The 72089-nt window shown below is 34.8% G+C and overlaps 2 protein-coding genes, 1 long non-coding RNA gene and 1 pseudogene across 8 annotated transcripts; all 4 read right to left on the minus strand.

Annotated features, from left to right (window-relative positions):
* Positions 1–1076: 1076 nt before the first annotated feature.
* LOC18439775 (GTP 3',8-cyclase-like) lies at positions 1077–2278 on the minus strand (annotated as a pseudogene). The gene is made up of 2 exons (XR_016052706.1): positions 1644–2278; positions 1077–1363 (listed from the first exon to the last, which is right to left on the minus strand). The product of XR_016052706.1 is annotated as a GTP 3',8-cyclase-like (transcript).
* Positions 2279–7055: 4777 nt separating this feature from the next.
* LOC18439774 (putative plastid-lipid-associated protein 13, chloroplastic) lies at positions 7056–33475 on the minus strand. The gene is made up of 7 exons (XM_011627131.3): positions 33242–33475; positions 31537–31658; positions 31097–31180; positions 15580–15676; positions 8602–8818; positions 7485–7537; positions 7056–7339 (listed from the first exon to the last, which is right to left on the minus strand). The coding sequence occupies exons 1-7, from the start codon at positions 33464–33466 to the stop codon at positions 7241–7243; spliced, it is 897 nt and encodes a 298-aa protein (XP_011625433.1). The 5' UTR covers positions 33467–33475; the 3' UTR covers positions 7056–7240.
* LOC148782681 (uncharacterized) lies at positions 22217–25270 on the minus strand. Its single transcript, XR_016052707.1, has 2 exons — positions 25000–25270; positions 22217–22333 (listed from the first exon to the last, which is right to left on the minus strand). It is a non-coding gene; the product is annotated as an uncharacterized LOC148782681 (long non-coding RNA).
* A 9374-nt stretch (positions 33476–42849) lies between the features above and the next one.
* Positions 42850–52569, minus strand: CNX2 (cofactor of nitrate reductase and xanthine dehydrogenase 2). Of its 5 annotated transcripts, none has more exons than XR_016052708.1 (7): positions 52173–52540; positions 51213–51314; positions 45850–46494; positions 45397–45569; positions 45085–45276; positions 44077–44145; positions 42850–43347 (listed from the first exon to the last, which is right to left on the minus strand). XR_016052708.1 is itself a non-coding variant. In XM_011627130.3 (7 exons), exons 2-7 carry the CDS (start codon positions 51306–51308, stop codon positions 43264–43266), a joined length of 1254 nt encoding a protein of 417 aa, XP_011625432.1. In that variant the 5' UTR covers positions 51309–51314; positions 52173–52569; the 3' UTR covers positions 42850–43263. The 5 variants fall into 5 exon arrangements, 3 of the variants coding, with proteins under 3 accessions (XP_011625432.1, XP_088718975.1, XP_088718976.1); XM_011627130.3 differs by having other exon boundaries at positions 45402–45569; positions 52173–52569; XR_016052709.1 differs by lacking the exon at positions 44077–44145.
* Between the last annotated feature and the right edge of the window lie 19520 nt (positions 52570–72089).

The following is a 72089-nucleotide window of genomic DNA, read 5'->3' on the forward strand; positions in this document are numbered from 1 at the left end:
TACGGCCCTTTTAGAATATTGTTTTATAAATCAGATTTGATGCTATAGTAGTAAATAATAAAATAGTATGTCATACAAACTTTATTAGCCATATCAGATTTTCTTTTTCTCCCAATTCTTTCATTTCAAAGAAAAGCCAATATTTAATGCGTAAAAAGTTAGCACTAACTTTTACTAATCTAAAACTTCATGCAATATATCCATAGCAATAAAGCTGAATGGCAAGTTCTATAGGACAGCAATGAGACCAATTTTGCTCTATGGGACAGAATGTTGGCCTGACAAAAAACAATATATTTATAGAATGAGTGTAGCAGAGATGAGGATGTTGAGATGGATGAGTGACAAGATAAGAAGGGATAAAATTCAAAATGACTCAATGTGTGGCACCAATAGGCGATAAGATGAGAGAGAGTAGACTTAGGTGTGGCACCAATAGGCGACAAGATGATATAGAGTAGACTTAGGTGTGGCACCAATAGGCGATAAGATGAGATGGAGTAGACTTAGGTAGGTTGGCCATGTGTGGCTCCAACTAAATACAACACCTGTTAGATGGTGCAAGTTAGTTTAAGTGGAGGGATTGAAAAGGGTAAGGGGTAGGCCCAAAAGGACGTGGTTGGAAGTAGTCTGAAAAGAATGGTGACTTATGGCCTCCCTGAGGGTATGGCCCTTAATAGAGCTGAATGGTAGACCAGGATTTATATAGCCGACCCCAATTAATTGGGAAAAGGCTATGATAATTATGATGATATTCAGAGCAATCAAGTTCCCATTAGTACGTGTAAGTGCATGTTAAAAAAAAAAAAAATGACACAATTAAATACCTCAGAGGGGCCAAAGAGGCAGACTCTGAAGTTGCCATCAGCTAAAAGACGCAATCTATTGCAACTAGCACAAAAATGCTGAGTCATTGAGGTGATGAATGATACAGTGCCACAAAATCCATCTATACTAAGTTCTTGGAAGTGTCAGTTAGGTGATCCTGAAGCCTCCTCAAATCTTTGTGTGGATTCAGCTGCTTGGATTTGATTAAAACAGGAACAGGCACACAATATACCTTATTAGAAAACAAATGCAAAAAATATGGATGTTTTCTTTTGTGTAGTGTACAAAATTAACAAAGGTAATGCCTAGAGTTGTACCTAACCACCTTTCCAACATTTCTGCATAAGGTACAAGCTTCTTCATATTTCATGCATTTCCATCAAAAGGCATAAATTCAATAAAACGAACATTTATAGGCTTGTCACTTGCTCCGACCCCTACTTTTGACCATGGTCAGGCGCGAAGCGCAGATTGTTAACTCCACGAAATCATGGATCTCATCATCATTTATACCAATGATCACAACACAATTCACCTGATTTCACAAAGAAAATCAGTATATGAGGGTGCGCCCGCATGTTGGTTTGGAGGAAGAAAAACCATAAAATCGAATATTAAAGATAAAGCTTACCCAAAAATAATCTCCGAGAAAACAGGAGATTGTGCACTAAAATTTCAATCAAAGCAAAATTTCTTCAAAAAATTTCCAACTTAAATGCATGAAATAAGTTATGCTTATGTTAGAAAAACTGCACAAAGGTATGCTCTACTCATACAATGTGAGAAAGATAACAGGCTTTTATAAGAAAGCTCACTTTCACAGGATTGTAGACAATGTAAACAGCAGTATTAATCAACTCCAGAACCCTTTCAAGTCCCTTCCACCTGGTCATAAACTTGAGCTTTGTTGGAACTAAAGTATCTAAGCTGATATTTACCGAGTTCAACCCACATTCTTTAAGTTTTGGAAGCTTTCTTGCAAGAACAAGACCATTTGTAGTCAAGGCCAAGGTTCTTAACCCATTCACGTTTGACAACTGTAGACATATATCTTCAATATCAGGCCTAATTGTCAGCTCCCCACCAGTCAATCGGGTCTTATCAACACCAGAAGTGACAAAGAGATTCGCCAACAGAACAATTTCACTCTATGAACGAAGTTGAGAATTGGGGGTAAGCTCAACTCCCTCAGCTGGCAAACAATACTAGCACCTAAGGTTGCATCTCTCAGTTAATGAGATCCTCAAGTAGGTATGCATCCTAGCAAAAGAATCAACAAGCATATCTGAGAGGGGAGTACTTGCTTGAGGAGCTTCAGATAACATATTTGCACAAGAAGTAGCATATGTCTTTGAAAAGAGTTCATCCTGAGAATGATTAACCCTGTGTCACAAATTCCTCCTGATAACAGTGGTGAATTGATATTGGGTGTTGATGAGGGTGCGCGAAATGGACCTGCCATCAGGCATTCCAGAAGTCACTGCCAAGAACTTACCCAAAAAAACAGAACCAAGTTGCCAACAAACCATGTAGTATGCAGCACTGGATATTACCTTTACAGTTTAGAATTGCTCAAAGAAACTATTTGATGCCACGTAGCAATCATTCAGAAATTTAGCAAGAAAGGCAGCTATACATGTATAATCATCATTACCATGAAAGCTGAATTTACAATCCGTATGTAACAACTACATAAAGAATAAGTGCATGTGGCTGAACCTTAAAGAACAGAAGAACTTATCACAGTGACATTAAAAAACACATTTTATTTTTTTTTTTATTTTTGGGGGTGAAATACAACATATTGCTGATAGGTACGAATATAGCAGCACTCATCTCAAGTTTACCGAACTAAAGAGCAATTCCAAGACGTTTAGCCATATATTGGCACCTCAATTAACCAAAAAAGCTGTCTCCTCACTGGGATAACCAAGGGCATGATGTATTACCTCTTCCAGCTATCTCCCTTCAATGACTAAAGCTCCCAAAGATTAAGAATAACCTGAAATCATAGAGAAAATCAAGGACAACATATTCTCCAGAATCCTTCTCTGATTGCCCTTTAATAAGGTATGCATACCACACCTCACATCTCTCACTATTCCCAATTCCCCGTAGCAATACTTTGCTCAAGTACACACCAGATGAGCTTTTCCATCTCCTTCTGCTCTATTTTCTGCCATGCACTGTATAGCACCTCCTTATAGTTTGTCAATGTGAAAGGAAAGTATATATTGTATATCCGGTTAATATAGAAGGTGTATATTGTAATCAGTAAATATGGGAAGGGTAGGATATTGTGTCCTATATTTTATGGTAAGTCTGGGTATAGTTTAGGTGTCTATGATTTAGTTTCTACTAGTGTCATATGTAATTTGTCTATAAAAGACATGTCTGTATATTCATATCAATTAATGGACACTGAGTCTCTTCAGAGAAACCTGAGACTCTTCACATGGTATCAGAGCCAAACTCATCTTAGTTGTGTCCATTCCTTGTCCCTGAAGCATTGACGCCGATTTTCAAGACGAGTTTGTTGCTCACCTAGTCAGTGCAACTTCTATCGAGTCGTGTTTTGACTCCCTGATCTGTCTTCTCTGCCGAGTCGTGTTTCGACTCTCTGATATGTCTCTCTGTCGAGTTGTATTTCGACTCTGTGATCTATCTCTCTGTCGAGTCGTGTTTTGGCTCTCGGATATGTCTCTCTGCTGAGTCATTTTTGACTCTTTGATCTGTTTTTCTCTTTGGGATTGTTTACAATTTCTGTTCCTGAGTCCATCTGCTCCTGAGGCTTGTTGATCCGCTACTGCTTTCTGTGCTTGTTGATCAAGCAATCTGAGTATGACAACCACTGCATGCATTGGTCATGCCATACACCTAAAGTTCCAACGGCTCGTTTCCACAAATAATCTTCAAACTCCAGCTGCTCTCTCTCATAGCATCTTGAGTTTGAGGGGGAGTGTGAAAGGAAAGTATATATTGTATATCCAGTTAATATAGAAGGTATATATTGTAATCAGTAAATATGGGAAGGTTAGGATATTGTATCATGTATTTTATGGTAAGTCTGGGTATAGTTTAGGTGTCTATGATTTAGTTTCTATTAGTGTAATATGTAATTTGTCTATAAAAGACATGCCTATATATTCATATCAATTAATAGACACTAAGTCTCTTCAGAGAAACCTGAGACTCTTCATAGTCAAAAGATTGTCAACACTAAACCCTTTAAATCCTTAGTAGTAACTATCCATGAAAAGATACCTACCTAATTTGGTCCACAAATGCGAACCACCTTATCACTCACTGCTGTATATCGTATTATTCCATTCTTCCATAACAGATCAAGTTAGCAGCTGTCCAAAGTCTCACCCGAACAACAACAAGAAAGCTCAAATTATGTCCCCAAAAATCAAGGTACAAGGACTTGTCAACTAGTTCTTCATCAAACACAACCTATATAGAAATCTCCAGTGTCATGAATTGTTTCCTATGATAATCTTATCGCTTCGAACCAGCTACCAAAACAAAGAGTATCTAAGAGGAGACTGACCCACCACACATAATTGCTACCCTAGAACCACAAGAAATGTAGTAGAGGCACCAAACTGAGAGAACAGCCCAATCTCAAATACATTGACTTTCCCAGGTCAGTACACAAACACTTCAACACAAAACAAGAAAGCTCGTTAACAGCTGATTCTCAGATCCCTCCTAAAGTGGAAACACAACACCTTACTTCCCCACCTATCAAGACGTCCACAACCCTAACATTACAACTCCAGCAATTAATATTTTTTTTTAGGGTAATTCAGTGGGGATGACAGGCCCCTATCCGTTTATGAATTAGTTAATGGTCTTTGAAGCCGTCAATGGGAATGAAAGCCACATACGACCACGACCTTAGCCCCTTTCCCAGCAATTAATGATTCACCAAAACTAAACCCTTCGCTACCACCACAACCTCAACCCCTTTCCCACCAATTAATGATTTACCACAACTAAACTCTTTCTTAAGTTAATCTTTTGCCAAATGCCATCTACTGGAACCTTAGCACAAAAAAGAGGTCAATCTAGCTAGGTCGAGAATGCATCATACAAAACAAAAGAACCAAGCACAAACTGCAAGTGGGAGATAGCGATGATGATCCACTCTGTGCTGCGGAGCCTTCTATAGAGCCATGGCAACCTACTCTCCTCAACAGGAAAAAAGGCAAAAAAACGAAAAACAAAAAGGAAAAAAAAAAAGAAAAGAAAAAGAATGTTTCTAACTTGATTGGGAAAAGGAAATAATATAAGGGTAAACCTATTTCTGTGAAAGTGCCATACAAGATTGCCAAACACTTATGAGAAGAATCGAGAAACAAGGCTAGAAATATACTCTCTAATTACCTTTCTTTGCCTCATATTCCTTCCCTTCCAATACATAATCGAAACAGATCCAAAACACAAGTTCACATTTTCCATATCCAACTCAAGCAAGAATTTTTTTTCCATTTATGAGTTCAAAAAGGCTCACAAAGTATGAATCTATTTTGCAGTAAGAGCTCTCACAAATAGCCTATTGTATCGGATCAAAAGATGTGTTTCTTCATGAGAATCAAACCCTCCCAATGCTTGATACTGTAAGGAGACTATCATCTTTAGACTCCAGGGTTGTCTAAAGTTAATGGAAGAATGTAAGCAGTGAATAGGGAAGTAAATTTCGGCAGATGGTTAATTGGTAAAAGGCTCATTGTGGATGGTAGCAGCGGGAGATCTTGATTTGAGCCCCTCAGGAAGTTGCATAATCGAATGTTACTACAAGGTTGGTCTTCCATCTGTTCATGCAGTATGAAATTTAGACAAAGAAGAAAAAGATAAGAAGTGCTTGTGACATCTTTAACAACAGGGGGGAATCCACCTCTCAAGGTGGATCAATTCATATACGGAGTAGAACAGGAATACTCCATTTTTTCCTTAATCTGAAGTTTCTTGCCATAATCTGAGACACAATGAACTGAACATTAGATACATCTAGCATCACTGCATCAGGCCCTGAAATTTGGGAAATTTTAGAGGAACTGGAGGTTGATGTGATGAGGTTTTCAGTGCGAAACTATCACTCATAAAGTCAGTCTACCCTTTTCCTTTCGAATGAGGAATGATAGAACAACAATATTTTGAAAGGGGAGGTTCAAGATTGAAGCTGAACAAGAATTAGAAAAATGAGATTGGAATGCTTTTTACAAATTTATGAGTTAATGAAACTGTGTATTTAATTAACACTAGCATTTAAGGGAATGAATGAGTAAATTTTGTGCTCATGGCACGATGGTCAAGACATTTAGGAAGCCAAAAGAAATTGTGCAGTACAAGAACCACAATTTTGATTAACTGAATGAATGAGGAAGTAATAACTTTTTTTTTTAAAGATAATTAGGTAACTCCTAACATTCAAATGGCCTAATGTGTATTACCATTTGTTGTCTAAACTCTTTGAGAGTGGAGTGCCTCAATCCTAACATTCAGATGACTGGGGGATTACAAATTTTCATAGCAAGCAAAATACAAATTTGATGAGATCATGGACCTTATATCACGTCCTGTACAATGGAAATTAGGCATAATCACATCATCATCAAAGCCTTTTTCCAACTATTTGGGGTCGGCTCCACGAATACATGTCCACTATTCTGCTCTATAAAAAACCACACCCTCAGTAAGCTCCACCATTCTGCTTTATAAAAGCCACACCCTCAATAAGCTCCACCATTCTGCTCTATAAAAAACAACACATTCAGTAAGGTCATAAGTCCCTATATCCTTTTGGGCCTACTCTTTGTCCTTTTTTATCCCTCCACTTGAACCAGCTCACACTTCTTTATAGGTGGTGTTGTATTTGAACCCGCTCGCACTACATTAAGTTATAATTAATCTACACAAATAGACTCATGCATCACCTCTTTATAGGTGTTGTACTTGAACCTGCTCGCACCACATTAAGTTATAGTTAATCTACACAAATAGACTCATGCATCTGCTATAAATGGTTTGGAGGCACAAAAGTATCTGCATGTTAAGTTAATTTTCAAATAGTCATTTCCAATTCCCCAAACCTTACCTCACATTTGAACCATCCATTCAAATAGAACAAATCTGGCTATTTTGGATAAGAAAAAAAACAAACCGCTAACTGTTTTGAGCTCTTCTGCGGGCACAAGGTGGCAGGTCATTGATCCAAAAACTTAATCACCCCAAATTTAGTGAGTTTTCATTCAAGAGGAGTGGATTCAATAAAATACAAGGAAACACAGTTCCACTACCATCCGTTTAAGAATGAGATTGGCTTATTCTGGTGCTGCACAAATAAATACACATCCCAAGAGGTATATGTCCCTCCTAATACATTTAGGAATCCAACTACAAAGTACTAGCTTTCATCTTCTTCAATTCGATCAGGAGAGATAGGAGATAGGGGTGCATCCTGTCTTGATAGAACCTCCGGTTCACCATTAACATTTCTTAATATCTGCAGGAAACCATTAACCGTGAATATTAGAGAGAGAGAGAGCTCAATAAAGCCTAGCCTAACCAGCCCCAAAAAAATGCAAATTGACTGAATCAATATATTGTTTTTGGTGCTTAGCTTAACAAGCAGGAAAAGCATAACATACCAAGATTTCTTCATCCAGATAAGATACCATGATCATTCTTTGGAATGTCCCACCTGCAAAAATAGAATGCATGTACAAATTCAACAGGGATAGTTGCTGGTAGTGTACCTGAGAGAGCCATGGATTATGCAGAGACAAGAGTAATACATAAATTTATGAAGAAGCATAAAAGATGAGAACAAGAACTCCCACAATAATCATGCCCCAGATAGCTAGGTGCCGTAATGATCAAATTAAATAATATTAAGTGTATTGTTTGTTTTTCTTGCTCAGATAGGAAAGTGAAGGATTGAAAGTTTGAAACCCCCAATCTGGTATGTCAAACCAAAATCATCAAATCACCAGCCTATAAGGTTTCAAACAAAATTTTATGGTAAGTTTGGTAGAAAGAACTAGTTAATGGAGCATGAAATTTAAAACTGGTGCCATATAAAGTATCTTTTTCTTGGGTGGATGAAGAGATATAAAGTCATTTCAAACTCATGACATAAAGTCAATGTTTTTTTTAGTTATAGATCTACCATGTATTCATTAACTTCCCATAATCAAATATCCTCTCATAATCAAATAAATCTTTTAAGTTCTTAAGTTTCATGCCACAAAGAAGTACCCATCATAATTTAAAGAAGTTATAATAAAACAGGAAAAAGTGTATATCAGTTTGCAACCTTAAAATGTAGATTTAGAGATGCACATAAAAAATTCACCAGAAAATGTTGTTTTAATGTTGAAAAACCATCTAATTGATCATCTCGACATAGAGATGTATGAATATGAAAAGAAAATAAAAGGATTATGTGTCCAGAAATAGTGCATCTTACAACACATTATCTAGATCATCCATTTTCAAGATTTTGATAAGTTAACATATCTACTTGATTTTAACCATTTTTGGAGTTTAAAATTTTATAATTAGATATGAAAATAGATTTAGAGATAATTCTAAGAATTTTTTACATCAAAATTCCATGTTATGATAAGATTTGGAGGTGCGCCTTAATTGGATTGTTTAAGGTTGCAACGAAAAAAAACCATCATCCCATAAGTGCTAAAAGTTCAAAAAACAGAATCTAAAAACAAGAAGTATGGAAGGCTCCAAAAGAAAAGCATATCCTACTTAATGGGATTTTCAGTCCATTGGAAACAGCATCCTTTATAGAATCAGGTAATCGCTGGAGAGTCCCAGATGCTTGTCCATATGCCCCCTTAAGTTGTTCTGGAATTGCCTGTTCACCAACAGATGGTGGTTCTAACAAACCTTCAACATATTCTTCTCTCAACCGAATTGGTCCCTCAACAGTAAACTTTGTTTTCACAGTGACCTTGCTCTCTATCTGTATTCCACATATTAAACTGCAATAAGCTTTCCACTGATTGACACAGCACTGAATGAATCTAGGTTCCGATGGATATCCAATAAGAGCACCACAAACAAGGGGCAACATGAATAAGGAAGTGCAATAAAAGCAAGAAAGATTAGGATAAGATGGTATGAACTTGCATTAAAGATATAAAAGTTATGCAAACTCAAAAAGGAAGTAACAAATTGGAAGTCAAAAAAAGGAATGTTTGATTTCGCTGCGTGGAAGCTGATCGTAGAAGTGCGGCCTTCCACGCAGCATTTTTTAGCATCACAAGTAGTCCATTTTTGGAACACCGCCCTTCTATCAGATATGATACAAATGCGATCTTCCATAATTTGTTGGAGACCCCATCCCACTCCTGAAATCTCCAGGTGTGTTTTGACATCATAGAAGATAGTAAGAAAAGAGAGTAATAAATATTCAATACCTACAACAATCAATAAAGAAAATTCTAATAAGAAAAATATAATACAAATTAATGAGAAAATTTTCTAGTGTATCTTGTCAAATCCTTGTATAAGTTGAACCTAGCTCTGAACGAATACCATGAAAAGAATGACAGCATTTCATTTTTTATTTCATTGCGTCACGTTCTTATGGGGTAGAAAATTTGGCGGTCAAGAAATAATATACCCATAGTATGAGTATAACTGAGATGATGATGTTGAGATGGATGAGCGGCAAAGCAACAAGGGATAGACTTCGAATTGAATACATTCGGGAGAATTTAGGTGTAGCAACAACAGATAATAAGATGAGAGAAAGTAGACATAGGTGGTCTAGCCATGCGTTCGTAGACCCAGTACAGTACCTGTTAGGAGGTGCGAGTTAGTTTAAGTGAAAGGCTAAAAAAAGGCAAGCGTTAGGCCTAAAAAGACATGGTTGGAAGTAATAAAAAAAGATAAGAGGAATTATGGCCTCACTGACAGTATGACCCTTAATAGAGTAAAAAAGAGGAACAAGAATTAATGTAACCGACCTCAATTAGTTGGGAAAGGCTCTAACAATGACGATGATGGTGCATCACATTCTATATACATCTGTGTCCAACACCATGTTTTCATGCACGGTGACATAATTGGAGAGATGGTTCTCATCTCATCACATATTAGTGATGTCCAATACAATGTTCAAAAGCTAAAAAAAACTTGGCAAACTTCATGATTCCCAAAACTAAGCTGACTTGGCAAGTTTTTCTTTCAACTCGCAAAAAATAGGTTGAGTTTTCCAATTATGAAAAAGTGTGTAAAATTAGAAGTACAAACAGTGGGATTAAAAACTAGGTAAGTCACCAAGCATGTTACACTCCAATGGCTTCATTAAATGTTTTCTGCATGAGTAAAACACAAAAATATTTTGGGGAATGATCCTGTATATTTTAGATACAGTTTTGTACCCTTTCTTTTAGAAAATACCTTTCTGCTCCCCCTCTCTCATGTACCCGAACTAGCACTAATGAAAAACTCTCCCGTCATCATCAAATCTTTGTCCTCTTCCATTTAATACCAAATCCATCCCTCCCTTCCTCTCCAGCAAGGGCACAAGAATTTTTCTGCCATATATATATATATATATTATCAATCTGAATTTTGTTTATGTTGAAGTTTGTGACCTTTAAAGCATGTGAGAGCATGTAAATAAAAAAAACTATAGTGGATTATACACTGAGTGCGTGTTGGTTAAGGTTATGAGGTCTATGACCCGGGTCATGTCCAAAACCTTTACACCTGGGCATATGGAATTACTATGGACGGTTTTTTCATAGTGTTATCATTTGTTGAGGTCAGAGAGATGCCCAAGGATCGTCTGTAGCCAAAGAGCTTCATGGTTTCCTGTGTGCCGATGTAGGCCTGTGAAAGTGAGAGCTAAATCTTCAACAAACTTCCGCATGGAATGTATACAAGACCATAATTATTGGGAGCAGGAATAGGTGTGGGCACAGGAGCCACAGATCATATCTTGGCTGAAGCTCCCTACTCTTGGAGCGCTGCTCAAGGAGCGACCTAGGAAGAATATCCTATACATGCACTCATGTATATGGGATTGTTATTTATATATATTATTGCTATTACTTGAATGATAGTGCTTATACTTAAAAATATGTCCTATCAATTTTTTCATAAGTGATATCTTAAAAATAAAAGAATGAACAATCAATCTTTTAGCATTATCCATACGTTGAACACATGCTAATAAGAACTTTATTGCTAGAAAGTCCAATAAAAAATTACAAAATCCAAAAAAAGAATACACTTAGAGTCTATAGAGTACATATAAGGGTGTATACACATAAGAGCATTCTCAAAATATATAGACATAAACAAATGATAGACACAAGAAAACCACATAATCCAAAAATAGATTTTCTATTATAAATAATATAATTTATATGAATTAAAAGGGCATTTTGTGTTAAAAATATAATATGCGAAAATCTTATTAATAAAATATCAATGAAAAGATTTTAGGAAGTTTCAAACTTTTAAGGTGAGATACAATAAATGCATGAAACGATATTTAATGATTATTTAATAAATGAAAGACATCAAAAAGGCATTTGTAGACACCCAAGTTTGAAATTGGCAAATTCTATGATATTCATGTATCCTTAGGACCACACTATTCCAGAAACTTCCCGAACGATAGACCACCATAGTTCGTGATCCCTATCCTGTGATTCAAAATATTACAGGATCATTGTTTTAGCAATAAATCAAATAAAAATAGCATAAAGCTTATCAGAAATTGCTAAATTTGGTCAAATTTGGGCTGGACACCCAGCCCCTTTGACCCCCAAAATTGATTTCAACTGGCAGATTTGGTTGTTTTTAGAAGGTTATCATTTCATGCGTTTTTTAGCCTTTAAAAGCATATTCTCGAGATCATTTTAGGGGTTAGACTCTTTAGACATGGTTAGCCCGAGAGAGAGAAAACTGGGAAAAAGAGAGACTCCGGAAACCAAAGAGAAAACTTGTGAGAAACCTTAGATATAGGAAAAATTCGAGCAAACCCTAAGCTTAGATCAGATCCAAGAAAACCATTCAACCAAGCCAAGGCTTGGTCAACATTAACGAGAGACAAAGAGGATGCATGATATAAACTCAACCGGTTTTGATACGAGCAAGGCCTCGAAGGCTTGGGAGTCCTAGGCCAATTGACACGGTCTAGTTTTTTTTTTTACCTTTCTGCATTTCTTTTATTTTATTTATTTATTTTATTAAAATTAAGTCTGTTTTATTGTATTTTATGTTGTGTTTCGTATTTCAAATCAATACTGGCTCTGCCACTGATCTGAGAGCAGATCTGCTCATTTATGAGTAGATCTGGTCTTAGATTAAAATTTGATTGTCCTCACTCTCTATCACTCTTGAACAAACAAGTTTGTGGTTTTGATCTGAGCGATCGCCATTCAGAGATAATTCCAATCTGCACCGTAAACAGCATTACGAAATCCAAGAAAAGATATTCTACTATAAAAAAAATCAATGAAAAATGTTATCATTTTCATATACATTCAAATAAAATAAAATAAAATAAAGGTTAGTCAATTGAGTAAACCCTTTTGAAAGGTACATAAGGCATTGTGTGTAAAAAATATAATGTATTAAGATCTTAAGAATTAAAAATGAAGGAAAATATTTTAGGGGAGATTTGAAGTGAGATGTAATAGACGCATGAAATGACATTAAATTGATTATTTAAAGGACAAGATTTTAGAGAATATTTGGATTGAGATACAATAAATGCATGAAAAATGACACAAAAAGCATTACAAAATCCACAATATATATATATATATATATATATATATATATATATATATATATCAAACTAAAGATTTTAAATGAAAATTAAGAGGAAAAAAAAAACAAATATATGAAAATTTTCCATCATTATAATACACTTTGGAATAATATAATACAATAAAAATCATCAATTAAGTAGACAATTTGGCGGAGTGGATCAAGATTCTCTGCAGTTGAGGATCGAGATCCCTTTAAGTTAGGAATCAAGATCTCAATATGTATGTATCAAGATCCTTGATGGTAGGAATCGAGTACCACCACTTGAGCTCCTGCTCAAGGATATCAGGATCGAGATTCCAAATGGGGATCACCATCTTGCCCAAAATCCCCACAACTATGCACATGACTGTCACATGAAGCAACCCTCAAAATGTCCATAAAGATAGTCCCCCCTTGCAAGTAAGGGGGGGGCGGGGGGGAATTGTAACCTACATTCTGAGACTGTGGTTCCACTATTTATTTGAGACCTTTGACTAGTCAATCATGAGCCCATATATGAGACTGTGGATCATGGGCCTCATTGGTTTGGTTTGAGAAGATAGTCGAGGATCACGGTTACTGGGTCAGGCGAAGTGCCCTGAGAATCACTTATCTTTACCCATTGCTACCCATCCACTTCTAGATATTTTATTTTCAATGTAAGAGATATTTTTATAAATTCTAGAATTCCCAGAATTTTTAAAATTATTTTCAGCAATAAAAACACTTAAAAGGGGCGTTTTAGAAATTTTTGTTTATTGGAGTGAATTGTAGGAATACATGTGGGGCACTTGGATCCAACCCCACATGAGCACCACATCCACATAGGTGGGGCATGGAGCCCATGGGGGCCACACCTCACACATGAGGTGGCACACCCCCTCCTCTTTTTCGTATTTCTATTAAAAAAAATTAGAAGGTGTCTACGTTGGCTAGAAATTTTTTTGAAAACATTATGTCCTTCTTTGTGGGAGTTAGTTTTTGAAAATCTGCTTTGTATCTTTGAACAAATCTTTTATTTTTGACTTCCTACACTTTTGTGAGAGAAGAGAAGTTCTAGAATATTGCTTTAAATTGGTCATATCCTAGTTGAAGTAGGTATGCCTCAAAGATTCTAGGTATAAGGTTCCTTCCTAAATTATGATGGTTGATTAATAGGAGGGATGGCTTAGTTTTCAGCTTTCTCTCCTCACATAATTATTAAAATCCTACTGGTCATGGTCGTGTTGAGTCATAAATTGAATAGACCTACCCGAGTCATAAATTGGATAGGCATACCGGACTAGGGGCCCTTGAGGCCTATATAAAGAGGGGAACCCTGCTCTTTTTTTGGGTAAAAAGAGGGGCACTACAATTTTCCTAGCCTCTCTCTCCATGCCCCCTCTCCTATCTCTCTATCCTCTGTAATCACCAAATGATGGCACACACCACCCTAAGCTACTAGGATTGGCACACCACCCAAAGAAATAGAGAGTGGCATGCCCAACCCACAGTAAGACTGATGCCCTAGCGAGGTCTAAACGGAGTCTAGGAAGCCTAACTATGTTTATGCTATGAAAACCCCTAGATCTGAAAGGTATTGCTTAAGGAAGCTTTCTGACTCAAAAAATTCAGTAGGATCATAGCGCGTCATTGGTCAGAAAATCAAATGTGTGGTGTACTAAGTCTTAAGGTGGGTGACTCTAGACAAATTCATGTAAGCATTTCTAACAGTTTGGTTTTATTTTCAGTCCTTCTTTGCTTGTTTATTTGAGTTTCCAGGATTATTATTTGTACTAGCATTATTATTTTAGGTTTTATTTCTTGTTCACAGCAGTATTTTGTACATGAAATTCAGATACATTGACAAAAGAAAAGGGAAAAATTAATTATAGTTTCTCCTTTGAATTCCACATAACCACTAGTTTCAATTTCATGTCTTTCTATTGCTCTGATCTGTTTTGATTTTCTTACCTATTTTTCACTCACGTGTTATCAAACCATTCCTCTTCATCAAAGAAGCCCTGGGCGCTCATTGACCTTGCCTTTTGTCTTCAAATATTGGAGTGAACCATACATCTACGAGGTTTTGCAGCTGCTAGTAACTGTGGTCTCTCTCTCTTTCTAAATTTATTGTCTCTTCCTAAAACTTGCTAATTTTGAGGGGAGAAAAGATCTGTGAAGACCCAGAGAGGGGGATGCTTGGCCTCCATAACATTCTTTGGAAACTTGGTTGTCCTAAGAGATAGGAGTTTGTAACTAAATAATCTAGATCCTTTTTTGTGTTATTATTGTGTTCTTTCCCCGATTCATTCTCTCGATTCCTCTCATTTGATCTAAGAGACCTCTATTTGTAGATGATAGCATTTTCGTTTGGGATTTGTCCATGTTCTCCAAGTTAAAGGTGTCGAGAATTTTTATTAATTGAATGGACAGTCCAAAACTCTTGTACACCCAGGAATTGTGCAGTGAAACTGCATAGGATCATTTCCCAAATATATTAATACAAGAAACACAGGTATATCAGAGGATTTAGTTGCATAACTCTGCAACCAGCCAAGTAGAATTGACTTATGACTCATTTTGATTTTAAATCGAATTTTCAAGCACTGATTCGATGTGCATCTCACACATAACAGAAACTCAGTAGAAAAGGTAAGCAGGCATCTAATTTGAAACAAATGTTCCAGGAGCAAAGTAAAAGCTTTCGAATGTGGTATGTCACACAACATGCACCGTGCAAGAAAACTTTAAGCATCTCTTTACTGCTACTCTACAAGAGAAATGAACAACAAAAAGTGCCACATGTTACCTCGGAAAAGATTTTGAACACAACACATGAAAGATTAAATAGGACTTTGTGACTCGATGAAAATTCAAGGCAGTTAATAATGACAGAAAACACAATAAGAATAAATCAATTTACATCATCATACAATTACTACTGGTACATATATTATGTATTACCGAGTTTAGAAATTTCAGATATGCTGTTGCATATCCAAAGCCATCCTTGATGAGAGCATCCAATTCTGACAAAGATGCTAGATCAGAAGGAATTATCCTGTTGAACAGTTCAGTGAAAAATAGTAAGCTAACTTACTTAAAAAATTGTTTCTCTGTCCAATTATAATAAATTTCGCTCTATTACTGCCTTATGCTTCCTCTTCCGCATTTTAATTCAAGAAAACCATGATTGGAGCATGAGATTAGAATATTACAAAAGATAAAGAATAAAGAACACAACCTGTATATGGCACATGATGCACAAGAAGGATATCTAGCATTTACTTTCCCCAAAAAAGAAGAAGAATATCTAGCATTTATTCTCAAGTATTTAAGGTGGAGATTAAATGAAGTCCTAGATGATGCACATTCCCCTAGGTAAGATTATCCACCGTACACTGATATGAAAGAACAGATAAAAATTAGGTATATGATTTTGTGCGTGACTTGTTTTTGGAAACATTAGGCAAAGGGATTTAGGTCTCCTATTTTGATGGATTTGATAGATTTACTTATATATTTAAGGAGATGTAGAAAAAGATTGAATGTTTTTGGAAATATTAAGTAAAAGGATTTAAGTCTCCTATTTTTGATGGATTTGATAGATTTACTTAAATATTTCAGGAGATGTAGATAAAGATTGAAGATTTTAAGTAGGATAAAACCAATCTTAAAAGAGAGATAAATAAGGAGTTAAAAGTTGTTAGGAAATTAAAGACACATGAGGAAAGAGAGATGATAAGGAGATGAAGAGAGAGAAAAATAGGGAAGGGAAGAAAAAAAATGTGGAAGAGAGAGATATATTTTGGTGAGTTTTTTTTTATTTGTTTATTTTACCCTTAAACTCTATTAAAAAGGAATTGTAAAAGATGATGGTTGAATTGACTTTTTAGGGTGAATTTCCTTGTAGACTTTGAAAGAGGGTATATTCTCTCAACAATTTTCTTTGTTTTATTTTTATTGTTATAGTTTATTTGCTCCATGCATCAGTTGTTATCAGAGCAGAGAGTATTAGCAAAGTAGTAGAAAAATGTCTACTAGATGTATTTTAGAGATTGAGTATTAGCAAAGTAGTAGAAAAAATATCTACTTGATGTATTTGAGAGATTGTAATCAGAACTAAAGGAACAAAAACATGAATTGGTAGATTTCGATACAACAGACGACGACGATCACCTCAACCCCAATATGCAACAAGAATATGAAGAGGTAGATCTCGATACAAAAGGCGGCACCGATGTACAAGAAATTTCGCCTATCAATGGTAAAGAAAAAGAAAAAATATTTTAAAAATCAACTATGAAAAAAAAATGTGTGATGCAATATTCAAATTCCAACCAAGTGAGTCTGAAGGAGAAATCAAGATTGAGTCTGAAATCACTATGTTCTATTTCGAGATAAGCACAAAGCATTTGATGAATCAGCTTAACGAAGAAATTGAAAAAAAGGTGGTGGGATTACATCACCAATTAGTAGAAGGTGATTGGCTTCTCGAAGTCGAGCTTCTCCCAACCCGTGGAGAATGTTGCATATAAAAATTAGGTATGCGATTTTGTGCGTGACTTGTTTTAGAAATATTGGGAAAAGGGATTTAGGTCTCCAATTTTGATGGATTTGGAAGATTTAATTATTTAATTAGATATTTAAGGAGATTTAGATAAAGATTGAGGATTTTAGGTAGAATGCGTGACTTGTTTTATAAATATTGGGAAAAGGGATTTAGGTCTCCAATTTTGATGGATTTCGAAGATTTAATTAGATATTTAAGGAGATTTAGATAGAGTGAGGATTTTAGGTAGAATAAAACCAATCTTAAAGGAGAGACAAATAGGGAGGAGATAAAAGTTGTTAGGAAATTAAAAAGACACGTGAGGAAAGAGATAATGTTGGGTCTATGTGATCTTTAAAGGCCTCATGAGTGCTTGTAAAATGAAATGATATAGTAGAACATGAACTCAGTGGGAGTGTGGTCCCTCGTGGATCATACTAAGTAAACGATAGTTTGCTGATACCGATTTGTGCTTGACGATCTAGGCCAGTCGGTTGGGAAAAACCTATATTACCTAGGCATGAAGAACAAACCGATGAGGGTTTATGTGTTAGCCCTTGATGAGGTGGGAGAACATGCCTGGATGAGTGAGCCGAGGGACCGTGTGACCTTTGTGTGTGATGGTGACCTATAGAGACAGGGGCCAGACCCTCATCCATATGCTATCACACGGCATGCATATCGATAGATCGTTCGGGAAAGCCAAAAATCCACTATTAGGGTGAAGCGTATGCATGTGCGAGAGATACCCCTATGCGCCATTGAGCTATGGTTGCATAAGGTCTTGGTGACATTGACTTTCTCTAGGAAAAGATTTGTAATCCACATACTGGGACCCCTTGGTTTATCGGCCAGACTTTGGTGACTCACTAATGAGCCCCTGCTTGGACTGTAGGTCATGAGAAACATTGGGTTGGTTTGATAAAGCAAGTGTGGTCTGAAGTCCACAATTGAAGGTGGAGTGTCTCATAACTGCAGATTGAATTCCTAAACCATATGAATTCATTTCCCATCAAGTTAATTTAATTATGTTTGTTTTATGATAAAAATTATTTTAGAATTATTATTTGAATTTTTATGAGTCTTTTGATATTTTATTTACAATTTTTGGACTTATAAAAATGAAGATATTTTTTTTACAAAATTATAAAATTCAAATAATGTTTTAAAAATTATTTTGTTAATTTTAAATTATATAAAATATCATGAGGGCCCAGAGTACACATGAGCCCACCATGTGACAAGTGGGTGGGGCCCACACGTGCCACACATGGGTGGCACGCCCCACCTCTTGGTTGTTTTCTTGTAGATTAAGTTAATTTAAGATTTGGTAAGATATAATATGGCATGTAGTCAAATAAAAGATATGAGAATATTTTGACCATATATTGACCAAATATTGAAAGTGTATATTAACTTGATATATCTTTGGAATATTTTGTGAAAGATTATGGAAAACATAATATTTTATTTAAATTAAATTTATCTAATTTCTATTGATGGGAAAATGATTAAGAAAAGGGGGATAATGGTCCATACACATTCCATAATGTTGATGGGCCATCTATGGAATAGATGACTCAAATCTCTCACCCCACAAGTCACCCTTAATCGATGGTCCATGTTCAATCTCACAAGAAGAGGCAAGCCAAAGAAAACCCTAAGAAACCTTAATCTTGTTCAAGCCTATAAAAAATGGATTGTCTGTACCCTAAATCTCTACACATTATCTCTTGTACCTAATTCCATATTTCTCTTATATCCCACTTAGAATTTCTCTCTCTCTCTTAAGAAAAGTTTCACTCTCTCCCACATTGTAAAAGAACCTAAAGGCTTAGGTTATGCAGTTCTTCTCTCTCTTATCTTTCAAATATAGATTTATGGCTAAGGGTTTTAAGGTTTAGCAAAAAGAAAATCCATCTCTCTCAAACTAAGTTACTAAGGGAATTCACCTAGGGTTGGAGTTTGCGATCAAAAGGGTTTATGTTCTATTGATGTGGCTTGGCCGAAATTTGCTTTCCCGGTTCGAGATTGAAGCTAGACCGTTGATCCCGCGCATCAGATGATGGTGACTTGGTATGAGGTGTAATAAGCCCAGTTGAGAATCTCCGGCACTCTTCCTTTTGTTTTTTGCAATTTTATCTTTTACTCTCAAGCATAGTGCATAGTTGTTTCAATGGCATCAAGTTGTTAAGATCTTGGTTTTATTGTTATGTTGAATTTATTTTGAAATTTATCTAGTTGTAATAAAGACCACATGTAAGTGATCTTTTGCCAAAAAAAAAAAAAAAGGGGTGAAATAAAAATATGTATATATATTATTCCCAGTAAAAGATCACATGGGTCTTTCTTTCAGATAATAGGGAGGTGAAGAGAGAAAATAGGGAGGGAGGAAAAACTGTGGAAGACAGAGAGTGAGTTATTTTGGTGGGTTTTATTTATTGTAGGTTTTTTTTTTTTTTTTCCCTAAAGTCTATATAAAGGGAGATATCCCTTCATTGTAAAAGAGAATGATCAGAGAATGAGAGTCGAATAAAGTGAATCTTTTTTGGGTGGATCTTATCGCAGATTTTGTTTTTGGGTGGATTCTCTTGCAGACCTTGAAAGATGATATATTCTCTCAATTATTTTCTTTATTTTATTTTTATTGTTCTAGTTTTAATTTCTCCCTGCATCACAATGAGTACTCCAGCTATCATATATCATACACAACCTACGCATGCCGTCATCAAAGCCTTATATCAATTATTTAGGGTTGGCTACACGAATCATGTTCTGTCATTCTGCTCTATCATGGGTCATAACCTCAATAAGATAATAAGTTCTCATATATTTTATCACTACTTCCATCCATATCTTTTTGGGTCTTCCTCTTGCCCTTTTAGAGCCTTCCAAACAAGTCGCACCTCTTAACTAGTTTCGTATTAGGTCTATACTGCACATGATCAGCGCACCTAAGTATACTTTCCCTCATCTTATAGTCTATTGAAGCTACACCTAAGTTTAATCGAATATATTCATTCTAAATTCTATCATTTTTTGTCTTGCCACTCATCTATCTCAACATCCTCATCTCAACTACAATCATCCTATAAGTATACTGTTTATTGACCACCTAACATTCTGTTCTATAAAGTAAAACTGGTCTCACAGCTATCCTCTAGAACTTACCCTTCAACTTCATCGACATGCAGCAATCACATAATCTCTGGAAGCACATCTCCATTTCTTCGACCCAAATCTAATTTTATCTGTGACATCTTCCTCAATTCCTCCATTTTCCTAAATTATCGACCCAAAATATCAAATATACTCTCTTTTAGGCATTTCTTGGCATCTTTTAGGTATTTATTGGTCATCAATCTTAGCCACTTCCTCGTTTTCTATAATTACTAAGCTTGCATTACATATATTTTGTCTTAGCACGGCTAATTTTAAAAACTTTAGATTATAGGGAATCCCTCCAAAGTTCTAATTTTGCATTGACAGTGCTTATAGTCTCATCAATTGAACTATGTCACCCACGAACAATATATATTGTGTTACCTCATCTTATAGGTGCCTAGTTAACTCGTCGTAACTAAAACAAACAGATATGGGTTCAACACTGCTAATGTAGGCCGATTGTCACTGAAAACTCACTTGTCTCTCTACTACTTTTCCCGTACATGTTAGTGATCCCTCATATATATTTCTCACCATGTCAATAAAGCATATGGAGACTCCTTTCTTATCTAACACCTACTAAATTTGATCTCTATGTACCCTATTCTTAGATTTCTCTAAATCGATAAAGACCATGTGGAGATCTTTTTCCTTCTTCCTGAACTTCTCAATCAGTTGCGTAAGTAGGAATATGCTCTCAATTGTTGACCTTTCTAGCGTAAAACCAAATTGATTTTCTGGCACACTAGTTGAATACATTAGTTGTTGCTCAATCACTCTCCCCCACAACTTCATAGTGTGGCTCATAAGTTTGACCCCTTGATAGTTTGTACTATTCTATATGCCTCCTTGTTTTTAGAAATAGCAACCACAATACTTTTCCTCCATCCATGTAGTATTTTCTTTGTTCTCAATCGTTATTGAATAACTTGGTTAGCCAACATATATTAATCTCTCATATGTACTTCAAAACCTCTATCGAGATACCATCTGGTCCTAAAGCCTTTTTCATCTTCATCCTCCTCAAAGCTCCTATCACTTTAGATATTTTAGTCCTGCGAAAGTATCTATGACCTCTGCCCTCATTTATGCCAAAGGTTGCTCCTAGCGTTGCATTCCCATTGTATTCATCATTTAACAATTTTTTAAAATAAACTTTCAACTTTTCGTTGACCTTGTCGTCCTTCACTAAGACCCCATAGTCCTCACTCTTAATGAATTTAATATGGTTTAGATCCCTACACTACTCTCTCTCATTGTTATTAGTTTGAAGACATCTTTTTCGCCTTCTCTTGTTACCAGTTTATTGTATAAATTATTATATGCCTTAAGTTTAGCCATACTTACAATTTTCTTAGCATTTTTCAAAAATTATTGTAAGTTTTGATCATTTCTATTACATTGCCAAGTTTTATAACACGGTCGTTTTTTGTTAATGGCCTACTGAACCTCATCACTCCACCACCAAGTTTCACACAAACAACGTATGTATACATTCCATACATTCAAAGGCTGTGAAAAGGCAACTAAAGGAGAGTAAAATTGTTATGACTACCAAAATAGAGCAGCAACTAGAATTATGGTACAAAATAGTAAATCGCCACTAAAGCATCCATATTTAGCATAAGGATGAGCTTTAAAACCAGAGTTTAAATTGAAGTAGACGAGCAAAAACAAACTGAACTCGAAGAGACCAATTATACACTCCCATCACTGAAGTAGGAACACCTCAAGCAGAATAGGAGAGAATGTAGAATAATACAAAATAAGCATGCAAAAGCTCTAAGGTTTGGCACATCAATTCTTCTACTTGGGTGTTGCACTCATGTCGAACAGATATCAACACACATACCAATATAGATTCTTGAGTTATATTCTCTACTATTTTCAACTTTTATTTATCTCTCCCTCTTCCCTTCATCAATTGGTATCAGACCAACACAAGTTCCAACCATCACACTGCCTGCCAAACCTCTTGCAATCAAGGGTAGGGTGCCACAACTGAATCAGCAAGTTAAAGAAAGCACAAATTAAGCTATAGAAGATTTTTTAGTTCAGATCAGCATAAGTTGAGGAGAAACTAGCGAAATCAGAGAATAAATCAGTAAAACAAATCAACGGTTGCAACAACTAAAAGTAACAACCGCCGAGAAAAGGGTGCTCGCAATCCAATAGATCCTACACCAAATCTCAACTAAGGGATGAATCAGGCTTCATGGCCAACTCGAGAACTTATTAGGCTTCATGTACATAATGACCAAATTTTGAAGGAAGGATCACAACTTTGGACCATCCCTCAAAACCCTGGTATCAAAGTTCATCATGATCATCATCATCAGCAGCAGCAGAGCTTATCCTAACTATTTGGGATCAGATACATAAATCTTGTTCTACTGTTCTTCTGTTCTACTCTATCAAGGGCCATACCCTCAATAAGACCAGAAGTCCCTAAATATTTTCTAGCTACTTCCTTCCATGCCCTTTTGGGTCTACAAAGTCTCTAAATCATGGAGACACAGTGACCATCTGACATTCGACACAACCAACACACTGGATGGTTTGCTAGAGAAAATTCTACAAACCATACCAAATTTGGGAACTGGGAAAATTACACCAATTGGATTTCTATATTACTGAAGAAACACTGTTAACAGAGGAAGAGATAAAAAATCTCGCTGTCAATGAATTGTCGTCAAAAACATAATAGCATTCACTAAAAAATTGTATGTGATAAAAGAAACAAAAAATGACAAAATTCAGAGACGGTAGGAGACTGTTCGTAACAGATCTCCCAGTAGCTCATGATTTCTTTGGTTTGTTGTTATTTTTCTAACAACATACCTTTTGTTTTTTATCAAATTTCTTTCCCTTTTTTCACTTTTTCCATTGAAATTTTTTCTTGTTGAAAAATTTCTTCTGCTTTCTTTTTACTTCACAACCAAATTCTAAATTGTTTTTTAGAAGTTTGGGGCAGCCATTTATGCTAAGTCCTTTGTTGACTTGCTTGACTGCTTTTACCTCATTGCAATGGTTTTTTATGATAGTGAACACAAATCTAATCCTATTTCCAAGAGTGTCTACTAATGTGTTATCAGTAACATACTTGTCATATTTTTCAGTACATATTTCATCCCATGGAAAAGGCAATTTGTTGAAAAACTGTTTTTTCAAAAAATTGGATTTGTTGTCATCTAACAATTGGTACCGTTTCTGAAATTCTTTGTCAAAAGGTTCAAAACTTTGGATTTTGCAAAATTTTAACTTTGTGAGTGAATAATTTGAGTTTTCTCTCAGATTTAGATCTGATGCAGTGCCACAGAATTCCTCTCTCAAAAGTTTTGTGATTTCTTTTAAGAGTTCTTCTTTATTCTTTTCAAAGAGTTGTTCTTTGACAATTTTTCCTTTTAGTGAGTCCTACTTTCGAAAGAATTGTAAAACGTCACCTTGCAGTGTGCCTGCAAGATAATCGAAAAATCTCTCAAGAGACCACTGAGATTTGTTGGCTGTGACAATTGTCATAGATTGTGCCCATTCGCTGATAATTTGATTGTATTGAGAGAAGGGTACGTTTTAGATCCAAAATATGTTAGATTTATGGAAACGTTTTATTTGTTCAGATCTTCCCACATGTTATTTACAATGGGAATAGGTTTATCAAAAGATGTGGCAGAAGACTGAGGTGTGTTAAAATAAGTCTTATGTGTTAGAAGCGTCCTTTTCCTTACGAAATTTTTCAAAGTTTTCTTTTTGAAAACTGTGCAAGTAGTCTTCCCATTCTTGAGCTGAATACCTTTTGGTTTCAGGGTCAGAATCTAAGTGGTCTGGCTCTTCAACCTTTCTTTTCCCTCTGAGGTCTGAAGCTGATTTTTTAGCTTTGCTTTCTGAATCTGATTCTTTATCAGACTCGATTTTTACTTTGAAAACAGAAAAAGACTCATCTTCATCTATGTTTAAGATGAGATGGTAATTGTTTTTTATCATGAGTTTTTCATTTTCAGAAAACAATTCTTGCATATTTTTCAGAAGCTGAAATCTTACTACAAAATCAGTTTCCTTAATATATGGGTTTTCCAATATTCAAGTATATCTTTTATGGCCTTGAAATCATCATATTCTTCTTGTAAGGTCATGATTTCAGTTCCAAAATAAAGTAGAGTTACGTGGTTCATAAGTCTCTTTGAAAACATTGTTTTTGTTTTCATTTAAAGAGTTTGGAACCGATTCTAATAAATTTTTTGACTTAGAGTTCAAGTCTATATTATTAATAGATCCTAGACTTTCTACTATAGTTTCTACTTTTGAAATTTTTTCTTGCAAAAATCAAAAGGACCATTTACACTTCTACTAAGATTTGAAACATCTTTTTTTTCATTTTTATTTGAATGATACAAATGTTCGAAATTAATTTGATCTAATTTATTATCTTTTGCTAAGCAATCTATTTCTCCGATGTTGTTTTTCTTGGCACCTAAAGCCCTCCTGTGATCCAAAGGTTCTTTGAACTTAACAGCCTAAACGCACTCCTGGCTAAACGGCTTCAACAGTTCGAGAAACCACGCACAGGCGTATGGGTTTTAGAAAAACTGAAAGAGATAAAATTGCCTAACTAAAGAAATAATTTAAATACATCATAAAGATAAATTAAAGCAAAGAAGTAGAAATCTTACCAGAAGATATCAGAATGCAACACTTAACTTTTAACAGCAAGCTTTAAACAAGCTCATACTTTTAACAGCAGGCTCTAATACTATTTACAGACAAGCAGATTACAAAGGACTAATGAAGATGAGAAAGAAGGAGAAATGGAAGGAAAGGCACACAAAAGAGAAGGAAGAAGCAGATGTATTACAACGGAAACAGAAGAGAAAGCAGAAGACTAGGACCCTAAGGCTCGAACTCAAACTACGGAGTGAAACTCTGATTTTTCGATGCCTCAACTAAGAGATTAAGCCCCTATTTATATAAGAGAAGAGGCGGACTTCAAACCCATATATCTCATTTCAATGCCACAATAATGGAGGTAGCCCCACCATTAGTGGGGCAGGTGAACAATTATTGCTGTTGGTCAGCAATATTGGAGGCCAGTGAGTAATAATAGAGTCTGCTGAGGTGTCCAGTGAACAATTATGGCAACCTGGTGAGGTATCCTGGAAATAATATTGGTTGTAGGTGAGGTGTCAAGTAACCCATAATTGCGGCAAGTGCACAATTATGGCGTGATGACATTAGCACTTGCGTTAGTGCTTGCATCATCATATTTTGCATCATTGCTTGCATCATCAGGGGGACACGTGTGCTGGATTGTTTTTGCAGTCCGTCCGTCCCATCACTTTTCCATCATGTTAGCAATAGCAACGACAGATGAAATCCTAACCAAGGATCCCTCGACATACACAGACGAAATCCTAACCAAGGATCCATCGACAGTCAAAGACAAAACCCTAACTAAGGATCAGTCGACAAAGGAAAGCCCCCACTCCTAAACTAGGAGGACTGCGAACGATTTCGAGTAAATAACCAATTTGCTCAAACCCAAAATCTAGAAAATCTTTCTTACAAAGAAATTTTGGAATTAAAAAAAGAATTGCACCAAAATTTCCCTATAGAAACTAAACAAGTTTCTAGATTTTTCAGAAACCCTGAAATTTCTTTCAATATTTATAAAGAATTAAATCAGATATGGAAAAGCCATATCTTAAGCAACAAAGACCAACTTCAAAAACACATTAGTTCACTCTCTAACCTGGTAACTACTCAGAGTCACAATTTTCAAAAGCTTAAAGAAAAGATATTTCAATCCATTAAACAAGTGGACTGAAACAAAGATTTCTCTTTTCATAAGATTAACTTGTTTATTGAGATATAACAACTCCTTGATCATCAAACAGGTGATTCAGTTTTTTAAAAAATCAAACGAATTTGTCTCTATAAAAAGGCTAAACAAGTCTTACCTAATGACATATTTTCCAAAATATCCCAAATAGTGGACAACGAACAGTTTTGAAAAATTCCATAACTCCTAGAAAGTCGGTTTGAAAATCTCTACCTTGACCCACACCAAAACATAAAAGCTATTTTATATCTCGACTTCGATTAAACCTATGATCATGGCGAGATTGTAGAATGGGGCCTTACATATGCTGTAAAATATTTTAGAATATTTTGAAAAATATGCGCTAGGTAAGGCTTGCTTAGCATTTTCTTAGAGACAAATTCTTTTGGATTTTTCAAAAAACCGGATCACCTATTTGATAATCGAGGAATTGTGATATCTCAATAAAAGAGTTAATCTTATTAAAAGAGAAATCTTCGTTCCAATTCATTTGTTTAATGGATTGAAATATCTTTTCGTTGAGCTTTCGAAAATGATGACTCTAATTGGTTGTCAGGTGACAGAGTAAACTCATGTATTTTCGAAATTAGGTTTTATTGCCTAAGATATGGTTCTTCCATATCAGATCTAATTCTTCATAAATATTGAAAGGAATTTCAGGGTTTCTGAAAAAACTAGAAACTTGTTTAGTTTCTATAGGGAAATTTGGTGCAATTGTTTTTTTAATTCCAAAATTTTCTTGTAAGAAAGATTTTCTAGATTTTGGATACAAGCATATTAGTTATTTACTCGAAACCGTTCACTGCCCTCTTGGTTTAAGAGTGGGCGCTTTCCTTTGTCGACTGATCCTTGGTTAGGATTTCGCCTTTGTCCGTTGATGGATCCTTGGTTAGGATTTCGTCTTTTTCAATCGACGGATCTTTGGTTGGGATTTCGTCTTTGTCTATCCATCATCGCTGCTTAAAAAGTCAGCGAAGACATTGTTAGAACCTTTGAAGAACTCGACAGTAAAAGTATACATTTGTAAAAGATTTATCTATTATATGCGTCGAGGGTTTTCCTTCTGCTTTTTATTAGACAGAAAGTCATTGACAGCTTTATTATCTGTTTTAATAATAAAGTGTTTTGGCACTACGTATATGTGAAAGCTTTTTACTCCATGTATAACTGCCAGTAATTCTTTTTCGTAGATCATATAATTTCATTCGTTTAGTTTAAACTTACCGAAATTATGGCCACATACAAGCTCTGTTCCTTCAATATCAGCCTTTAAGACGGCTCCCCAGTTTTCATCTGAGGTGTCGGTCTTAAGGACTAGTTTTTCTCCTTGTTTAACCAAAGGAATATTTTTTAATTCTTCTTTGATACATTTGACAGTGTTTGAGTCATTCTCATTCCAAGATAATTCTTTATCTTTTTTCAATTTTTCCAAAAGAGGTCTCTCTTTTTAGAGAGGTTTGGAATAAAATTTCTCCCATAGTTAAGGATCCCTAAGAAGCTTTGTAGATGTTTTTTATCTACAAGCTCATCCGAAAAGTTCCTAATTTTGGAAATAATGTGTTCCTAAAGTCTTATACCTTTTGGTCTAGGACGATGTCTAAAAATTCGATTGAGGTTTTCTCAATCTCCATTTTCTTGGGATTTAAAATGATTTCATGCTTAAGAAATTTTCTAGAACGATTTTGAGATGATTTTGGTGTTCTTCTAGGTTTTTAGAAAACACTAAAATGTCATTTATATAAACAACAAAAAAATCTTTTAGGCTTGAAAAAATACCATCCATCCATCTCTGAATATCTGCGGTGCATTGCAGAGTCCGAATGGCATTACCTTCTACTGATAATGGATATATGGAGTACTGAAAGCAATAAGCTGTCTGGTTACTTCTATTAGCATGATTTGCCAGAATCTTGACTTACAGTCAAACTTACTAAAATACTTGGCTCCTTTCGTTTGATGTATTAATGCATCTTTTTTGGGTATAAAATATCCATCAAACTCAATATTTTCGTTAAGCCTTTGATAGTTGATCACCATCCTGGCTTTTCCTCTTTTTTCTTCCAAATGTTTGCGTACTATGAAGGCAGGACTAGAATGAGGACTTCTTGTGGGTTCAATCAAATCTTTTTCTAGTAACTCTTTTAATTGTATTGTGAATTCGTCTATATCTTTTTTGAGATAGACCATGGATTTTACTCTGATGATCTTATTTGGATCAAAGAGTCTGATACTGCATTATCTTGGACTTTTGGACCATAATTTCAAAGGGATTTCAGAGAAATTTTGATTCAAGCATTTTGTAAATCCAATGAGTAGCATCTAGCCCTTTCAAAAAGCTAATTTTGGTTTTGTGAAATTTTTATATGGTCTCTCCCCGCTTTTGAGGTGAGAATCCAAATTGGCATCTATATTTATGTTCCATAAGTATAAGTATCTCAACTTTATCTCCTTGTTGAGTTAAGTTATTTCATGCACAAAAGGAAAACAAAGTATCTTTGGGATAAGAAACGTTTTGTTTCCCAGCCAGTTTGAAATGTTTTAGGCTTTATACTCTATGAGAGTATTATTCCCATCGATGCCGGTTACATGCAATGGACTTTTCATTTGTTCCCATTTTTCTAATGGCAACGCCGTTGGGCAACAGGCACTGGTGGTAGCTCCTGTGTCAACCAAAACATCAAGGTGATATGGTTTATAACATTGAAAGTTAAATTCTCCGAAAACAAACAAAGATTTTTTCTTGTTTTGGTTGTGTGAGAAGATTATTTCTTCACCATCTTGAAATTCAATTTTTGAAAATAAAAGAGTTTTTTGAAGCTCTTCATTTCCCATTTTACTGGTGTTTCCAGTTTCAAAAGCGTGTGAAAGTCTAGGGAAAATTGGCATTGTGATGTTTATGAAGCCAATTGGTTTGTTGGCTAAAGATAGGTCTTGTGGTACAGGACTTCTCAGTGCATGACAGTTTGGTACTATATGACTCAAACTTTTAGTTAAAGTTCTTTGGTCAGAAAAATAAATATTTTTCCCATATGCTTGAAAAGTTACCGGGTGTAAATCTTGGTTGGAACATTCTTCTGAAAAGCTTTCAATCAACCAATTTCTGGGAATTTCCAAATCCTTCTAGTTGATTAACCGGGGTTGGATTTCGTTATCAAAATTTCATGGTTTGAAATTTTCGACAAACTTGTTATCAATATTTTTTGTTAAAGTTTTAGTTTCGCTGGTTAGTTCGTGGATGGCTTTCCACTCTATTGCAAGAACGAAACTATTGTTCTTCATACCAATGTTTTTTGTCTGAATTAAAATTCTCACACTATCCTGGATGTTTTTATCGTGCATAGAGATGAAATAATTTGGTTTTATTTTGAATCAAATTTTTCCAGTGACAAGATTTGATTGAATGCCTCATATTATTGCCTTAATAGGATCATTAAATCTTTTATCTAAGACAACGACAAGGATTGGTGTGTCAATTCCTTGCCTGAAGAGTGCAGTGATTTCAATCAAAATGATTCCTATGTGCATGTATCTCAATCTTGGAAATTTTTTGATAATTTTGGAAATCTTGTTTTTATCAAAATAGGAATTTCTTCAGATCCATTTTCAGTTGCTCTAGTAGTGGTGCTTCCACTGAAGTATTCAAAATGTCGGATATTCCATAATTGAAATTTCGACATCCTGTAGATTTCTTCCTTTTTGATACTTTTTAATTTCTCAATTTTTTCTTCGTCGATGAAGAATTCTTCTTGAATCACATCACCGAGTTTTATAATTTGTTCAAAAATCTCAGCGGTTTTGTCTGAGTTTTCTTCTCCATGCATCATGAAAACATATTTATCATCTTTCCCTGACTCACTATCAAATTCTGAGACTACTTCATATCAGGTGCTATGTGACCCTCTTCGTTGCAAATATAGCAACGACATGATTTTTTTGGTTTGTTGTTATTTTTCCTAACAACATACATTTTCTCTTTATTAAATTTCTTTTCCTTTTTCCACTTTTCTATCGAAATTTTTTCTTATTGAAAAATTTCTTCTTCTTTCTTTTTACTTCACAACCAAATTCTAAATTGTTTTTTAGAAGTTTAGTGCAGTTATTTATGCTAAGTCCTTTTTTACTTGCTTGGCTACCTTTACCTCAATGCAATGGTTTTTTCTGATAGTGAACACAAATCTGATCGTATTTTCAAGAGTATCTACTGATGTATTATAAGTAACATACTTGTCATAGTTTTCAATGCATATTTCATCCCATGGAAAAGATAATTTATTGCAAAACTATGTTTTCCAAAAGTCAGATTTGTTATCTAACAATTGGTACCATTTCTGAATCTTTTGGCAAAGGGTTCAAAACTTTGGATTTTGCAAAGTTTTAATTTTGTGAAAGAATAATCTGAGTTTTCTCTCAGATTTAGATCTGATGCAGTGCTACAAAATTCCTCTCTCAAAAGTTCTATGATTTCTTTCAAGAGTTCTTCTTTTTTCTTTTCAAAGAGTTTTTCTTTGACAATTTTTCCTTTTAGTGAATCCTCCCACTTTCGAAGGAATTGTAAAACGTCACCTTGCAGTGTGCCCGCAAGATAATCGAAAAATCTCTCAATAGGTCACTGAGAATTGTAAGGCATTTTTTGACCATCAATTTTCAAAATCTTCAAGTTTTCATAGATATGCTTGATCTACACTATTTTTTAAGCTTTACATTTTATTATTAAAGATAAAAATATATTTTAAAGCTATCACAAAGATTTCTTATATTGAGACCACATTTCTCGACACTATTCGAAAGTGCGCTTTATTTTAATTTTTAGAGCCTCGACTCTATACAAACCACACCCTTAATTAAATGAGTTAGTGCACGCATTGGTTTCACACTAGTAAGTCAGCCGTGATAACGCATTGGGAGAAAGGTCATGCCAAAAAATTGCTTACTCGAACAAATATCTCGTAGCAAATAAGAGCGGGGTGCCACTTCCCCACCACAGAAAGTTCCATTGACCATCCAAATAGGGTGACCTGGACAAAGAAAATAAAGCCCAATTCAACATTTGAACACAAGTAAATTTAAAAATAATGCCTTAAAAAAACCCCTCTAAAACATAGATTTGTCAGCTCAATCACAATAAAAAGGGCTGTAAACCTGGTATTGGTCCAGCCTAAACAAGGTCTCGGGAGGGGTAGGATGGAAACGATTCTTATCTTTGGCTTATGCACAAAGTGACCACTCGCAGGACTCGAACCCGTACTCTTGCACGGGCTACATGAGCCTTTTACCCTCACACCAAGTAGTGGCCAATAATTCTTCATATAATACAATTTGTAAAAAAATATACCATGCAAGGTTATGTCATGCATAATACTGAGTAACTCACGAAGTAGGACGAGGTGTGGGGTTAAGCCTCTCGAGACTTGAGATTCTTTCAGTCACATCGATTTTTTGCTCATTGGTTATTTTTCCAGCAACTAATGCTTTATAGCCTCCAGAATTCTGAAACTGAGACAAGGGAACAAGGAAGCAGCTACCATTATGAGCCATCTAAGGAATCACCAATCACTTCGACAGATAATTCTGGAGAAAAAATTTGGATAAATAGAATCCACAGTCTCTTTTTTTATTTAATGTTTGGCGAGAACTTGAACACAAAATAAATAACGGGAAAGCATTATGTAAAGACATCAGCCCTTTGTGGATTTCTATCCATGAATTTGCAGGAAACCATAAGAAACTGGGTGCTGGAACAAATAAGAAAAAAGAAAGTATCAAGGGATACAAATGTATTAGTTTTAAACCGCCAAGGGATTTAAATCTAGAGTTTGTCACAATTTTCATATCAACATGCTGAAATACCCTTTGCTGAAATATTGCAGTATTGTAGCTCAAGTGTTGGCCAGCGTCATAGGTTTTTATTAGGCTAGAAATTCAATGAAACTTGACCTGATTGGGAGAAATTAATGTCCCAAATTCGTTCAAACTGTGACTAAATGGATGAAAAATATAGAAATTGGGAAAATAAAGCCTGCGAATCTCGGATTTAATTTGAATTGCACAAAGTTCAAAAGTAAAAACAGAAATTTTCCACAATCAACCCATTCAGCTGGGCCAAACCAATCTTCTTTATTGAACCAGAAAGTACATGAAAGTTTTAACCACTTCTCGGCAATGTTCTTAAACTCCTTGGACTTCGGACTCGGGCCTAGTACAAGCCAAGTAACTCCGGCCGAGTAATGTGCTGGGTCCATAAAGCCCTACAAGCCTAAAAAGAAAATTCAAAAAATTGTTATTCATAATTTTGTACTTATTTTTGTGCATAAGGCTTGGACTCTCTCGAGCCATTCCCTTCTTCTTTCTTTCTTTTCTCCTGTCTTTTTTGTCTCCCTATTCTCTGTATTTCACTCTTATGGGATGCCGTCTTGTTTTATCGAGTGTAATAGTTAATTTTGTATATACAAAGTTAAATTCAGAAAATTGTGTAAAAATATAATTTTAAGAGTGCAACAAAAGCAAAAACGACATAAAAGTAAAATAAGCTGAAAAAAAATAGAGTTAGAAAAATATTTACGGACAAAAACATTTGAGAAAAATCCAAGAAACAAAAAAAGGAAAACACAAGAAGCAAAACTCACAAATCATTGTTAAAAAATCCAAGTTAGATATATAATTTTTATGCATTGATCTCACAAATATATATATATATATATTTTTATTTTTTTGCTAATATGCCCGAGCGGCACCCAGGTTCTTGGCTCGGCAAGGGGCAGAATCTACTCAGACTCGGTCAAGTAGTTAAACATTGCATTTTGCAGTATTGTTTAGATGTTTAAAGCACCCGATCCATACGCAAATTTCTATAAAGGGAATTATGCTAAAACTTTTGGAGAATCAAATCAATCCTCGTGGCTCATTCCATGTCAATTTCATTCAATTGCAGGACAAATGTGATACAAAAATCGAGGGTCTCACACTTTGACTCCAGACACAGGAGGAAAGCCCACTAGTTTAGCCAAGCAAATGGCATTCATATCAAAGACTAATAAAAAAGAAATCCATGAAACACTAAGGCTCATCCCAAAACTCACCGCAAGTATCAACGCTTCTTTAGCAGCGAGTCTCTCCATTTCCCTCATTTGAAAGGCAGGAGCTCCAACAGCTGGCTCTGCACCTGCCCAACTTCTCGCACTTATCCTCTTAGAACCGGTAGAAACCCTAAAATGGTAGATTCGGCCATTGTCTGGCTTCAAAGAGTTACAAACTCCAGTGAAAGAAGGGATTATATGGAGAATCGCAGCCATGGCGGAAAGCATAAAAAGAACAAATTTCAGAAAGGTTGTTGCCTCGCCATTACATAAAGCCTGTGAACACTGTACAATATTGGCGTTTCAAGGTGAAGGACAAACGGGTGGTCAGAACATGTTTTTAGAAAAAAAGCCTGCAAAATTGCATGGCTCTTCATAGTAGGCTACTTTTTGCACTCACGAATTAGTAGGCTCACCATTCCGTACAATTATATGGTGCTCTTTCCTTCGGAGATGGGGCTGTACAGGGTGAGTGTCTTTAACAAAAATAAAAACTAGGAAATACGGAATTTGATAGCGGGTATTATGTATGGGAAAATTATAAATACCTCCGATTTTAACTTTTTACGCATTAAATGCCGGAGGAGCATTGATATACTACAAGAGTTGTGTAATAGTATAATGTATCTAACACTTCCAAAAAAAATTATCTTCATCTTAATAATTAATCTTAAAAAAAAATAAAAAAACAAAAAAAATTGAACCCTAAATATGGTCAAAATGAGTCACCTCGGTAAACGAATCTTTGCTATTTATTTTGTGAATTTCAAGATCTTAGCCTTTAAAAATTCAAAATCATTTTTTTTTTTTTTTTTTACATTGTTTATCTAATGATAATAAAGCTATCAAAAAAATAAAAAATAAAAAAAATCATTCTAAAGCCTAGATCTAATCATCTCACCAAAAAAAACGACGTATGCTAATTAGGCTAAAAAAATACTTTCTAAGTTATATTTTCAATTTTTTCTTTCTTTGTCATTGTTAATTAGAATGAAAATATTGTATATTTCAAATTTTGGATCAAACAAACGGCTATAAAATGGTTTTTTAACCTTACTGCATCATATTACTATACAACGGTTATGTGATGTCATTATTCATCCCTGAGATACTTTTTTTACTCTACTTATCTACTCTAAACCCTTGTACTTTGAATCCGACACCTTTTTTTTTTTGTATTTACCATAAGGAAAATAAGCAGAAGTATTTTGAGATTAAAATGCTCTTTTTTCATTTCTTCTCTTTTTATCTTTTTAGACACGCGACTTTCATTTTCTCTCTATCCCTCTCGACCCATCCTCTCTTTCTCTCTCTACCCTCTCCTTCTCTCTACGTATTTTTTTCTCTCTGCCTTCCATTATTTCTCTCTCTACCACTTACACTCATATAATGCGATCCAATATAAAAACGTGTCAGACCGCATTGGATTTCAATAACTTTCATATGTCTATAATACAGTATGGTACAAAAATGTATTGAACCGCATCATGGGTATATGAGTGGTAAAAAGAAAAAGTGAAGGATGGTAGAGAGATAAATAGAGAGAGAGTGTAAGGGATAGAGGAGAGAAATATAGCTACAGAGAAACCGTGAAGGATGTTGGAAAGAGAAAGAGTAAGGGATGGTAGAGAGAAAGAGAGAGGACGGGTGAGAGTTTTTTTTGGTAACTAGAGTTAGAGTTTGAGAGAAAAATATAAAAAAAGTATGTTGAAAGGGGGAAGAAAGAAAAACAAAAAAAAAAAAAAAAAAAGGTACTTTGGTCTTAAAATAATTATTTGAACGATAAATATAAAAAAAAAATAGTATTGAAGTTTAAGATGTAATAGAAAAAATATTACGGTAGAATGCATAGAAAGTTAAAATTAAAAATATCTGTAATTTTTTTATTATCTAAAATACATCATTTATTCTTTTACATGCAAGCCACATTTCAAAAATCAATTGGCTTGAGATAAGTGACAAAATACAAAAAAAATCATATGTGACAATACTATTCAATTATGTTACACAGAGAGAAAGAGAGAGGAGAGAGAATACTAAGAAATACCCATAAAAACACGTAGGTGAATGGGATTGGGATCGCGATGGTAGAAGTACATGTGTCCTAGTTAAGGTCTCACCCCACTAAATTACCAAACCCATTGACTTACCAAAAAACAAAAAACCGGTGCAGGACGCATATACGCTGATGGTGCGGTCCCTAATTAATGAGTCCAAAATTTGGCCACGAGAATGAATTTCATTGGGAAGATAAATCATGTATGGCATGCTCATCAAGATTGCACCGAAACAATTGGACCACCTCGATGCCTTGACCTTGACCAGTAGGTCAGAGTCTTGCGAGTTTTAACTGGTTGGACATACTGAACAATAATAGGCAAAAATTTTGTATTAAAATTCATATTTATTCATGATTTTTTTATTATTTTGTAATGAGTCGCTTTGCTCACTCTCAAAACTTCAAAAAATATCGAATTTAAGTGATTCATTTGAGGACCTTTCTTTATAAAATAATCAGCCTCAACATTAGCTTCTCCATTTATAAGTCTAACTTCTACTAATTTCTCTCCCAGTTCATCAAAAATTTCTTCAAATACCAGTTTAATTCGTTACGAAAAGTTGCTCTGCAACTAGTTCAATGAATCGCATTAGTTGAATCCCTTTCAATGATAAGAATCGTAAACTTTAGAGCTAAGATAGAGCTTTAGCACTATTCTCAAAATACTTGTGATATTCTAGATAAGTAGAACATAGTTCTTCTGTTTTCGTGGTCATGTGATACCACCAACTTGTTGACAGGCACTATAAAATTTTTGTCACATCCATTTCATGAATCGATGGAGTGATACCACCAACTCTTGTGAGTCTGAGATGCTTTTACTTTACTGAACTAGCATCCTAAGTTTAATTTACTCAAACAGGCGAGGGGACAACACGTGCTTAGTGTTGTATTTATTTTGTAGCAATTGATCTCAAATTCATGCGAAAGTCTGACCAGGACCCAACCTCGCTTTTAAAGTTCAGAAAACAATTTAAAAAAGGAAAAAAAATACCCAACCTTGCTTTTGCCCCTTATAAAATACAGGGTGCAGTGGGTAGGGCCGAGGCTCTAAACAATCAAAGCAAAGCGGACCTTCAAATAGTGTCAAGAACTATAGTTACTAGAAATCTTTGTGATAACCTTATCATGTAGTTTCATCTTTAAGTATAAAATTTAAAACTTCAAAAATAGTGAAGATCAAACAAATTTATGAAAATCTTGAAAATTGACCGTCCAAAATTATGTTACAGGATACACTATTTCCAAAACTTGAAATCCATTTTTTTTTCATGTTTATGTCGAGATGATCAATTTGAGGATATGTAGGCATCACAAACAACTTCTTCTAATGAAATTTTTGAGGTGGGCTCTAATTTGATTGTTTAGAGTCTCGTCTCTATATAAATATTTTCCATAATAAAGAGAGTTTCTTTTAGTAAGAGCATAAAAAAGGGTAGAGAGAAAGAGGGAATGCTTTTTAGGCAGATAGTTATAAGGAGGGTTGAATTTGCATCCACTTGGTCTTATGCAAACCCACTCCAAGGGAGTGAGAGGCCTCAGGGTCCACGTGCAAACCTTCTCCAACCAAACCACACCCACATATACTTTTTCACAACAAACAGAGAGGAAGGGGACACTCCCAACTGTTGCTGTACCAATTTTGCTTCAAAAATGCTGTGTATTATTCCCTTTCAATATATATTTTTCTACAGGAGTGTTTTGAACAATAGTGTTCTGTACAATAGAGAGAAGCTTAAAGCTTATTTTAACCCATATTGAAGAATTAAATACGGGAAGTGTTACTTAAATATATGACATCCTTTAATTTGTATTTTGAGAGCCTTAGGGAGAGAAGGCCTGTGTGGGGCATGTAAAGCATGCGAGGGTGTAAGGACACTTTGCACAGAGTCCTCAAGGGGCATGTTAAGGTGCAAGGCCACTTTGCATGGGGTGGGTCATCGAGGGGCAAATATTATTTTAATGTTCGTAATTTTCACTTATTAAGAGCAAATATTGTCTTGAGAGAGTGAATGAAATTTCACTAATTCTTATCATCCTTAGAAAAGAGAGATGAGCTTACAAGAAAAACGACATAAGGGTAAATTAGTCATTGAGTCTATCATTTTATGTCTTTCATTTATTTATTGAGTTTTTTTATTCGTTTTAAAGCATAAATAGTAATTCCTAGAGTCTTTTATGTCTTTTTATTTACTTAAAATCTTTTATAATAGAAGGGTCATGATTAGATTAGATGGATGGCCAGGATTAAGTTTTATTTTGGGCTTATGCAAGGGATGTACTCAAGCATAATGAGGGATTATATTATGTACTTCTATTCAAAATCCCAGAACAGCAAGTGCTCCTTCTTTTACCTCTAGTTTTTTAGTCTTTCTCTAAATATAGATCGTTCCTATCTTCTTCTTTGCTAAAACTCTAGCTCAAGCTACTAGGTCTTCACCAAGTTGGTATTACAACCTGATAATCAGTAAGAATTGTACTATGGCACGGTATTGTAGGGTCAAGCTTTGTACCCTAGATCAACAACCATACCTCCACATAGAAAAAAGTGGGAAAATGCAACCATTAAAGCCTTTGATGCTAATTCGTGAGAAGCGGTTGTAGATCTGAAGAGATTGGTCGAAACCCTAGCTCTACGTTAGGCATAAATCGAAGCCCCATCTCAAGAGTAAGAGATCCAGGTAGATGAAGAATCGTAAATCCCTTCCATGACCAAGCTCCAATGAGAGAAATGGATAGGGAGAGTGGGAGATGGGAAATCCATCTCAAGGTTGAGATCCTAGAATTTTATGGAAGTCTATCAGAAGATAACAATGGAAAAACTTTTTTTTCATCAAATGGTTTTCAAGATAGCATGTATAGGCTGGGACTCACCACTAGTATTTGACATGTACACAGATGAAGATTTGGGTGTTGCGAAAGAAGTGGGTGATCATAGCTTTAATGGTGATCCAACACATAAAGAGGATCAGGGAGAAATTCCTTCCATTTGGGAGAATTTGTAAATGCTCCTATTTTTGATGAAGAATAAGATGGATGTTACTGAGTTGTTCCCAAAATATTTGAGGGAACTAATTTCTTAGTCCCCGGATAAAGTAGCGAGGAGGATGGTGTTGACAAAGGTCTTCTTCGAGTTTTGCATAAACTTAGGGTGTCACATGATGTTCACACCAAAGAGTTCAAGGTATTTTCTCCTGAGGTCTCAACTGGTGAGTTTAATATAGATGGTTGCTAAAGTCATTCTCTTTGAGAGAACCCATGCTGAGTTGTTGCTTTACTTTGATGGAAGAACCAAAATCTATTCCTTATCATCTACCCTTGAAACCTAAACCTAAGGAATATAATATTTACATATCGACCTCACTAAATTCAACAAGAATGAGCCTCAGAGTTCAAAGTTTTTCTTGCATCTTAGAGTTTTCCTCAAGTATGTTTATGATTGATAGTATTGCACACTTGTATTATAGCAGTATTAGTTTTCAATATGCACAAAACATGATAGATGAGATGTATATGAGAGGCACCATGACAAGGAAAACATTGATCTCTGATTATTGTAAATTGTATGCCTTCAAAGTTGAGTTACAATATTTCCAAGAGATGAAAAACTCTGGGTTTTGGTCTTCTCAATTTGCCCTTGGTAGTATTGCTACATCAAAGTGGTGTAGTGGAAGATTAGAGAGTGTGGAAACAGCTAAGCATACATATGCTAAAGCTGTGAAACGTGCGTTTGGTTGTAATCTTTGCACTTGCATTAATTCATTGCAAGATTAGCAATCTCCTTTGGGTAGTTTCAATGCTCAAGTTTGCAAGTCACAGAGGTGAGATTTTCTACAAAGTTATTTTGAATGAATATATCTTAGGACGTAAGATTAAAAGTGATCCAAGACTCTTCCCCCTGTGCTTGTTCAAGGTTTTAGACCAAGTTGATGTGAATATCATAGGTTGACCAGCACAAGATTGGACCATGTAAAGTAGTGCACAAGATTAATGAGAATGCCTACAAATTAAAGCTTCCCAACCATATTCATATTTCTAATGTTTTTAATGTCAAGCATCTCATTTCATATTATGGTGATACCTCAGATGACGAGCCACCAAATTCGATGGCAAATTCTTTCAAGGGGGACTTATTAGCCCAAAATACTGCTCTCGAGTATCTAGGACAAGAAATATAAGCTTAAAGTTTACAAGAGGAACCATATAAAAGCAAATTAGTCATTGAGTCTATCATTTTATGTTATTTATTCTTGAGTCGTTTTATTCGCTAAATGGCATAAGTAGTTTTAGAGTCTTTTATGTATTTTTATTCACTTAGGGCTTGTTTGATAACTAGAAGGTAAATGTTCTTTGGAAATTGGAAGTTCTTCTTTATTGGGAAGGAAGAAGTTATTTAAGGAAGTTCTTAGTGTATATGTTTGATAACTTGTTCGAATTTTAAAGAAGTTCTAGGTACATGTGTTTGACAACTATTGGAATATAAAGTCATGTTTATTTAAATATTATTAAATATTATATATTAAATATTATTTTTATATTAGACACAAAACAATATATTATATATATTGTATTGTAAATATCTATTACATACCTAAAATATTATGTAATATAATATTATATATATACATTATATTATATAACATAGTGTATTTTATATTTGTTTATATATAATATAATATAAATTCAAATATAAATAAATATAAGGAGGGAACTTTTTTTCTTAAACAGGAAGTTCTAGGGAGAATTTCTTTACTGTATAGCATTTGTGCATCAAACACGAAACTTGTACGGTGATGGAGAAGTTCCTTCTTTCTCCCCATAACTTCTTGTTATCAAACACACCCTTAAAGTCTTTTATAATAAAAGGTCATGATTATCTTAGATTAATGGCTAGGATTAAATCTTGTTTAAGTTTTTCTTATATAAGAGATATACTTAAGCATAATAAGCAGGGACTTTTATTCGAAACTCTAAGGCAGCAAGTGCTCATTCTTTTACTTCTTATTTTTTAATCTTTATCTAACATTGGATCTTCTCTATTTTCTTATTTGCTAAAACCCTAGCTCACAATACAAGGTTTGCACCTATTATCTTGAGAGAGTGATCATTCATGCCAATGATTAGACAAATTGAAACTTCTTTTGTTTCATTTATAATTTATTTTTACCCTGTTTCATCCTCTATTTTCTAATAAGAGCGAGAGAGATGAGGGAGAAACCAACTGTTGTGGATAGAAGGCTTAAGAGTAAAATGACAATAATTCAAACAACATGTCCCACACCTCCACTAACACACGACAAGGAAAGGAAGAGTTACCCAAATAAGTCGATGGATGTAGATGATCCTGACCCAATACAGTGTTTGCAAAATCGAATCAAAACGGTTATCTGGATATGGGACTGGAAGCGCTTTAGCCGGCCTAATCGGTAAATCGGCCTATTCAACCTCTCTAACCTGGGAGTCCTGGGCGGTCAAAAAAGTGTTAGAAAAAAAATACCAAATACAAAAAAAATCTACTAAAATATGAAAAACATATAAAGAATGATTAAAACAAAACACATTCAAATGAAGTTGAAAATTAATGAAAAAATGGATTTTAGCCCATTTTATATTTTTAAAAGGCTATTTTTAAAATTTTCTTAAAAAAATGGAAAAATATAAAAGTGAGTATTAATGACCATAATCTTTACCATAATATAAAAAATATTTAAAAATACATTACAAATCAAATTTTTTATTTTTTGAGAATTTATATATATATTTTTATTTTTTAAATACTGGATGATCACCCTAGCCCGGTTTCCCTAACCGCTCAAAAGACTATGATAGAAGTCCATATGATAGAAGCCAAAAGATTATATACACCTAGAGAGCATATGAATATTTACTCCAAAAATAAACTCCAGCATCCAAAGGAGTAAATTAATAAGGGCATGGTGTGCATGAGGATGTAATTTTACTTGTAGAAATAAAGTTGTAGTGTTCTACACTATCTATTTTAGTTGGATATGAAGATTTGACATGTCTTTAAGACCGAGTTAAAAAAATATCTACACCATTCAAATAAAATACATGATGAATGGTGTAGATCTGATATAAATTATTTTCATAAATAAATTATATGCATTCTATGCAATGCCAAAGTGTGTTAAGATTCAACAGAGACCATCTCATCAAAGTCTTTAGTAACTCGAAGTCCTTTTTCCATTCATCAAGTAATTATGAAGTGGATTCTAAAAATTTCACATAAAAAAAAGAGAAAATTTTAAATACACCATAAATTCAACTTTTTAGATATCCTATTATCCAAAACTTCTTACATCTCACTTTAAACCCCAATACTATTTTTTTTTATATTTATCTCCCAAATTAAAAAGTTAATAATTAAAAAAAAAAATACTTTTATTTTTTCTCTCGTCCCCCTTTTGGAATCCCGTGACTCTCTCTCTACCTACATGCTCTCTCCCAAAGTAAAAACCCATATCCTCTCTTTCTCTCTCTTTCTCTCTCTAAAATCCTATATTCCACTCTCTCTTCCTCTCTCATTCTCTAGTAATGTGGTCCGACATGACCAAAGATTTTTTGCGTTCCGACACACAAAAGTGCCGAACCACAACTATTTCAGCCTGGCACTAAACTCAAATCTACCCGATCCGGCACTGTGCCGGACCACATTACCACAAATAAGAGAGAGAAAGAGAGAGATAGAGAGAATGAGTGAGAGAGTGGGTTTTTACTTGGAAGGAGAGAGATGGTAGAGAGAGAGTGTGTCATGTGACTCCAAATAAAATAGATTAGAGAAAGTAAAGGCATTCTTATCCTAAACCCGTTTACTTTTGCGAAAAGTTTATATGTGACTCTAAATAAAATAGATTAGAGAAAGTAAAGGCATTCTTGTCCTAAACCCGTTTACTTTTGCGAAAAGTTTATATAGAGCCTAGGCTCTAAACAATCAAATTAGAGCCCACCTCAAATTTTTCTAGAAGATATTGTTTCGATGCTCAAATATCCTCAAATTGATCATCCCGACATCAAGATAAATGGAAATGAGAAAAAAATGGATTTCAAGTTTTGAAAATAGTACAATATTTATTGACCGTCATTTTTCAAAAATTTCAAGTTTTCATAAATCTGTTCAATCTACACTATTTTTTAAGCTTTAAATTTTATAACTAAATATAAAAATATAATTTAAGGCTATCATAAAACTTTTCAATATTGAAACCATATTTTTCGACACTATTTGAAAGTGGGCTCTAATTTGATTGTTTAGAGCCTCGGCTCTATACAAACCGGGCCTTTTACTTTTTTATTTGGGGGTAAATATAAAAAAGTTTAAGATGTGATGCAAAAAGCTTCGGAGGGTATGATGTCTTGAAAGTTGTATCGGGTGTATCTATAATTTTCCCTAAAATATATTGCTTCTGAGTAGGTCTATCACTCAATGGACTAAATTTATAATATGCTCATGCGGAAACGCAAGATGCATACTACTAACAGAAAATTTATGTGATAAGAAGGACATTATCCAACATGACAATAAAACTCATCATAAAGAAACACTATGATTTATTAATTTAACTATAGAATACATATTACTCCACATATATTCATAATATTGTTACAAATTTTGATCCATCAATCGCAAGTCAATGTTTCTTGATCGATACAAGGAGCCGGGTAACTTTCCTCCACATTAAAACTCAGCTGCCCAGCAAGGAAAGCGACAAACCTACACTTACTAAGTCCAAGACCAGCCTTGAGCTCAGGAAGAGGACAATTACATTCAAGTATTCAAGAGACAGCAAAAGGAAACACCTTAGACACGAAATCCTGTACATGTATCCAACGTGAAAAATACTAAAAAAGAGCTCAGAAAATTAAGGGTAGCTGCACAAATAAACAGAGAAGGAGAACTCTTTTGAGAAATACAATTCACTCCATATTTTTCCAATACTTGTTTAGTTTAGCCACCAATATGTATCATGGGTCTGTTGCTTGTCTTTGCCAAGTCAAACATCCCAGCATGAGCAGCTTTCTTTCTCTTCACCTAATGAAAACAAATCAATGTTTCTGAATAGTGTCAGCTCAACTTCCAGAAACATACAAGCATAGACCTTGAACGTAATCGTAATCCATTCACATGCTAAATTTTTTAACACATACGAAGATTGCCACAAAAAATTCAAACTATGCAACAAAAAAGCATTCGCAGAGTTAGTGTCTAGGGCTAAGGCTTTAGAGTTGATCATATTCTGTAAATTTTCGTGTCCAAGAAGCATGCACTCAACAATATTGTGGTAATATGATTATACTCGTTTATGTGCATATCTCAAAGCCTATGAGAACTCAAGATTTGATTTGGGGTATCTGTGGTAGGGGTGGAACAGGAACCTTTTCCTTTCTTAACAAAAGTAAGAGTCGGTCCTGAGATTTGGGTGTCCCAAATTCTCTCTCTCTCTCTCTCTCTCTCTCTCTCTCTCTCTCTCTCTCTCTCTCTCTCTCTCTCTCTCTCTCTCTCTGAGTTCTTTCTTAAAAGAAAGAGTCCATGGTATTTGGGTGTCCATATCCTCTCTATCTCTCTCTCTCTGAGCTCTTGTTAACCTTCGGAATTTCTTTCCTCCCCGATTCAGGAGCAGTTCAGTCTTTCCAACGTAGAGAGTTAATATGAGCCAGTTTAACTCACTAAACAAGTCAATGAGATCATCACTCTCTTTACCCTGTTCAAGAAGAAACTTCAAGAATGACACACTAGGAAATAGGAAGGATAGAAGCATACCGCAGCTCCAATTATTTCCCTCAGTCCATTATCGTCAACACCACTGCGGATTGGGTCTCTTAGACTTACCTGTGAGTGACAAAGCATGTGATAGAACAATTTAAAAAAAAAATTATTTCTACAAAATAACTCATTTGAATCAATAGCATTTGATGGTATAGGCTTTGTTTGCCAGCACGGTAATTCCCCCCACTACATGATTGGAGCAGTACTCCATTATAACAAGCACAATAGAAAAGGAAAGAGCTCATGAAGTATTTTCTTTTTCTATTTTGAAACAGGGGCTATGGGATGCATTTCTAATGCATGTTCAATTGCAAAAAGTAGCAGAAAAATAGGGTTCCATTGATCACCAATGCATTCTTAAACCATATTGGATCTTACTTGTAATAAGCCCTTCCCAAACGCAGCATTAATCATATATGGCACAATGACACCGTGACAACCCTCTACTGCAGTATCATGAGTAACACATTGAACAGGCAAACTTCATATATATATAAACAATGGGAATTTGAATTCACTGTTTGATACTTCTGTTCAATAATTATTCTCCTCAGCATTATTTTGAGAAGAGGAAGAGGAGAGAGAGGGAAGAGAAGATTGTGAGATTTTCCGTAGGCCACCAGGGCATTTTAATCATTCTTCCGCTTTAGTATGCATTCAGTCTACACATAATCACAATGTTGTTTTCACAACTAGAATCTCAAGTACTTGCAAGAGATTTCATTCTCACTTTTTAATTAATGAGAATACTGTTTCATAAATCAGATTTGATGCTATAGTATTAAATAATAAAATATATGTTATATAAACTTTATTAGCCATATCAGATTTTTCTTTTTGTCTCAATTTTTTCATTTCAAAGAAAAGCCAATATTCAATGTGTAAAAAGTTGGCACTAACCTTTACTAATCTAAAATTTCATGCAGTATATTCATAGCAATCAAGTTCCCATTAACACACGTATGTGCATGTTAAAACAAAAAAAATGACTGGATTAAATACCTCAGAGGGGCCAAAGAGGCAGACTTTGAAGTTGCCATCAGCTAAAAGACGCAATCTATTGCAACCAGCACAGAAATGCTCAGTCATTGATGTGATGAAAGATACAGTGCCACAAAATCCATCTATCTTAAAGTTCTTGGCAGTGTCAGTTGGGTGATCCTGAAGCCTCCTCAAATCTTTGTGCTGCTTCAACTGCTTGGATTTAATTAAAACAGGCACAAAATATACCTTATTAGAAAACAAATGCAAAAATATGGATGTTTGCTTTTGTGTAGCTTACAGAATTAACAAAGGCAATGCTTAGAGTTGTACCTTACCACTCTATCTAACATTTCTGCATAAGGTACAAGCTTCTTGAAATTCCATACATTTCCATCAAAAGGCATAAATTCAATAAAACGAACATTTATAGGCTTGTCCCTTGTTAACTCCACGAAATCATGGATCTCATCATCATTTATACCACGCATCACAACACAATTCACCTAATTTCACAAAGAAAATCAGTATATGACGGAGCCCCCTCGTAATGCTTTGGAACAAGAAATACCACAAAATTGAATATTAAACATAAAGCTTACCCAAAAATGATCTTCTAGAAAAAAGGAGATTGTGCACTAAAACTTCAATCATAGCAAAGTTTCTTCAAAAAGTTTCGAACTTAAATGCGTGAAAAAAGTTATGCTTATGGGAGAAACACAGCATAAAGGCATGTTCTACTCATATGGTGTGTGAAAGATAATAGGATAATATAAGAAAACTCACTTTCACAGGATTGTAGCCAATGTCAACAGCAGTATCGATCGACTCCAGAACCCTTTCAAATCCCTTCCGCCTGGTCATAAACTCGAACTTCGCTGGAACTAAAGTATCTAAGCTGATATTTACTGAGTTCAACCCACATTCTTTAAGTTTTGGAAGCTTTCTTGCAAGAACAAGACCATTTGTAGTCATGGCCAACGTCCTTAACCCATTCAAGTTTGACAATTGTAGACATATACCTTCAATATCAGGCCTAATTGTCGGCTCCCCACCAGTCAATCGTATCTTATCTACACCAGAAGTGACAAAGAGATTCGCCAATCGAATAATTTCACCCTGTGAAAGAAGTTTAGAATTGGGGGTAAGCTCAACTCCCTCGGCTGGCATACAATACTGGCACCTAAGGTTGCATCTCTCAGTTAATGAGATCCTCAAGTAGGTGTGCATTCTACCAAAAGAATCAACGAGCATATCTGAGAGGGGAGCACTCGCTTGAGGGGCTTCAGATAACATATTTGCACAAGAAGTAGCATATGTCTTTGAAAAGAATTCATCCTGAGAATGATTGACCCTTTGTGGTTCGCAAATGCCTCCAGATAACAGTGGTGAATTGATATTGGGTGCTGATTGTGAGTGCACGAAATGGACCTGCCATCAGGCATTCCAGAAGTCACTGCCAAGAACTTACCCAAAAAAAAGGAACCAAGTTGCCAACAAAACCATGTAGTGTGCAGCACTGGATATTACCTATACAGTTTCGAAGTGCTCAAAGAAACTATTTGATGCCATGTAGCAATTATTCAGAAATTTAGCAAGACAAGAAGTGGTATACATGTCTAATCATCATTACCATGAAAGCAGAATTTACAATCCATATATAATAACTACATAAAGAATAAGTGCATGTGGCGGAACCTTAAAGAACAGAATAACTTATCACAGTGACGTTAAAAAACAAATTATATTTTTTCCTTTCTTTGTTTTTTCTCTTTTGGGTGAAATATAACATATTATTGATAGGTACGGATATAGAAGCACTCATCTTAAGTTTACCAAACTAAGAACAATTCCAAGATGTTAAGCCATCTATTGGCACCTCAATTAACCGAAAAAGCTGTCTCCACATGGGGATAACCATGGACATGATGTATCAGTACCTCCAGCTATCTCCCAAATCTCATCCAATCTAACCATCATTACTATGTTAAGAAGTCCTCTTCAATGACCAAAGCTCCCAAAGATTACAAATAACCTGAAACCATAGAGAAAATCAAGGACCACAGATTCTCCAGAATCCTTCTCTGACTGTCCTTTACTAAGGTATGCATACCCACACCTTACATCTCTCACCCCTGTATATCCTATTATTTCATTCTTCCACAACATATCAACTTAGCAGCTGTCCCAAGGCTCACCCAAACAACACCAAGAAAACCCCAAAAAGAAAGTGAAATATGTCCCCAAAAATCAATGTCCAAGGACTTGCCAACTAGTTCCTCATCAAACACACCCTACATAGAAATCTCCAGCGTCGTAAATCGTTTCCCATGATAATCTTATCGTTTTGGAACCATCTACCAAAAAGAAGAGTATATAGAGGAGACCGACACACCACACATAATTGCTACCCTAGAACCACAAGGAATGTAGTAGAGGCACCAAACTGAGAGGACAGACCAAACTCAAATACATCTACTTCCCCATGTCAGTATACAAACACTTCAACACAACACAAGCAAGCTCGCTAACAGCTCATTCTCAGGTCCCTCCTAAAGTGGAAACACAACACCTTACTTCCCCTCCCATCGAGACATCCACAACCTTAACATTACAACTCCACCAATTAATCAATTTTTTTTTTTGGATAATTCAGTGGGGATGACAGGCGTCTACCCGTTTTTGAAGTAGTTAGTGGTTTTTGAAGTTGTTAGTGGGAATGGGAGCCATAACGTGCAAACGAGGTATGGGGTGTGCTACCACCACGACCTCAGCCCCTTCCCACCAATTAATGATTCACCACAACTAAACTCTTTCTTAAGTTAACTTTTTGCTAAAAGCCATCTCCTAGAACCTTAGCACAAAAAAGAGGTCAATCTAGCTCGGTCGAGAATGCATCATACAAAACAAAGAACCAAGCACAAACTGCAAGTGGGAAATAGCAATGATGATCCACTCTGTGCTGCGGAGCCTTCTATAGAGCCACGGCAACCTACTCTCATCAACAGGAAAAAAGGAGAGAGAAAAAAAAGAAAAAGAAAAAGAATGCTTCTGACTTGATTGGAAAAAGGAAAAGGATATAAGGGGTTATTTTACTTTAAATCTATATCTCTAAAAGTGCCATAAAAGCATGCGAAACACTCTATGAAAGGAATGCACAAACGACGCCAGAAACATACTCTCTGACCACCTTTCTTTGCCTCGTATTCCCGCTCTCCCAATACATGATTGAAACAGATCCGATAAACAAGTTCACATTTTTCATATCCAATTCAAGCAAGAAATTCTTCTTCCTTATAATGAGTCCAAAAAGGCCCACAAGGTATGAATCTATTCTGCTGTAAGAGCTGTCACAAATAGCCTATTGTATCAAATCTAAACATGCTTTTCTTCATAAGAATCAAACCCTCCCAATGCGTGCTACTGTAAGGAGATTAACAACTTTACAATACAAGGTTGTCTAAAGTAAATGGAAGAATGTAAGCAATGAATAGGGAGGAAAAGGTTAGCAGACGCGTAATTGGTAAAAGGCTCATTGTGAATGGTAGTGGTAGGAGATCTTGTATTGAAACCCTCGGGAAGTTGCAACCAAGGTTGGTCTTCCATCTAGAGTCATGCAGTATGAAATTTAGACAACAAAGACAAAGACAAGTAATGCTTGTGACATCTTAAAAACAGGGGAATCCACCTCAAGGTGGATCAATTCATATATGGAAGAGAAGAGAAATACTCCATGAATTCCTTAATCTAAAGTTTCTTTCCAGAATTTAAGACAAATAAACTGAATATTAGATACATGTTAGCATCAGGCCCTGAAAATTTGGAAATTTTAGAGGAATTGGGGATTGATGTGAAGAGGTTTTCAGTGAGAAACTATCACTCATAAGGTCAGTCTACACCTTTTCTTTTGAATGAGGAATGAATAGAACAAACAATATTTTGAAAGGGGAGGTTTAAGATTGAAGCTGAACGAGAATCAGAAAAAAGAGATTGGAATGCTTTTTACAAAATTGTGAGTTAATAACACTGTGTGTTTAATTAATACAAGCATTTAAGGGAATGTCTACGTCCTCAATTCCTACCAAGGGTAGGGGCCCTCTCCCCCCTGACTCACCCAAAAAAAAAAACTCAAAAAATGGTACAGAACATTTATTTTAGGTCTCTGACTCCATTCTCACCAAAGGGTACGGCCCAAATCCCCACTGACTTACCACCTTTGAGAATGACATGGGGCCTTGGCGGTAGTATTGCCAAGCCCCATGATAAAGTATGTGACTCCATTCTCACCAAAGAGTAGGGGCCCAAATCCCCACTGACTAACCACTTTGTAGAGAATGGCCTGAGGCCTTGGCGGTAGTATTGCCGAGCCCGATGATGAGGTCTCTAACTCCATTCTCACCAAAGGATAGGGCCTAAGTCCCCACTGACTTACCACCTTTTTTAAGAATGGCATGGGGCCTTGGCGGTAGTATTGCCAGGCCTCATGATGAGGTCTTTGACTCCATTCTCACCAAAGGGTTGGGCCCCAAATCCCCACTGACTAACCACTTTTTTTATGAGGTCTCTGACTCCATTCTCATCAAAGGGTTTGGGCCCAAATCCCCACGGACTAACCACTGTGCATTTGCTCCCTCAATAAAAACCTTCCTAAAATTAATTGAGAATGGCATGGGGCCTTGGCGGTAGTATTGCCAAGCCCCATGATGGGGTCTTTGACTCCATTCTCGCCAAAGGGTAGGAGCCCAAATCCCCACTGACTAACCACTGTTGAGCCTTGGTGGTAGTATTGCCAAGCCCCATGATGAGGCCTCTGACTCCATTCTCACCAAAGGGTAGGGCCCAAATCCGCACTGACTAACCACTTTTTTTACCCAAAGAAAAGCATTTAGGAAATGAATTAGTAGACTTTTTGCTCATGGCACAATAATAGTCAAGACATTTAGGAAGCCAAAAGCAATTGTGTAGTACAAGAACCACAATTGTGATTAACTGAATGAACGAGGAAGTAATAACTTTCCTTTTCTTTTCTTTTTTTCCAGATAATTTGGGAGATCATAACATTCAAATGGCCAAATATGTAATTACCATTTGTTATCCAAACTCTTTGAGATTGGAGTGCCTCAATGTCAATAGATGACTGAGGGCCTGCAAATTTTCATAGCAAGCAAAATACAAATTTGATGAGATCATAGACCTTATATCAGGTCCTGGATAGTGGAAACTGGCCATTATCATATCATCATCATCATCATCATTAGAGCCTTTTTCCAACTATTTGGGATCGGCTACATGAATTCTAATCTACCATTCTGCTCTATCAAGGGTCATACCCTCAGTGAAGCCATAAGTCCCTATATCTTTTCTCACTACTTCCAACTATATCCTTTTGGGCCTAACCCTTGTCCTTTTTTATCCTTCCACCGAACCAACTCGCACCTCCTAATTGGTGTTGTATTGAGTCTGCGCTGCACATGGCCATCCCATCTAAGTCTACTTTCTCTTATCTTATTGCTTATTGGTGTCACACCTAAATTCTCTTGAATGTATTCATTTCAAAATCTATCCCTTCTTATCTTGTTACTCATCTATCTCAACATCTTCATCTCAACTACAATCATCCTATGGGTATATTGTTTCTTGACCGCCAAACATTCCACCCTATAAAGCAAAGCTGGTCTCACAGTTGTCCTATAGAACTTCCCCTTCAGCTTCATTAATATGCGGGATCGCATAAAACTCCGGTTGCACATCTCGACTTCGCCCACCCAACTCTAATTCTATGTGCAACATCTTCCTCAATCTCTCCATTTTCCTAAATTATCGACCAATAATGGCCAAATAAGCAAGCGATCCTAGAGAGTGCCAACATATGGTCATTGTATTGTGAGAGGACCATGATTAAGTAATAATGCCCCTCAACAAACAAGTGTATAGTCTGGAAAGTCATTGAAATATTTAACTGACTATTGATACAAATGTTCAACGAGAAGTTCTTAGAAGCCGGTTGTGATCACATGTGGGAATTGTACTACACATAAATCGAAAAGTACCAAGAAAAGTGACTCAAACAAATAGAGTGTATTAAAAATGGGTGCTCACAAATTAAATTCAAAAAACATAAAACAGTGTATATGATGTGAAGATAATACCATTGAAAAGCTACATGGAAGATCAGGGAGCAAATGCACTTGTGATCCCAGAGTTGCAATATGTTGCTTTATGTATTTTAGTGTCGATCTTTGCATTGTTCTCTGAACAGCAAAACAAATATTGTCAGAGAATATACAAAACAAACAACACCTAAATGCTTATGAACATAAACAACATGGAAAAATGCATGCATGGACACAGGCATGTATGGATACATCTAAATACATTAATACATAAGTACATCATGTAGAAGATCAACTAAATTTCGTTATGTAGGAGTTCCCTCCCCACCATTAGACAAGAAATTTGGCAGCTAGTAGGATTAAAGTTGCCTATTATGCAATAACTACCAATCTACCACCTCAATACCCAGTAACTGTCATCCAAATACCCGTCAAATTTCTAATCTGATGGTTGGGGAGGGAAACCCTACATAACCAAAAACAAGGAACCTCTAACATGAAAATTTCTTATAAATTAATACATATGCCAACGAATATGTGGCGAAGTATGAATGTGCATGTATATTTGATTGTTTGTATTTGCTGAAATTTTTCTAAGGGTAAATAAATATCCTTTTTTTTCTTCTCAGGCAATCAAAATCAAAGGTAAATGAATATCTGTGAATATAAACAAGTTTTCTAGATTCTAGACTAAGTAGATTTCGGAGATGTACCATTATAGGCTATCACAAACCATATGGATAAATTGTTGAATCAAAATTTCTTCACAAATGCCATTAAACTTAGAGAAATATCGAATTACTCCAAAAAATATACAATATCTAATCCATTCCACTCCAAATTATTATCAGAAAAAATCACAGACATCGTCAATCATTCCAAATAGGAGACCCACAAATTCAACAAAAAAACCAGAGCACAATAAATAAAAAAAACCAATATTGCAGGTAAAATTAATTCACTGATAAAAAAAAAAGGCAATATCTATCAAATTACCTAATGAAAAGCACCGTTACAATTGGCTGGGCTTTTTTGTCGACTCCTTCTTTATACAAAAGGAGCCGCAAATGTTAGGGGAGGCTCCGTTAATGTTACCGGAAATTGTGTAAATATAGAGGAGATTTCCGTTAATTTTAGAGGAGATTTCAGCGGCCAAAAGTTCAGGCCTGGCGGCGCTAAGGGCAAAGGAATTTGAGATAGATGAACATGGTCCTTTAAAAAGGCCGCTGTTGACGAGCAAAATTGAGTTTGAAAATCTTGAGACGACGTTCTTTCGGTAGCGAGCCGGGCCCCTTGATAGCCTAAGCCACAAACCCATCCAAATGGAAGAAAAAAAAAAAAGGGGAAATATCACCTTTTCTCTTATTTTTAATTTCTATATATCGTGGAACTTAAGAATTGAAAATGTTACTCCTAAACGTCTTTATATTTTCTATCTTTCGACCCTTTAATTTTTTACCATATATTAATGACCTCAATAACATATGAAATTACTCCTTTCTCTCTAAACTCAGTCTCTCCCTCTCTCTCTTTGTTCTTCATTGCTGGGTTGGAGTGTTCTCTCTCTCCCATCCAAATAGAAACAAAAAGAAATAAGAAAAATATCTCCTTCTTTCTTATTTTTAACTTTTATATCCAATGGGACTCAAAAATTGAAAATATGACAGATAAGCAAAAAGTTTTTATCTTTTATATCTTCCAACCCCCTAAACATTTTTTACCATATATTGATGACCTCAACAATTGATGAAATAACTCTCTTCTTTCTAAACTCAATCTCTCCCTCTCTCTCTCTCTTTGTTCCTCATTGCTCGGTTGGAGTGCTCTCTCTCTCATCAACAAATTGAAAATTTTATCATATATCCACTCATTTACCGCTCCAATCCTTCATTATTTTTTCCACATACCACAAATCCTTCATCCTCAGGCAAACGAATTTACTCCATTAATTTGATCCTATTTTGAGGGTCCAATCTCATCCCAAGAGAAATTATCTTAAAGAAGTCTTCAATTTCAGAGTTTTGAAGAGATGACCAAAGAGAGAAAAAAGGGAGGAGATAGATGGAAGAGAGAGAAGCGGAGATGGATAGAGGGGAAAGGAGATAGAGAGAGAGTGAAGGAACCTCACCTGAAATTAGGGCTTCATTTGTATTTCTTCATACATAAGACAATGGCCGGAGAGAGAATGCAGGGCCTCCTCTGGTTCAAGGGAAAGCTTAGTGTTTCTTCCTTTCTCTCTCTAGCTTTTCTAATATTTTTTTGGTTTTGTCAAGTTTTGCTTCATTTTCTTTTTTCATCTTTCTTTGTCAAATCTGATAATCATTTTTCCACAATTTCCCTATCTATAATTGTTTTGTTTCTCATTCCTTGACTTATTTCCCCAAGCTTTTTATTTTAACTCCTCTCCTAGCTATATTCTTCAATAGTCGGCCTTTTACTGGGTTTTTTAAACGTCTCTCTCTTTGATGTTTGAGATTTGCGGGATTGGTCGTGGCAAGTGATAGAGAATTCAAAAATTCGTGGGAGCGAAATTGATCTTTAAACTTCTCTCTCCCTCCTCAAGAGAGGCGCTACAATTGCTTGATTCCTCCTCTTCCTGGTTATCGGGGTTTAGAGAGAGAGAGAGAGAGGAGTTTAGAGAGAGAGGGCCGTGAGAGATGGACTTTAGAGCGAGAGGGAGAGATTGAGTTTAGAGAGAGAGAACGTAGGTTAAGAGATTAGGTTTTGAGGGAAGAGAGTCATTTCATAAGTTGTTGAGGTCAATAATACATGGTCAAATGAGTTTAGAGGGTTGTAAGATGGAAAAGATGGAGATATTTTGCTTACAAATAATATTTCTAATTATTAGGTCTCATGAGATATAGAAGTTAAAAATAAAAGATAAGGAGATATTTTTCCAAAAAAATATATAAAATAACAGAAGAGCTTAGCCAGCCCGGATTGGTCCAGGTCCTAAGTTTTTAGGGCCCGGACAACCGGCCCTTTACCGCCCCTACTTGTTTAGGCCTATGAAAAATTATCCCTCCATGTCCTGAATATTTTTAGTAATTTTTTGGGGTTCAACTCCGATTTCGAATTGGATTCAATATAGGAGGCACGTTTTCTTCGATTGGGATTCAATTCAACTCATCAGGAATGGCGTGGTTTTGCCAGTGACTCGAGTGGAGGATTAGGGTGATTCTCATTTTATGCAAATTTAATGTTTTTTTATGGACAAGGTTTATATAAAGTTGCAACATTAAAATGTAGAACTAAAGATGCACCTCAAAAAATCATTGGAAAATGTTGCTTTAATGTTGAAGAACCCTCTAATTGATTATCTAGGCATTGAGATGCATATATATATATATATATATATATATATTATTAGTATTATTTATTTATTTATTTATTTTATTTTTATTTTTTTTTAGTCCCAGAAATAGTGCATCTTGCAATAGATTATCTGGACCGTCCACTTTCAAGATTTTCATATGTTTATAGATATACTTGATTTTTACCATTTTTAAAGTTTAAACTTTATAATTAGATATAAAAATAGATTTTCAGATAATCTTAAGAATTTTTTATACCAAAATTATATGTTATGATAAAATTTGGAGATGCACCTTAATTGGATTGTTTAAGGTTGCAACCTTATAAAAACCTTATAGATTTTTAGATAATCCTAATAATTCTTTATTTTTTTGGCCCTAGAAAATTGCCAATCCAGATCGAAAATCATTGATCTTATCGTTAATCTTTACTGGTAATGATTGAGGGCAAAATCAAGTATCCAATATTAGGATTTAAAACCATAGATTTCCTTTATAGAAGTTGTTCACTATGTATTCCCTATTTGTCCAACAATATTTATCCGGATCAGAAGCGTCTAATCTAGATCGGTTTTCAAAGGAACCGATCTAATTCCCTTAATATATTGGAACCAAGCGATCCGGCCCGATTTTTTTATTATTTTTCAATTTTTTAGTTGATTCTTCTGACTAAATCGCTTATATGGATAGCCGGTTATCCTTGACATCCACGTTTTTAAACATTGTCCGGATTTGAGTGATTCACAAAGCTACCTAATTCAATTGGACTCGTTTTCAAGTTCTGATATTTCTTCTTCCCTTATTCTATTTATAAAACCCGGTCTAATCTTAGACCTAAATATAATATCCAGTAATTATTATTTTTTTCTTGGACATAAGGTTGTTTGACTAGAGAGAGTGGTATTTTGGTGGAATTGATCAAAGGGATCCACACCATCCTTTCCTCAATATCAACGGTGAACACGGTGTGTTTGTATGGCCTTGTAGTGGGTGGTAATCTTATGAATTAAGATGTACCTTGCACTATATAAATCCCCAGCATCCTCCCTGTCGGAGCACACTCTACACTTATTCTTATGGCTAAATTTCGGAGTCATTTTTAGACTTGAGTATTAAGAAGTTATGGCACATTCAAATTCTATATGTCTAAAAACTTGGGTACATTCCATTAAATGTTAGGATGTTATACTTTTCAAGCACATACAAATTAGGTCCTTTATTGTTTTCTTTTCTTTACTTTTTATTTAAGGTTGGTGGCGAGGTCGAGGAGGCTAAATTTCTCAATGGGAATCCTAAAAGTACTGTTAAAGGGGTTTTTTTTAAAAGGGATTATATACCTGCAGGATCGTATCATCTTTTGACTTTTTGAGTTTTTTTTTTTTTTTTTTTTTTTTAAAGGATGTGCGTGGATAGCAAGGCCCTATGCCTATTGTGCCTGACCACAATGTGGTTACTAGCCACATAACTGTTAAAAGTTTTTGGTCTAGTAAAAACTAGTTTAACCATTTGATCAAAACTAGTTTAACCGTTTGATCATACTTTAAAATATCAAGAAAAAAATAATAACAATTTAAAATATATAATATATCAAGAAAAAAACAGGTTGTGCATTTTGTTTGGTCGGTTGAACTAATCAAAATGACTTGTCGAACCAACCAAAACTGATCAAACATTTTGATTACTTTTTTACCAAAACCAATTACTATTCTATACCAGACTAGACAAGACAAGACACATATCAACGATTAAACCGCTGGTCCACCCTAGTTATTTATAACTATGCTAACTGCCAATGTAAGAGTTTCATGGCTAAGAAGATCATTGAAAAGTGGAATTGGGAGAGTGAATGAACCCAAGTAAAATTTAGTCCCCTAGCTCAAATTATAATTAGAAGGTTCAATAAACACCTGGAACATTCGCAGGTATAAGCCCGTGACCAGCACGGCTATAGAAAGGAATATATAGAAATAAAAAATAAGCTCATAATTGTAATTTATAAGAAAGATAATTTACACTAAAGTAAAAGCCCCATGATCAAAGAAAATAGAAAAAGAAAAGAAAGAAAAATAATAATGCCTTGTATGGAAATAAATGAAACTCCTATTTGTCAAGAGGAGCTTCCTCTTGACAAATTATAGGAAAAAACCAGCTATACACGTGAAAATATTTCTCTAAATGTATGTTCACATGAAAAAACTTCTCCATTTGATTAAGTATAGAAGTTATTTCACATCAATGGATCCCAATGCGTTTTTTTCATACTAATTGGCAGCCAACTGATCGCATACCTAATCGCATAGGGGAGTTCTTTCATGTGAAATTATTTTGAGGAAAATATCTTTTCACGCGCACCAAATGTGTCTTGGATTAACAGTCCGTTTCCAATTAAAAAAACAATGGAAGTCTTGTTTGTCAAGAGGAGTTTCATCTTGGTAACAAAGAGAGCTATGTTAACAAAACATATCTCTCCTTTGAGAATTGAGGTGGTTCGACCTTTTTATGTATTTGCCCTTTATTTATAGACATATAATTGTTTTTGCAGTTAATTAATTTTCAACCAAGTATATCAATAGGCAGAGTGTTGTTAATGGACTGGGCCAGCCCGTGGGTTTTCAGAGCGGGCCTAGTTTTGGGAACAGTTCGAGGCACATGTTTGGTAGGCCCGAAATATTTTTTTGCCATGCCCAAGCTAGCACTGGCCCAGCCTAGGCTTGAGATGAAAAATTTTATACTCGTGTTAAAAATATTTTCCCTATATTTAGGGCCCAACCTGTGAAAGTAAAGTATATATTATCTATCAGATTAATATGGAAGGTGTATACAGCATACTGTATCTAATATTCTCGTATATACTGATTACAGTGTGCACCTTTCGTATTAACTTGATAGACAATACATATTTTACTTTCACACTCCTAAGTTCATATCCAAAGCCAATCTATGAAGACCTGCAAATTCTCTAATATTTGCTTTATAGATGGTCAGAAATGAGGGTTTGGGAAAATACCGATCTTGATTGAAATCAGTTGTTCGAGATCGGAATGTGGAACAAATAATCTAGTTCTCCAAAGCCTTGGAATCACTTGATTCCCCATGATTTTACTTTTTAATAACTATTTTTTGTGATTTTCTGCATTAATGAAACTTGCCAAATTGGTCGATCCGAATTGATCCAGCCTATGACCAATTCCACAAGCCTATCCATTTTTTTGGTTGAAATAAGGATGATTGTTTCGGTCTTGCTTATTTTTGTATTCCATCTAATTTCATCGTTTTATTGGGCTTGCATTGGAACTGAGGATTACACCCTCTCCTTGGGTTCAACCAAAACATAAATAAGGATGATCGTTTCATTCTTGTTTTCTTCAATTTTAATGGAAAATGCCATATGATCCCACTAGAGGTAAAGCTATATTTACTCTCTCGAGTAAAAACTTATCTAGGAATGTTTTGAGGACTTAATTTTTTTTAAAAAAAATATTAACAATAATATTTTATTAATAAAAGAGGCAAAGCCTCAAAAATTACATAATGAATCCCTACTTCCAAAAAAAAAAAAAAAAAGCCAACCAAAAACTCACAAAACCATGACCTAACTTTCCTAATATGTAACCTGCCCATTCTAGCCACCAATTTCAAAAGAAAAATTGGCACTCTCTCTTTGATCTCTCTAAAGATGGAGTTTCGGGAACATAGGGATCGCGATCCTAAACATTTTTTGGAGCGGGAATCTAATTTGTTCGGGAATGCGTTCCGTGCGACAATGGGAGTAAGATCTATGCAAAAGCGGGACCGAGCTCTGTTGTGAATAGGATCAATAATCCTAAAAATATGAACAAGCTCCCAAAAAATTGAAAACAGCTTCCGGACGAGATCTTGGCCACGAAACGCCGTAAGTGGGTCCTGAAATAGGAGCTTCACCCTAGTTGGACGCTCCCGACAACTATGATTCAAAGTACAATTGCAAAGCGTCCAAAGTGCAATTACACAGAGGAATAAATATAGAAAGAATCCCTACCTCCAAAAAAGACCAAACAACTCTAAGAAGTACCTGCTCAATCTAGCAACCAATCTCAAAAGCAAAATTGGTACTCTCTTTTATCACAACTGATGGATGTAAGTTCTCATGTCATCCATCATGATCTCATATGAAATGTACGTCTTAAATATGGATGATGCAAGTAGGTGGTCCCTCCAAAAAAATTGGAAATATTTTTACAATTTTTTCAATTTTATTGTAAAATTGAAAAACTTTTACAAAATTATTGTAATAATTTTATTTAAAAAATTATTACTTTTTAGTTTTTATTTATTTATTTATTTATTTATTTTACATCTCTATATTAAAGGTTACATATTCCTAAAAAATTAGATCCAAAACCAATCTCAAAAATGGAATTTAAAGAGGGGACTGTTTCCTATATAGTAGTCCTAGGTCTCATATAAATTTATCGACCTTGACATTGATACCCTATATCTCAATCATTTGAAAACCTCACAAGCTGGTTGAATGCATCATCCCAAATTCCATTTCTACTATGGGGTGATTAGAAAAATAGAACGTAAATATTATAAGTTGGAATGCGAAAATGTACGAATGAGACCTTAAGATTTATTTGAAATTAAGATTATAGAGAGGGGGTAATACATATTTTTCCCTTTAAAATAGGGATTTGGGACTTGCCCAAAAACTTGGACCCTACATGGGTCCGGGTATTGGTCTAAAAATTGGATCTGGCAGGTTGGGTTCGAGTCCAAATATTGAATCCGAATACTATTTGAGTCTAGGTCCATGTAGACCCGACTTAAATAATGTTATTATTTAAATAATATTTAATATATAATATTTTAATAATATTTAAAATAAATATAACTATATATTTTAGTTATAATATTTAAATAATACTTGTATCTATTTAACATAATATTTTAAAATTAAAAATTTGGTTCGGGTCTAGCCGGATTCGGGTCCATGTCCTATAACTTTTTTTTGGGTTCCGATCTAGGTCTGGCCAGACGCGGACCCCAACCTGACCCAACCCAACTCATTGCCACCCCTACTCTAGACCAATGCAAAACCGGCCAAGTTATAAGACGAGTCAGATGGATTTCTAGAACATGGTAAAAGGGTCCGAGTCTGCTCAAATTTTTATCACCTCACAATTAGCTCTGCAATTTTTTTATCACTAATAGTAAGAAACAATAAATTACAAATAGCGAGACACGTGACATCAACAAATAAAATAGTGTGGGGGTAAATCTTGTGAAGGGAACAACATGACCTTGAAAATAAAAGACCACTAAAAAAGGACATACCAAAAAGAGATACACCTGCCACTGACAGGTTTAAGAACCATACTAAAAAAAAAGAGGTGACATTAATTTTACTCACACTGGTCCACTGTCTGAGCATCAACTACTTATTATATCAAATAAAAAGTAAGGGAATCAGGCTAAATGTGTCAAACTATTAAATATTTTGGGAAATTTATACAATAATATTACAAAGGCTATTTTGCAAAAGTCGATTACTGATTGGAAAAAGTCTACATAAGTGCAAGGCTCTAAACAATCAAATTAGGGAGCGCCTTAAAATTTTCATTAAAAATATTTGTTTGATGCCTAATATCCACAAAAATTCTCAGAACTAAAACCACATTTCTCGATATTATTTGAAAGTATGCTTTACTTTGATTGTTTAGAGCCTCGACTTTATACAAACCGCACCCTTGCGTATCATTTCATTCTTTTAATTTTTGCCAATTTAAAACAATTAAGTCCCTAGTTCCAATCCAAAATATTGACCCCATTTCTTATTTTATCAAGAAAAAAAAAATTTATGTTAATTTTATTCGGAAAAATTTCTATACTTCCCCTTCTGCATAAAAGATATATACTTTGCCATCATTCAACCATCCAATTTAGAGCAAGTGAGCCACTGACTGTTTGATATAGATCCAATGCTTCAGAATATTTTATTTTTAGTTTTTTCTAGAAATTATATGAATATGAAATTTGGTACGTGTCATCATCTCAATGGGGTGCACTTAAAAAATATTAAAGGAATTTTTTGATAAAATATAATAAGCAAAATGCCCCTTGAAACTTTTTGGGGTATTTTGGTTATTTTATTTTATTAAGAATTTTTTTTATATATATATTTTACAGGTGCGAGTTTAAGAGAAGAGTGGACTTCCAAAATTTGGTGTCAAAATATTTTGTAAAAACAAAAGTGTAAAGATGTGACAATGTGATTGGCACCATCTCAACCGTCCATTTAGAATGAACGGTTAAATAGGGGGAAAGTATATAATTTTTATGCCGTAGGGAAATCATAGAAAGCTTGCCCAATTCTATATACACAAATTTATCAAATTAATCATAATAAAGACGTATGGTCTTAATTTGAAATACTTGCAAAATGCAAATAAGAAAAAGGAATGGTTGTCAATGGACAAACCGTCTCTTATGGGTATATTTTTATAAATTTCTCTTATATATACAAATTATATTTATTATTACTATATAAAAACGTTCCTCCCCTATAAGGAGAGTGAGAGAAACATTTTGAAAGCCAGATATCTAAAAGTTCTTAAGTGAAGCGCAATGAAGCCACTTATTGAGGGGGACACTTACCCACGAGATATTGTTTATGTTATAAAGATTTTGGGGGACGTTCTCCCAAACAGATGCGCACGAAGCACTGCACAAGTGCACAAATAAATAATAATAAGGCTTGCTCGCATATGTACTAAATGAATTGGAGAGGGTATATATTTCATGAAATTATGATGATGAGGTAGTTTGGGAGATGGAGAATGATGGAGTATTCTTGGTAAGTTCTACATATTGTATCTTGTTTTATGATGGATATCAATGAATACAAACAAGGCTCAAGCAAATATGGAAATGGCCCATACCTCATAAGGTGCAGGCATTTTTTTGGATTGTTTTACAAGATCAGGCTCTACCTGTGGATAATCTAAGGAAAAGGGGTAAAATTCAAGTTAGATGATTTAAAGAGGGCTTCTAGCTCATTTAAAGCGTTTCTCTGTCCATTGTACCGCCTAGTAGCTATTTTGATAGTCTTCTTCTCCTTCTCCTCATGATAGAAGAGACATGAGACCTTTGAATCGAGGCTTCTAGCCCATTCTCAACATGCCCATCCCTCCTATGTAAGAGTGATAAAGAAAGTGGAGAACATTTGTTTTTATCTTCTACTTTCACCCACCAGCTTTGGGCTTTCAATGTTATGGGGATCTCTATGTTACTACGAGGGGTTGTACTGTGGGAGATTTGGTTGGAATGAAATCAACATACATTTGAGGGCGGAGTTTTTTGATATGAAGATTGAAGACAAAAATATATATATAATTTATGCAAATGGTTTTTGACCACTAAGGAGGACAAGGGTGTATCAAAAGTGGACGTGATTTTGAACTTGAGAAACATTGTCAATCAAGCATCCTTAATTTTCAGGCCAAGAGATAGGTGGACGCTGCTGACACTGCCTTTGCAAGAAGGGTGTGTGAAGCATAATTTTGATGGCTACTCTTAGGGAAACTTGGGATCAGCTGGATTTCATGGAGTAGTTTGGAATTCTAGTCGTAAAGTTATCTTCTTTTATTACAGTCCTTGCGATTTGTGCTCATAATTGTTAGTCCCAATAAAAATAATAATAAATAAATAAATTTAAATCGATAAACAACTTACTCGGATCTGTTCTTAAATCACACGAGGGACCTAAAGTTTTATACCAAATCCTATAGACTAAGTCATCCAGCGACATACTACATTGAGAGTCTTCTTGGTGAATCTCCTTCATCTCTTTCTTATTATTATCTATCTTTTCTAGAGGGGTTAACCTCTTTTTATAGAGAACACTTTTATTTAGTAACTCTCACATTCATGGTCTATAGGAGTTGAGATCCAAGTGTAACTTATGCCTTAATTCTCTTAAGTGTAGCTAATTATGATTAACAAGTTGTCACCAAACTATTAACCCTATGTACTGAGTTAAATCTGTCATTAATCCACTAATGACTCATATAATAAGATGTCATTCAGCATTCCTACAATTTACAAGGAATCCAAACACACCACTGGGTTTTCCCTCCAGTGATACTAGGTTATTCCCTCCAGTGATACATCTTATTAAAGCTAAAAAATGGATCAATATATATGGCATTGCCTCATGTTAACCACATGTGATTTCACATATACTTCAATATGGCTTTTGTACCATTATTGAAAAAAATGAATTTCCAGGATAAAAAAGGCCTGATAGGCCACATTTCCAGCAACTCCCACTTGGCTTGAAGGTCCTTTAACATCTTGTACGTGACATTGCCTCATGTTTTCCACATGTGATTTTCATATACTTAGCCAGTGTAGTCACACACCACTTTTAGATTTCCTGACCTCCATAACCTTATATATGGCATTGCCTCCTGCTACTTGCATGGGATTTCATATATACCCTCGTATGTGGTCATACATCATACTCAGATATCCTGACCTCAACAATCTTATACATGGGATTGCTTCATGCTTTCCACATGTGATTCCACATATGCCTTGCCAATGTGGTCAAACACCACAATTGGATTTATTGGCCTCAATGGTTTTATATATAGTATTGTCTCATACTACCTGTCTGAGATTTCTCATATACCTTACCAGAGTAGTCATACATCACACTTAAATTTCTTGGCCTCAATAATCTTGTATATGGCATCGCCTCATGCTACTTGCATGAGATTTTATATATACCCTGCCAATGTGGTTAAACATTACACTTGGATTTATTGGCCTCAATGGTTTTGTATATGGCATTGCCTCATGCTATTTGCATAGGTTTTCGCGTATACCTTATCAATGTGGTCATATACTATACTTAAATTTCTTAACCTCAATAACCTTGTATATGGCATTGCCTCATGCTACTTACATGAGATTTCACATATACCCTACCAATGTGACCAAACACCACACTTGGATTTCTTGGCCTTAATAGTTTTATATATGGCATTACCTCATGCTATCTGCATGAGATTTCTCATATACCTTATCAGAGTAGTCATACACCACACTTAGAGTTTTTGGCTTCAATAACCTTTTATACGTCATTGTCTCATGCTACTTGCATGAGATTTCACATATATCCTGCCAATGTAGTCAAACACCGCAATTTGATTTCTTGGCCTCAATGGTTTTATATATGATATTGCCTCATGCTACTTGCATAGGATTTCTCATATACCTTACCAAGGTGGTCATACACCGCACTTAGATTTTTTGACCTCAATAATCTTGTATATGGCATTATCCCATGCTACTTGCATGGGATTCACATATAACCTGCCAATGTGGTCAAACACCACACTTGGATTTCTTGGCTTTAATGGTTTTGTATATGACATTGCCTCAATGCCATAATCTCTGCATGAGATTTCTCATATATCTTACCAATTATTCACCAACACATTGAATTTTATTTAACACATTGAATTTTATTTACATCTATCTTTTATCCAAGAGAAAAATGCCTATTGCTTTCGCTTGATTCTTAAACTATCGTCCACAACTGGTTTTTAAGTCCAAAGCTCAGATTCGGATCATAGGTCAAACTAATTAAAACAATAATAATTTGACAAAGTTGTTGTTATTATTATACACATAAAAAAATCTTTAAGTGGTATCAACCTTAACAATAATAAAAGAAAGCAATATAATATCATTTGTTTTTTACATGTTCAATAAGTTTCAAATCGATGACGTTATCAAACTATTCAATAATGACTCCCACTATTCTCAATATGTGGTTGTTATCATAATAACCAAAATTGGTCCAATTTAGTCTAGCATGCTAGATCAGTAATTGCTCTCACTTTCTTAATGTGCATTGATAATTATAGAGCTAACAAATTCAATTCTAATTTGGTAAATGGTGATTTACTCCCACTGTATAATGAACATCTATCACCAATATGATAATTCTATCTAACATGATACATCATTAAATATTTTAATGTCATTTGGACATACAAAAAACATGATAAGATGTCAATGATAATTACATCTAATTGAAAAATAATAGCTTCGGATCACATCCTTATGGGTACAAATTTAGTTTTCTAAATAAACGAAGAATACTAACGAAAAAAGATACTGAAAAGTAAGTCATAACTTGGTTAAAAATAATAAACAACATTATCAATCTAAACAAAATATTCTTAATGTTTGTAGAAAGCAAGAAAAAAATTCTAACACAAATATACATATATTGTTGAACTTGAAATATTCATAATCATTGATCACCATGAAAATTTTCAAATCGAGTATCTCTTTAAATAAAATTGATAACCAATATATGTCTCATCATAATGCGTATAATTGCTAGTGGTCCATGTTGGAAATAATTAGGAATATCTTCCACCTTTTTCCTATAATTTATTTATTTATTTTTAAATAATGAAAAGTGAGATATAGAGATTTACGTATCCTTGGGTAGAGACAGAGAGAGTAACTTAAATTTCAAAATAGGACTGCACATTGATTTGAATTAATTTCATGCTATTAAGATAAAATAGAATGTCAACAAATTTCAAATTTAAGGCAATAAAGAACTTACCACAAAAGCTTTGTAATTGAAACCTACAAAATACTAATTTAAGTCAATAAATAACTTACCACAAATGCTTTATAGTTGAAACCTGCCAAATTATAATTTAAAGCAATAAATAACCTACCACAAATGCTTTATAATTGGAACATGCTAAATTCTAATTTAAGGCAATAAGGAGCTTACTTACCACACATGTTTTATAATTGAAACTTACAAAATTCTAATTCAAAGGTAATAAAGAACTTATTACAAATGCTTTATAATTGAAACCTGCAAAATTCTAATTTAAGGCAATAAAAAATTTACCACAAATGCTTTATAATTGAAACCTGCCAAGTTCTAATTTAAGACAATAGAGAACTTACCACAAATATTTTATAATTGAAACCTGCCAAATTCTAATTTAAGTCAATAAATAACTTACCGCAAATGCTTTATAATTGAAACTTGTCAAATTCTAATTTAAAACAATAAAGAACTTACCACAAATGCTTTCTAATTGAAATCTGTCGAATTCTAAAGTAAGGGTATAAAGAACTTACCATAAATGCTTTATAATTGAAACCTGCAAAAAGATTCCCATAAAATACATTTAAGCAAATATAATGTTCCAGCCAGCAGCAAAACACGTCTAGGAATCGGACTTGGCTGACCAGCAAAGTAAAATGCATCATAATTGGTTTTTGCTCCATTTTCTGATGACATAATGGATGGCAATTCTGATTTTTGTAGATTGTTCAGCCATGCAGCACTGAAAATACCATCACCCAGAAACGAGCTCTCATCTGAGACGATTTCACTAAGTAGATAATAATTTAATCTCAATTCCTTACAAACTTCGATTGGGCATGATCTCAGCTTGATAGGTGCTTTAGGACCAAAAGAAACCAATGATCTCTTAACACGCATAAGATCAAATTCACCAATGTAAGGCGATAGAAGGCCACAAGCGGTGTTAGTTTCAAACTCTCTGCACTCTTCAGAGACTTCTTTAGAAGCACCAGCAATTGTTGTTGGGTAGACAAGGAGGAATCCTTACCAATATCACCCCCAGGTGAATACATGGAGCCAATCATTCCAGTTGTAGTTGAGACTCCTTTATCAAATAAAAGGTAACAAACAACTGCCATTGAGTATGCAAGGTAGGAATCATCATGATTTTGCTGAGAAAAATTGCTTTAGTTAATGCCTCTATGGCTTGATTAGGATGCCCAAAATGACGATGCATGATGCCCAAGCACAAAAACGCCTGTCTCATATTGCAAATAGTATGCACGATGCAGCTCTGGGGCCAGCTTTTGAAGCTCCTTTAGAATGGCGTCAAAAGCATTCATTGGAAAAAAGGTGGGATGCCTCTCAATGAGATCAGCTCGGTCTCTTAAGTAACTTTGCTAGGATATTATTATTAGTCCTAATGAAAAAAATAATAAATAAATAAAATTGAAATCGATAAACAACTTATTTGGATCTATCCTTAAATCACACGAGGGACTTAAGGTTTATTGGGTTTATATAGCCTTTAAAGGCCTTATGAGTTTGTAATGAAAAACATTTATTATAGTGGAACATAAACTCAGTGGGAGGACCATACTAAGTAAATAATGTTTGTTGATACCGGACTGTGCTTGACGATTTAGGCCAGTCAGTTGGAAAACCCAAGGTACCTGGGCATAAAGAATAAACCGAGAAGGGTTTTGGGTTAGCCCTTGATGAGGTCAGAGCTTATGCCTGGATGGGTGAGCTGAGGTACTGTGTGACCTTTGTGTGTGATGGTAAGCCTACAGAGACAGGGGCCAAAACCTCATCCATGTTCCATCACATGACATGCATATCGATAGATCGTTCGGAAAAGCCAGATATCCACATTTGGGTGAAGTATATACATGTGCGAGAGATACCTCTATGCACTATAGAGCGGTGGTCGCATCAGGTTGTAGTCACCTTGATTCATCTTTATGGGAGGACCTGTAATCCACAGACTGGGATTACGACCCCTTAATTCATCGCCTTAACTTTGGTGACTCGCTAATGAGCCCCTGTTTGGACTGTGGGTCATGGGAAACACCGAGTCGGTTCAATGAAGCTAGTGTGGTTTGTAATCCATAGTTGAAGGTGGAATACCCCATATTTACAGATTAAATTCCTAAAACCATATGGATTATTTTCCCATCATATTAATTTAATTATGTTCATTTTATTATTTAAATTATTTTAGATTTATTATTTGAATTTTTATAAGTCATTTGATATTTTATTTCTTATTTTTGTACTTATAAAAATGAAGTTATTAATTTACAAAGTTATAATGTTTTAAAATTCATTTTGTTTAATTTTAAAATATTTATTAAAAAAATACATGGGGGTCATAGTGCACATGGGCCCACCATGTGGGTATTAGGTGGGGCCCCACATACCATACATGGGTGGCATGCCCCACCCTTGGATACTTTCTCTTGTTGCTTTGTGTTCAAGTTTATTAAATATGGTAACTATATCTTGCAGCATATGGTCAAATTGATTAGGAAGTATTGACCATATCTTATCTTGATTATTGAAGGTATATATAAATTTGATATATTCTTATGGAATATATGAGATGGATTATACAATTTTATGGAATGTATGATATTTTTAATAGATTTAATTTATTTGAATATATTGATGGGAAAATGGTTTAAGGAAACAGGGATAATGATTCATGCACTTTCCATAATGTTGATGGCCCATCTATGAAATGGATGACTCAGATCTCTCACCCCACAAGTCACTTTGATCAACAGTCCATATTTAATCTCAAAAAAGAGACAAACTATGGGAAATAGGGGTGCTCTCCCCCATCTCTACACATCTCTTTCTCTCTCTCCTCCCTAGGGGCCACGCCCCTCTCTCTCTCCTCTCTGATTTTCTCTCTCTAACTCTCTCTCCTATAAACCCTAGGGGCATGGCCCAAACCTAGAGACTCTCCATCTTTTTCATGACCTAATTTAAGGGTTGGGAAAATTAGGGTTTGAGCCTAATTATTTTGGAGGGTTGTTGTAGAGATTTAAGGGTGGTTACCTAATTTGGCAGAAATTAACTTTCTCAGTTCGAGATTGAAGCTAGACCGGTGACCCTACGCCATTGGATGTGGTGACTCGGTGTGGGGTGTAAAAGCCCGGTTAAGATAATCTTTGGCATCTTTTCTCTTATTTGTTTGTTCTTTTATTTTATATTCTCAAGCACAATATTAGGTTGTATGAATGACATCAGGTAGTTGAGATTTATTTTATTGATGTGTTATTTAATTTTTGAATTTCTATTGTTTGTAATAAGACCATATGTGAGTGATCTTGTTGCCATTTTCTAAGGGGTGATTCTTATTAAAAAAAAAAAAAAAAAATGTATTTCCCCAACAAAATATCACATAGGTCTTTCTTTCAAAGTTCCATACCAAATTCTATAGACCAAGCCATCCGGTGACAAGCTACCTTGAGAGTCCTCTTGGTGAATCTCATTTACCTCTTTCTTATCTTTCTCTATCTTTTCTAGAGGGATTAACCTCTTTTTATAGAGAACACATTTATTTAGTAATTTTCACATTCATGGTCTATAGGAGATGATATTAAGTGTAACTCTTGCCTTAATTCCCTTAAGTGCAGCTAATTATGATTAACAAGTTGTCACCAAATTGTTAATCATATGTAATGAGCTAAACATATCATTAGTCCACTAATAACTCATTTAATAGGATGTTATCAAAGCATTCTAACAATTTATAAGAAATCCAAACACACTACTGGGGTTTCCCTTTAGTGATACTGAATTTTTTCCTCCAGTGATACATCATATTAAACCTAAAAAATGGATCAATGTATATGACATTGCCTCATATTTTCCGTCCGGGATTTCACATATACTTCAATGTGGCTTTTGTATCATTATTGAAAAAATGAATTTTCGAAACAAAATTGCCTGATAGGCCACATTACCAACAAGAATTGTATGGGCTTTTTAATGGGCTTAAACTCTTACAAGAAAAGATGTTTTGAATGTTTTTACATTGCGGAGAGCGACTCTCTTAATGTAATAAACTGGTACAACATATTGGGCAAGCCATCGTGGAATTTGAGATCTATTTGGCTAGATATAATGGACATTTGGAGCTGTTTAGAAGTATCTTTTGACTATGTTTATGTTTATAAGAGGCAAATGAAGTAGTAGATAGTTTGGCAAAAAAAAAGAAAAAAGGGTGTTATTTGTTTATAACTTTCTGTTTCTCACTCTGTGCCGTTGTAGCCTTGGTATGTTCGTGTTTCATTAACATTAGTAATCTTTTAAAAAAAAAAGAGAATTCCCAATAATATGAGATACTCCAATCTCGCTAAAGCCAATGAGAGATTTTAAGAGGAAATGAAGGAAAAATCTAAAGGAAAATGGTTTGATAGGGTTGCAGTACCAAGTAAAGTCTCACCTTATAACTCATTTAAAATTGCAATTCAAGTATTATAAAGACTTTACATCAATCATCTTATGCTGAACATTATGGTTGTGAAAAAAGAAAAGGATTTCAGGCTCCAAAAATAGTGTATATTGCAGCCTATTATCGTGATCGTCCATTTCGCCCTAAAAATAAGTGTTCATAGATCCATAAGATATGTACTGTTTTTTTAGTTTTGAATTTCATTATCGGTGTTGGAAATTGATTTTTGAACCATCATGGAGATTTCCGTTGCCTAAAGTATTTTTCATATGAGGATTTGGGTTGAGAGTTTTATTTGTTTTCATAAAGCCTAAGCCTTGCAGAAATCTCATCCAAATCTACATCCATTTTAAAGGAAAAAAACCGAAAGTGGGAAAAATCCAATAAACATGCAATAAACACATTTTAGAGTTACATTTTAAAAGCAAGAGCAATAGATAAAAGGACATTGCCGGGTACTATTCTATATTGTGATAAAGGCAATATGACGCAATATAAAATTTACTAGCAAACAAAACCAGCAAAATAACCGCATCTAAGAAAGAGAAATAAAAATCATAAAGAAAATCACAAGAAGAAAGAGCAAAACATGCGGATACGAGTATTCCACCATGGGCTCATAAGCAAAGGAGAAAAAAAACACCCACAAAGGGTTCTCTCTCTCACTCTTTTTAATTCATAAAATTCAATCTCTTTTTACATTACACACCCCACCTTTGATTTGAAAGAAGGAAAACGTTTATATAAGGTTGTACCTTTAAAATGTAGAATTAAAGTTACACCTCAAAATCCATCAGAAAAAATTGTTTTGATGTTGAAAAACCCTCTAATTGATCATCTTGACATAGATATGTATGAATATGAAAAGAAAAAAGGATTTCAATCCCGAAAAATAATGTATCTTGCAAAATGTTATCTGAACTGTCCATTTTTAATATTTCATGTGTCTATAAATCTAATTGATTTCAACCATTTTTAGAGCTTAGAGTTTTATAATTAGAGATGACAATCGATTCTCATGCTATCCTAAAAAATTTATATACCAAAATTATATTTATGATCAAATTTAGAGGTGTGCCTTAATTGGATTGTTTAAGGTTGCACGCCCCACTGTTGTTCTTTAAAGTTGGCTTTATCTATCATATACCATGATCTTATCTACTAATAAAATGACGCACTCCTTCCCTTCTAATACAAACACGTCTTTATCTCATAACATCAAATTTCTAAATGCAAAACACAAAACCTTATCCCAACCTAAACCATAAGATTTGCTTCCTAAATTAAAGGATCTCGTCACTTATTATACCCATATTTCTACCATTTCTCTCTTTTATAAAAAGATTACAACTATCTCTTATCTAAAGACCAACTCTTCTAAAATATAAATGGATTAATAATTTTCTATGTTTTTCTAAAAAGATAACCATAAAATTTTCTATCCTATGTCAACCTATCTATCCAACATCAATCTATAGATAAGAGCGGACTTAAAATAAAAGATAACAACTCATTTAAACTAAAAAATAAAGCGTACTTAATTTTCCTAAGTAAAACGTACTTCCTAAAATTAGATATTTATCAAACTAATCCTAAAAAATTATATTTTTAATCATTAACCCTAATAAATAAAAATAAAAAGTCTACACAACTTCTAAAAATAAAATTAACAAATTAATTTGATCTACATCACAATTTATCAAAGGAAATGTTTATATAAGGTTGCAACTTTAAAACATTGAAGTAAGGTGCACATCATAAATTCTACAGAAGAGAGTGTTCTGGTGTTGAAGAACCCTCAAATTGATCATCTCGACATCAAGATGTGTGGACATGAAGCAAAATAAGAACTCCAAGTCCAATAATAATACCTATTGTAACAAGTTTATCTAGACCGCATATTTTCAAGATTTCGCGTCTTGATTTATGTCATTTTATAAATTTAAAACTTTATAACTATAGATAAAATTAAAATTTCAAGCCACCATAAGGTTTTCGACACCAAAATGACATATCTAACCAAATTTTAGAGGTGCACTTTATTATACAGTATAAGGAGGCAACCTTATAGAAATCTCACCCTTTATCAAAAGACCCACGAGAAATAGACAATATAATATTTTACTTATTGCTCGATTTGGTTTCAAACTACCCATAAAAATACCTATGATCATGAGTTGGAAAAGTCGCAATATGTAAAAGGTTAAACAATGCATCTCTAATGTTATTTTAATAAGGGTGTGGTTTGTTTAAGGTTGAGGCCCTAAACAATCAAAGTAAGACGCACATTTAAATAGTATCAAAAGATGTAATTTCAGTATCGAAAATTTTTATGATAACCTGAAAATTTACTTTCATTTCGAATTATAAAATTTAAAGCTTAAAAAAATAGTGTAGATATTTATGAACACCTGAAAATCTTGAAATTTTTATAGGTAATGAAGTAGAAGATGCATTATTTCTAAGATTTGAAGTCCATTTTTTTTTAACATCCATGTATCTAAAGGTTGGGT

Source organism: Amborella trichopoda, chromosome 3 (assembly GCF_054954075.1).
Source record: "Amborella trichopoda isolate Santa Cruz 75 chromosome 3, AtrichopodaSantaCruz75HAP2 v2.0, whole genome shotgun sequence".
Classification (NCBI taxonomy): Eukaryota; Viridiplantae; Streptophyta; class Magnoliopsida; order Amborellales; family Amborellaceae; genus Amborella; species Amborella trichopoda.

Bases quoted from the DNA above. Each gene is read 5' to 3' on its own strand.
- LOC18439774 (XM_011627131.3), bottom strand. From the start codon at position 33,466: ATGCTTTCCGCCATGGCTGCGATTCTCCATATAATCCCTTCTTTCACT. The intron at 15,677-31,096 runs GTAAGCAATTTT...ACTGTTCAACAG, and splicing joins GCTACGAGATATTTGTTCGA to GATAATTCCTTCTGATCTAG. The intron at 7,340-7,484 runs GTATGTTATGCT...GGTTTCCTGCAG, and splicing joins ATCTGGATGAAGAAATCTTG to ATATTAAGAAATGTTAATGG.
- CNX2 (XM_011627130.3), bottom strand. From the start codon at position 51,308: ATGCAAAGATCGACACTAAAATACATAAAGCAACATATTGCAACTCTG. The intron at 44,146-45,084 runs GTATTTAATCCA...TGTCACTCACAG, and splicing joins GCCTCTTTGGCCCCTCTGAG to GTAAGTCTAAGAGACCCAAT. The intron at 43,348-44,076 runs GTATGCTTCTAT...TGTTTTCATTAG, and splicing joins GGGAAATAATTGGAGCTGCG to GTGAAGAGAAAGAAAGCTGC.